The 72089-nt window shown below is 41.1% G+C and overlaps 3 protein-coding genes across 6 annotated transcripts; 2 read left to right on the forward strand and 1 right to left on the reverse strand.

Annotated features, from left to right (window-relative positions):
* The first annotated feature begins 1665 nt into the window (after positions 1–1665).
* Positions 1666–10479, forward strand: LOC108714943 (lymphatic vessel endothelial hyaluronic acid receptor 1-like). The gene is given in 6 exon segments (XM_041561006.1): positions 1666–1971; positions 3481–3652; positions 3971–4113; positions 5221–5565; positions 7538–7616; positions 8800–10479. Coding segments are annotated over 6 exon segments (1005 nt in total). The 5' UTR covers positions 1666–1886; the 3' UTR covers positions 8981–10479.
* Positions 10480–15759: 5280 nt separating this feature from the next.
* On the forward strand, positions 15760–29324 carry rnf141.S (ring finger protein 141 S homeolog). Of its 2 annotated transcripts, XM_018260309.2 has the most exons (6): positions 15760–15852; positions 18297–18497; positions 22861–22969; positions 24931–25130; positions 26742–26849; positions 28640–29323. In XM_018260309.2, the coding sequence occupies exons 2-6, from the start codon at positions 18355–18357 to the stop codon at positions 28794–28796; spliced, it is 717 nt and encodes a 238-aa protein (XP_018115798.1). In that variant the 5' UTR covers positions 15760–15852; positions 18297–18354; the 3' UTR covers positions 28797–29323. The 2 variants fall into 2 exon arrangements, with proteins under 2 accessions (XP_018115798.1, XP_018115799.1); XM_018260310.2 differs by lacking the exon at positions 15760–15852 and having other exon boundaries at positions 18381–18497; positions 22866–22969; positions 28640–29324.
* A 5598-nt stretch (positions 29325–34922) lies between these two features.
* On the reverse strand, positions 34923–51709 carry ampd3.S (adenosine monophosphate deaminase 3 S homeolog). Of its 3 annotated transcripts, none has more exons than XM_018260311.2 (16): positions 51517–51708; positions 49888–50031; positions 48488–48713; positions 46104–46317; positions 45292–45460; positions 44822–45041; positions 42700–42829; positions 42332–42526; positions 42111–42242; positions 40149–40312; positions 39039–39165; positions 38798–38961; positions 38401–38521; positions 38067–38240; positions 37060–37170; positions 34923–36357 (listed from the first exon to the last, which is right to left on the reverse strand). In XM_018260311.2, the coding sequence occupies exons 2-16, from the start codon at positions 49907–49909 to the stop codon at positions 36181–36183; spliced, it is 2346 nt and encodes a 781-aa protein (XP_018115800.1). In that variant the 5' UTR covers positions 49910–50031; positions 51517–51708; the 3' UTR covers positions 34923–36180. The 3 variants fall into 3 exon arrangements, with proteins under 3 accessions (XP_018115800.1, XP_041416941.1, XP_041416942.1); XM_041561007.1 differs by having other exon boundaries at positions 49888–50143; XM_041561008.1 differs by lacking the exon at positions 49888–50031 and having other exon boundaries at positions 51517–51709.
* Positions 51710–72089: the final 20380 nt, after the last annotated feature.

Raw genomic sequence — 72089 nt, forward strand, 5'->3', positions numbered from 1 at the left:
TTTTTTTTTAATTCAAGATTGTGGTTTTTAAAACCTGCCGAGATTTACAATTGTATATTTAGGTGCATTGTATCCTGTGTGACATATATAAAATATGTTTTACTGATACTGCTGATTTATTTAAAATCCATTCCTACTGGGAAGGTCTTTACTTAGCTATTTTTATGTCTTTTTTTACATTCTACTGGAACGTAGAGAGAAAAACTGGGAGTTTTAAAAATTATATTATCAATAATAATAGCGGCAGTATATTCTTGAGACAATGGTGTTAAAAGACTAATACTATACTACTCATCTTTTAAATAGTCAGTCATAGCCCAGTGGTGCCTGTACTTTTGTTCTTGAAAACAACATTTTGATATTCCATACAGTAATAAAACATTAGCTGTAAGACAATTAAACTACCACTGATCCACTGAAGGGTAACAAGTCTCTTTCTTGCTCATGATTAAGTGCCCGGGGGGGGGGGCATGAAATGCGTAGGGCCAATGGAGATATGTTTCCATTTTTAATGAATCTACAATAAATATTATATTTTTAACTTTAATTTTGGCGGCCCTTGTGGAATATCGATACCCCTCTTTTTGTATGCTGCTGGTTTATCTGCTCCCTAAGCTGAGAGACTGGGGCTGGTGCACCTGGACCACCTGTTCTACGTGGTGAGTGATCAACATATTTTGTGTCCTGTGCCTATCTTTCTTCAGTGGTTAAAAGTCAAGGGGGCAAATTCACTATGCGCCGAAGCGCCTAACGCTAGCGTCAATTCGCTAGCGTTGGTCATTTTCATTACTTCGCAAATTCACTAACGAACGCTGGCGTAAATTCGCTAGTGTTACTTCGCACCCTTACGCCTGGCGAATTTGCGCAACGGACGTAACTACGCAAATTCACTAACGCGCGCATTGTACTGAACGCTACCTTTTACGCTAGACTTCCTTCGCCACCTCAGACCAGGCGAAGCGCAATAGAATAGATAGGGATTGCTTCAAAAAAAGTTCAAATTTTTTCTAAGTCCCAAAAAACGCTGGCGTTTGTTCTATATTATGGGTGATAGGCTGAAAAAGATCGAAAAAATTTTTGGGGCTCCCCTCCTTCCCCCCTACATTTCCTAACTCATGGCAACTTAACTATACAGTGGGCACATGTGCAGGGCAAAAAAAAAAATGTATTTGATGTTTTGAAGGTTTCCCAGGCATTTGTAGTGATTGTACGTATTCCTCCATTGAAATTTGAATTTGGCGCCGTATGCAAATTAACCATCGCTAGCGTAACTTCGCTTCGCTTAGCGAATCAACGCTAGCGCAACTTCGCAGCCTTACGCTACCCCTGAGCGTAACTTCGGATTTTAGTGAATTTGCGGATCGCTGGCGAAACTACGCCTGGCGAAGTGCGGCGAAGTTACGCCTGGCGCAACTACGAATCTTAGTGAATTTGCCCCTATGTCTTTACCAATGACATCTAGTATCTCAGCTCTACCTGCCTACAACTATTGTTTTGTGGGGCCCTACTACGTGCAGAGGTCAGGGCAGTCATCCTATTTGAAATTCCTAAAGACCACTCTGACCCACCAATGAGGAAGGAAACAATCCAACCATGATCTGGTTGTGTATAAGTTCCAGAGCTACACAAGCCATTATCTTGTTTCCTAACTTGCTGCTGCCTGAATCTGCATGAGTAGCAATTTTCCAGTCAACCTTCCACCTTCTGAAGCAAAACCCATCGCACTTGTACGTCAGTGACTTCCACCCATTGTCCTTCCATCTACGGGACCAGAGAGAGGAACTTATTTGTGACTTGCCAAACCTTTCAGTTTCAGTTGCTTTCGGAGACACTGGAGGTGGCAGAGGTTCTAATTTTGTATCCAGAATTCTCAACTGAGCAGCAAAATGACTTCCATAACTGGATATACTATTGTGTTGCTATCAATTCTTCTGACACGTTTTGTGGTTCACTGTGTCATTCCTATTAAAGGTATTTCATTTAATTTTAATTAAAAGTATAGCCTACTTATTTAAAAGAAATTAAAACAATACATGTGACATTAATTTGGGGTCATTGGGGAAGAATTTAAAAATCTGCCAAAAAAAGAACACATTTTGTTTTGTCTTTCATTTTAAATAACATTTATTCATTAGAAAAAAACTTCAACTTGAAGTCAATATTTCAATCCATTTAGAAATTAGGGATTTAATATTAAAACATATGATGTTATTTAAGATATTTTATTTTTGAAATGGCAATTGAAAGATAATCTGATTTTAGTTAGAGGGAAGCCATACTTCTCTTACACCAATTAAAGTTTATAATACATCTCTATTGCCGAGAATTTTCTCTAGGTATTAGTAGAACTTTGCCAAGCTAGAGGTTAGTCTAGCTAGAAAATGCAAGGGCTATACAAGTTATTACATTTTTATCACTAAAATAGCTAACATGCAAATGATTAATTTCATAGGCTAAGAATTAGGTCTGAAATAATTGAAATTAGTTCATTATATAAGAACAAACCAGACCTATTAACTAGAAAATTAGATTTATATAGATTCTCTAAGTATTGGTAGGACTTAGCCAAATTTGCTTTAGGAATTTGTAAGAGGGACAAGTCTATATAGAAAATGCAAGGACTATACAAGTTATGACAATATGTTAACCACTACAATAACCAATATCGAAATGATTAATTTGATTGGCTAAGAATTAGGTCTGACATAGTTGAAACTGGTTTACATAAAAACTGGGCTTAACTATCCACCAACCAGACCTATTACAGTAGAACCCACATTTTATGTTTTTTAGGGGACCAGAAAAAAATGGTGTAAAATCCAAAAAAATGTAAAATCAGGTTAATGTATTATGCATAATATATAGGTGGGACCACAAAACTACAATGTAAAATGAGGGGAAACTTAAAATCAGGGGATGTAAAACTGAGGTTCCACTGTAACCAGCCTACAGGAAGGTCAGTTTGGCAGTAAACGTGGGTTTATGCAACCAAAACTTACGTCCAAGCCAGGAATTCAAGAAATAAGCACCTGCTTTGAGGCCACTGGGTGCAACACCCAAGGGGTTGGTGAGCAACAAGCCACTGGTTGGGGATCATTGATCTACAATATGTATGTGTAGTTAGGAATGGTACTCAACCATTTTTAAAATGTGGTATGAGCTATTAAAGTTAATCAGGAAATAGGTTTAACAAATAAATAAACTTTCTAAACCTAAGAAGCTGATTTTATAAATTAAGCACATTCTTTAAAATATACTCTGTAATTTTGCAGTGGAGTAATGAGCACTGGGTTTTGCCAAAGGGAAACAAAACCTTCACCCATGAATAGTGTTCTACGCAAAAATCGATTGATTAAACTGGAAATTATCCAATAAGAAACTAGATCTACATAGAAACCAGAATATGGGCTTTAGAGTGTAGAAACTATATTGAGTTTCAATTTTGTCACAAAATTTAAAGACTGTCTTTCTTTATTACAGACCTTGCACACTCACCGTGCCGATTTGCAGGAGTGCTTCTGGCCGAGTCTTCTGAACACAAGTATAAATTCAACTTCACCACAGCAGAAAGTGTGTGCCGTGTGCTGGGTTTACAGTTAGCTAGCAAGGACCAAGTTGAGAAAGCAAATAAATATGGGTTTGAAACATGCAGGTATGGTTTCAAGGCAATTACATTTACATATAAGTTTAAAATCAATGGAAATTTGTGTTTGTGCATTTGTGATGGAACCCTATGGTACAGTTAATAGGATTACTATTAAAATACTCTCTATATTATATTTCCTCTCAAACTTCATTGGACAGTGCAAGTGACTTTTCCAACAAGCACCTTTAGCCAGGGACATCGTGGTGTGATTGTTCTCTTGTACGGCAGCCCTTTTTGCTTTCTTGGATCGCTACAATGTATGTTAGCAGAAGAATTCTGTGAATCAGTAGAAACCTATTCCTAATATTTGTTTTCTCCCTGCAGCTTTGGATGGGTTTTAGAGCGAATTGTGGTTATTTCACGTATCCAGAGTAATGAGAAATGCGGGCAAAACAAAACAGGACTGGTACCATGGTCTATAGTAAACACTGACCAGAAATTTCATGCTTACTGCTTCAATGCATCTGGTATGTAAACACTGATACAGATTAAGTGAGCTTTAAGGCAGATGGCATTGATTATAGTTGCACCGGAGTGTTCCCAAGTGATCTCCAACTGATAGCACCAAAACCTGCCACATTCATAAAGCAGGACAGGACTATTGTTTACAAAGATAGCTAGAATCTCATCCATAAAGCAGAGCAAGACTGCTGCTTACATACAGTAGTCCAGGGCAGGACTTCTGCTTCCAATGGGGATCAGATAGGATCTGTGCAGCCACTGGGACAGAATGCTCTGTTATACAGATATCTAGAATCTCAGCTGCCATAAAGCAGGACAGGACTGGATTGCTGCTTCCAAAGGGAATCAGATAGGATCTGTGCAGACACTGGGACAGAATGCTCTGTTATACAGATAGCTAGAATCTCAGCTGCCATAAAGCAGGGCAGGACTGATGCTTCCAATAGGGATCAGATAGGATCTGTGCAGCCACTGGGACAGAATGCTCTGTTATACATATAGCTAGAATTTCAGTCAGGGCGGGACTGCTGCTAGCAATGGGGTTTGTAAATGAAGGAGTATCAACCTTTTTAGTCTAACGAAACAGTGAGTACATGATTCATAGCTTATGAACATAATAGAATTAGTTGTGTGATCAAACTGCTAAAGCAGAACAGGTTTTACTGCAGAGCAGGAAGGAAGAAGATTTCAGATAAAAATTTTATTATTATGGAGGGACTTTTGGCCACAGTTGGCAGCGCAAAGGAAACAGAGACAGCAGATAAATTGTGGCTGATAAATTGGTCTCTTGTGGAACAGAAAATGAGTCGCTCTTTGATGGAAAATATTAATGGGAAATATTTGAATTTCCAAAACACAAGTGCAGGTTCAGGCTCTAGAGCAACGCTGTTTCTAAACAGGGGATACAATTTAATTTCATAAAGACACATTTTCTTATTTAGTATAAATAAGAAAGGGAGTAGGGAGTATAAAAGGGAGTAGGGTACTGTTAGGCCCCTCAATAATTATAATCTAACACCACAGTAGAATAACTGTACTATACCCATGGTAATCATTACTGAAAATGCTGTCAAGAGTACCGATTTTTTTAAAATTCATTCTCTCTCTTTCAGATACCTGGAAGAATTCCTGCAAACCGGATCCACTAACGACTTTACTTCCTGATACATCCATGGCACCCTCTAGTACGGCTGAATCTGTGCAGTCCAGTGCTTATGATACAACCACTGAAACTATATCTGTACTGAATAAGATCATGTCGACTCATGGATACGTGAAAACAACCTTGTTTTTGCCACCATTCACTGCAACACAACTCACTGCAACACAACTCACTGCAACACAACTCACTGCAACACAACTCACTGCAACACAACTCACTGCCACATTTATAAATGATCTGTTGGAAAAGTCTACAAACAAAGCAGAGGCAGTCAATGCTAAATAGAGATTTGGAGGTAAAATAAATATATTTTAGATAATATATGATACATATTGTATATTATTTTATATATATATATATATATATATATATATATATATATATATATATATATATATATATATATATATATATACTGTATATTTACACTCAATGTGGTACTTATAGGCCATCCCTTACTCATATTTGTGCCCCCCAATACTTCAGTAGGACTCAGCTCAGCTGGTCCTTCTTGGTTACCATCAGTCCCGCAGTCCTGGATTGTGACTGAAATATCCTGACTTTCTCTTTGACCTCCTGAACTAAACATATACAAAGTTTCTAACTGAATTGGCTTTTGGCAGAGCGCCCAGAATACGTGGCAGGTGCATTTAGATACATTTGTAACAATTTACAGTTAGGTCCATAAATATTTGGACAGTGACAACTTTTTTCTAATTTTGGTTCTGTGCATTACCACAATGAATTTTAAATAAAACAAGAATCATTTCCATGGTGAAGAGAAACCCCTTCACAACAGCCAAACAAGTGAACAACACTCTCCAGGGGGTAGGCATATCGATATCCAAGACTACCATAAAGAGAAGACTGCATGAAAGTAAATACTGAGGGTGCACTGCAAAGTGCAAGCCACTCATAAGCATCAAGAATAGAAAGGCTAGATTGGACATTGCTAAAAAAAAAAAAAAACACATCTAAAAACCAAGCAAAGTTCTGGAAAAACATTCTTTGGACAGATGAATCCAAGATCAACCTCTACCAGAATGATGGCAAGAAAAAAGTATGGCAAAGGGGAACAGCTCATGATCCAAAGCATACCACATCATGTATAAAACATGGCGGAGGCAGTGTGATGGCTTGGGTGTGCATGGCTGCCAGTGGCACTGGGACACTAGTGTTTATCCATGATGTGACACTGGACAGAGGCAGCCAAATGAATTCTGAGCTGTTCAGAGACACTGTCTGCTCAAATCCAACTAAATACAGTCAAAATTATTGGAAGGCGTTTCATAATACAGATGGACAATGACCCAAAACATACAGTCAAAGCAACCCAGGAGTTTATTAAAGCAAAGAAGTGGAATATTCTTGAATGGCGAAGTCAGTCACCTTATCTGAACCCAATTGAGCTGCATTTCACTTGCTGAAGACTAAACTTCTGACAGAAAGGCCCACAAACAAACAGCAACTGAAAGCTGCTGCAGTAAAGGCCTGGCAGAGCATTAAAAAGGAAAAAACCCAGAATCTGGTGATGTCCATGAGTTCAAGACTTCAGGCTGTCATTGCCAGCAAAGAGTTTTCAACCAAGTATCAGAAATTAACATTTTATTTTCAGTTTTTTAATTAGTCAAATTACTTTTGAGCCCCTGAAATGAAGTGATTGTGTTGAAAAAAGACTTTAGTTCCTCACATTTTTATGCAATCTTTTTGTTAAACCCACTAAATTAAAGCTAAAAGTCTGCAGTTCAACTGCATCCGAGTTGTTTCATTTAAAATTCATTGTGATAATGTACAGAACCAAAATTAGAAAAAAGTTGTCTGTCCAAATATTTATGGACCTAACTGTAAGATAAGCAAAGAAACGATTGTGACAATTTAACATAAGCAGGTCTATTGAGGAAACTGTGACTTGCAGTTTAAAGGACAATTCACATTCATTAGCAAAAATGTAATAACACATAAAAACCACAAAAATGTGTTCAAACTTTCATAATCTGCCATAAAATGGGTGTGGTCAAATTTTTTTTCCGCTTTTGTCCTTATTTCTGTTCCCATAATGTTGGCTGTTCTGGGTTTCTGTCCTGAGCTGATTAGTACCATGCTCAGAATGTCAAGACCCAAATTTAAACCAGTTCCATGGAGGTGGGTCTATGTAACAAATGCTATTGTGAGTATATACTACAGGGATGTCCATCATACAGATCCATACAATGTACAATATGTTTCTGGCTGTGTAAAAATTGACATGCTATTCCCTTATCTTCTAGGTTTACCAGCGGCCCTACTAACACTGGTGCTAATATTTTTCATAGCATCTGTGGTGTTGGCAGTTTGCTACATCAAGCAGTGAGTATCGAGGCTAATTGGTTTATTTTCTCTTTGTCGGTCATTAGTAAACACTAATCTAAAGAATATAAATGCAAGTTATACACTAAATGACGTGCGTTGGGAGTTTCCTTAACTGAGAAGGATCTAGGGTTTTTTGTAGATAACAGGTTGTCTAATTCTAAGCAGTGTCATTCTTTGGCCACTAAAGAAAATAAAGTTCTGTCTTGCATAAAAATGGCATAAACTCAAGGTTTGAAAACATAATTTTGGCTCTCTATAGGTCATTGGTAAGGCCTTATCTGGAGTATGCAGTGCAGTTTTGGGCTCCAGACCTTAAGAGGGATATAAATGAGCTGGAGAGAGTGCAGAGACTAAATGTAACCAAACTGGTTAATGGGATGAAAGAGTTAAATTATGAGGATAGGCTGTCAAGGTTGGGGTTGCGGGGCGACATGATTACACTTTACAAGTACATTAGAGGACATTATAGACAAATGGCAGGGGACCCTTTTACCCATAAAGTGGATCACCGTACCAGAGGCCTCCCCTTCAGACTAGAAGAAAAGAACTTTCATTTGAAGCAACGTAGGTGGTTCTTCACATTGAGGACAGTGAGGTTGTGGAATGCACTGCTGGCGGATGATGTGATGGCTGATTCTGTTAATGACTTTAAGAATGGCTTGGATGATTTCTTGGACAGACATAATATCATAGGCTATTGTGAAACTAAATTCTATAGTTAGTATAGATATGTGTATATATAACTTATTTGAGGGAATGGAGGGATGTGTGTATGGATGCTGGTCTTCATTTGGTTGAACTAGATAAACTCGATTTAACAATGTAACTGAAAGCCGGGAAATATAAATCTTGAAACAAGTAACCACCAATCAGCTCTAGCTTTAGACCTGAGCAAATGTTGGCATTGTTATTACATGATTTTGTTCAATACTACAGGGTTGGTATTTGATATGATCCACCAGCATTACAAAGGCCCTTTCCTCTACCTTGTTCAGTTACTCTTTGAAAGTGATTCTGAATTTTGCCTCCAGTCAATACAGTTTTTTAAGGATCTCAGTAATAAAACCCAGCCCAATAAATGTTAAGTAAATGTTAAGTAGGGTTCGGTTTTAAAATAGTAAAAACTAACCAAAGTAACTGTGACCCTAAATAAAACAACAATTACTCTACCCTTCTCCAGGTACAAAGTGACAAAGTGGCTTTTCACAAAGAAGGAGGAAAGGGAATCTGTAGAAACCAAGGAGTTTAAAGAAAACACAAATACAGAGCAAGAAAGTACCAAGGAGGAAGGCAAAATGGCAAACAAAAAATCTGAAGTTCCGCAAGGTTGCACAGGGAATTCCATGGAGGCAGAAGTGTAGCGCCTTCCTCGGTCTGTTTATTATTGGACTAAGAGAAAGGGCAGCTCTGTGCAAGGATATGTAAGCATAATGGCTGGACTTGCTTTGCCTCTGCAACTTTGGGTTATGTGTCTGGGTTACAATTGTGACGTCAGAGTGTTTCGTAAAATTTGCCCATGGAAACCTTTGCAATTGTTGTCCACGATCCAGTGCAAAAATACCCCAAAATAAATGTTTTTTGCCCCAGACTTTTTAAAACAGTCTTTTCAGATTGGAAATTGCATGGGAATAGGAATTGGAACCATGTAGAATATACACTATATGGTCCAAAGTATCTGGATACCTTTGACATCCTCCGTCTGTCGAGTTCCAATACAAGCACAAGAACTATCAGTGGGGAGCGTGAGGTTTTTATGGGCGATCAGAGGCAAATATATTTTCATGTGCAATGCCAAGCATCAGCTGCAGTGGTGTAAAGAGCTCTGCTGTTGGGCTCTGGAGCAGCGAGAATGGATCCCTAGGACTGATAAATGGCATTTCATCTGGCAGATTGATGGAAAACACTACCTGCCGACATGCATAATGCCTCTTGGTGGAGGAGATACAATGGTCCAATTTCCATGGTTTGGGCTCTTGGTTCCAGTGAAACCTTAAGGCTAAAATTACATTCCTGACAATTCTATGCTTCCTACTTTGTGGAACAGATTGGGGAAGGCACTTTCCTGTATTAGCACAATAATGCCTCCATGCCAGGTTTGTACAGAATGGGATGCCAACATGGGAAGAACCTGACTGCACAGAGCCATCAACCCAACTGAACCCGTCAAATAAATTGGAACCCCAACTGTGAAACTGATCAACATCAGTGACCAACCTCCCTAATGCTCTTGCGGCTGAAGCAACTCCCAGCAACAATGTTCCAATATCTAGTGGGATCCTTCCCAGAAGTCTATTATGTAGAAGAACCTGACTGCACAGAGCCATGACCTTAACTCTACAGAACCCCTCTGGGATGAATTGGAACCCCGATTCCCAACATCAGTGCCCAACCTCACTTATGCTCTTGTGGCTGAATGGAAGCAATTTCCAGCAACAAATCACAGCAACAATGTTCCAACATCTATTGGGAACCTTCTCAGAAGAGCAGGGGCAGTTACAGCAGCAAAGGGCCAGGGAGGGACTTGGTTTGGAAATGACCCAGATACTTTTGGCCATATAGCGTATGAACCTAGGACATGAAAATAGTATATGTTGAACTGCAACAAGTGTCCCAGCCATGCATAAATATTAAAATAAGGAATTTCTTTTGGGTCTTAAACTGTAGAACATAAATGTTCTTTTGGAAAACTTATTCCTACAACATTAGCTTATCTCCTATTAGTCTGACTCAGAGGTTAGCACCACTTAGAGGCACAAGAAAAGCCCCCTGATGCAACCACATCCTGCAGTATTAGGCTGGAACTACATGATGTGCGTCCTTCCGATCCGACGCGATGAGAATAAGCGCAGGCGTCACTTTGGATGCGGCGAATCTAATTTAAGTAATACAAATGTTGCATCTACAAACTGATTGCATCTGAGATGACATAACTGTCGGATGCAAGCGTTGCATGTTGCGTCTGTAACCGACAGTCATTTGTTATGCAATCAGTTTGTAAATGCAACATTTGTATTATTTATATTAGATTCGGTGCATTCGACGTGATGCTTGCACTTCCTATCATCGCGTCGGAAGGATGTGCACCAAGTAGTGCCAGCCTTAATCGTTTAGTGATGAGTGACTACACTACTCAGTTGCTGCTGAACTACACATTCCATGGTTTAAGCCTCAGAATAGTTGAATGAAAAAGTGGAAAATGTAATTTAATCAGATGGATCCAAACGGAAGGTCACCCACTACCATTGGACCACGACTGCCAGTATGTCTGTGGCAATCAATACTATTTACAGGGCTGCATGTAATAACGCAAAACAGTGAACATTTACAAAAACAAAAAATGCACAATATTTATCAAAGCGAGATGTGTATGTAAAGGATCGAAATAATTATATTTTTGTCTCAATAATTCTGTTCTTTGCTCTGTTTTATTTATGCTACATTTTTATACTTCAAGGATATAGATATACACAATTTTAAAACAGGCTTCTCTTCTGTTTATTTTATCAAAAACAGCACAGGATGAGAATATAGGGGTATATTTATCAAAGAGTGAAGTTAATAGTGAAGTTCCTCCACTAGAGTGAAATTCCGCCACTCTCCATTGGGATTTTTATAGGCGTATTTATCAAAGGGTGAACTTTCACTTTCACCCATTGATAAATACGCCTTTCAAAATCCCATAGAAATGAATTGAGAGCTGCGGCATTTCACTCTAGTGGCGGAACTTCACTCTTTGATAAATTTACCCCATAGTGTATTCCTTGAGGAGGACTGTCCTTTCATATATTTGTATTTATACATATCCATAGTAGCTGCCATATTGTTTCATTTTGGATGATTAGCTATGCCGATGCACAGGTCTATAAGGGGGCTGGGCAGAGCAGGCTGACAGAGGCGGAAGTCGATCATAGTAAGTTTATGGGTGGGCAGAAAGAAAAGTTCAGCCTAATCCTCCCTGCGGGCAGCAAAGCTCATGCGGATGTTGCCCCGAACCAAACCCATCTGACCTGCAGCTACCATGGGTTTTGGGGCTACCTACAGATCAGTACTGCTCAGCCAGCTATACACCAGCTGAGTGGATAGAGATAGGCACACATTCCCCTACTTACACACACCTTTACATTTTTCTACAAAGCAACTTTTGTAAGAAATTTGTAGATATTTTGTTTTTAGAACCAAAGTTGTAAAAATATTGTGCAATTTTATCTTAACATGGAAAATTAAACGACACAACCTTGATTTTTTTTTAAAAACTTTATACTTTGCTTTTGTGCCTGTGTCATATGACTATTTTCCTCTCTTGTAAAAAACAGCAACCCAGGCTTGCTTGATGGTAGAGATTCTATCTACACACCAAGAGTTAGGAGCCCCTGTGCCACAAGACAAAGCAAGATCATTAAAGATGGCCATACATGGAAGATTAAAGCAGACAATATGGGCTGACCGATTCGGCAGCTTATCTGACCGTGTGGGGGCGTCCAACAGGTCTCTCCAATAGATATCTGGCCAAAAATCGGCCAGATAACGATCGGCAGGTTTGATTTTTCCTGAAATTGAGGATCTTTGATGCAGTCCTATGGTCCTTCGGCTCCCACATCCTTCTTATAATCCGATCCTTTGGCCCTAGGGCTTAACCTATTTCCCTGTCATTGGTGGGCATATGGGGGAAAAATCTGCTCGTTTTGCAACCTCGCCAAACAAGCAAATCTTATCGTGAATGGCCACCCTTACACTTGATTGATGCCTAGAGACCCATCATTCTAAATAAGATATAAGGCTAGTTTATAGAGGGACCCCCATCTATAAAAGTACTAACGCTGCAGCCAGTTAAAGAAAGAATTACTTAGGATGTAACTTTGCAAGACAGGCACTTTACTAATCACAGTTATAAAGATAAAACAAAGACATTACTGAATGTGCGGTGTCCCTTCTTGTGCCCCTCTCCTGTATTACCCACCAACTGGCACTAAACTTGGGAGTCTCTCTCTAAGACAGTCTGCAGTTAGATAGATCTCCTGTGAGGGAAACAGATGAATAGTATTGTTTATTTATGTGCCCACTATAATAATAATACTATAATAATTACTATAATAATTACTATATAATATTCTGCAGCACAGACACAAACAAAATAAATGCAACAAATATAAAACCAAAACATAAGGTAGAGCTCTTAAATTCCCACATTTTGCTGTTGGCATACTTGGAGGGGGTGCATAAAACAAGCCTTGGGGGTGAAGTCTGTTAAGTTTAGGATTTATGGAGTAATCTTTTTTTTGTCTATAGGGAGCAAGATCATATTTTGATATATTGTAACCTTCTTTAAGCAGGGCATAATAAAATTTTAGACTAGGCTTGAAGCCAAAAACATCTTGAGAACTTTACTTTGTCACAATGCATTTCCAATATTCTGTCTGTCTAAAAGGTCAGCTTTCCCTTTAAGCGTGGGTGCTAATAGACGGAGCAGAACTGAGTGGCACAGAAGGAACGGACCGGATGTTAATCTTGCTGGGTATGAGTGGGAACTCTCCCAATCTGTGCTTTTCCCAGCCGGGCGGCATATGTCTGTGTTATGTAATGCAGAACGGCTGGGAGTAAAAATAATGTTTCCTTCCCAGACGCACTGAGACTTTACAGTGGGGGCCTCTCCAGATGCCACCCCACCCTGGAAGCCAATTTCCACCATTTAAGATAATGCAGAATGTCTCCTAAAAATAACTTCTGAAAAAAACTTTAAAAAAGAAAAAAAAGCACCTTAACTGGGCACAGCAAACTGTCTATTTATATATACTGTACCTCTCCTGTGCATTTATCCCTGGTTAGCTGGAAATGGAACAGCAACTATATGAACCCTTAACACAATTCAGCAGGAGTCGGCTCTCCCCTAGCCAGAACTCCAGTTCCCACAGTGCCTTGCATGCCCTGTGATTAAAGGAACGGCAACACCAAAAAAAATGAAAGGGTTTATATGCAATTAAGCTCTGACAGCTGCAAAGTTTCATTTTCAGATGATGCAAGTTTATTAAGATTTGCTCAGATCTGAATATGCATATAAGATTTGGATTTAGTATTGGCATGAATCATTTTGTGGGGGATTCAATATTTAGCTAAATCCTAAAATTTGGTGACATGGCTTCTACATTGTATTAATGGTACATGTGGACGGGACCAGCAATGAAGAAAAAAGAAAAGGACAGGCCTTCTGTGACAATAAGCACTCCTAGCCCGTGTTCCCCTGTGGTGGATCTTTCATGTGTTCCACAGCAGGGAAAAGCAAGAAAAAATGCAGCCACTGCTGAACACAGGTGGAAAGAATCTTGATGCATGCTACTTGCCTGCACCTCAGTGAGTATAGAGTAATTGGAAATAATGCACTGCCTTTTTTCCTGTGTTCCACTGTCATGGAACGCAAGAAAGAAACACCAAAGGGGGGCGCTGGCTGGAACACCCATATGTAAAAGCCCATGTATTTACAAATAAGCACTGGAAATGTAACAGGAATTGTTACTGTGCTGACAACGTATTGGCCACAGTTAAACCAGTGCTGCCCACCTTGCCAGCTTCTGTCCAACACATGCAATGCAAAGAAAGCCAGGCTGATGGCACAGTATCCACAATCATGTCTGCATCCCACTGGGCCTGAAGTGGTACAACAGAAAAAGCAACATCAATGATGGAGACTAGAAAGGAAGGAAACAGGAAAGAGTTATACAGGCTGGTGTCGCCATATAAGTAGGAGGGGAGGTCTGGGTAGTAGTATGTATACACAGGCCCGGATTTGTGGGAAGGCCACCTAGGCCCGGGCCTAGGGTGGCAGGATTTTAGGGGGGCGGCATGCTGCCCAACCACACCCACATTGGTTCAAAAACACTGGGGATGCACAGGAGATACAATCTCCATGAAAATTTGCACGAATAAAGGGGAGGGGACAGGGGCGACAAATTGCAGTGGGCCTAGGGGCGTCCGCTATGTAAATCCGGCCCTGTGTATACATCTCATTTGAAAAACAACTACAGTAAGTGATAACAGGTGTCACTATTACATACACAGCCCTGAGAGTAACCCCAATTTTAAAGCATTACACTTTGCCTCACAATACACTCAATTACAATGCATTATCCAGCACTTACAGTGCCCCATTATAACCCTCACAGTGCCCCATTACTGTTCATTGCCGAGTCCTCACAGTTACCCACTATAACCCTCACAATGCCCCATTACTGTGTGTTACCCAGTCCTCACAGTGCCCCATTATAACACTCATAGTGCCCCATAACAGTGCATTGCCCAGTCCTCACAGTGCCCCATTATAACCCCTCACAGTGCCCCATTACTGTGTTTTACCCAGTCCTCACAGTGCCCCATTACTGTTCATTACCCAGTCCTCATAGTGCCCTATTACTGTTCATTACCTAGTCCTCACAGTGTCCCATTATAACACTCACAGTGCCCCATTACTTTGCATTACCCAGTCCTCAGTGCCCCACTATACGCCCTCACACACAAGCATACCTCCCAACTGTCCCTTTTTCGGAGGGACAGTCACTCTTTTGACAGCTCAACCCGCAGTCCCTCATTTGTACTGGAAAGTCCCTCTTTTCTCTGCACTGAACAGCCAGAAAAAGAAACAAAGTTTCTCACTTAATTGGCTTTTAGCAGAGAGCCCAGAACAGCTAACAGGTGCAAATAAGATACTTTGTAACAATTTTGAGAAACAAAAACACAGAAATATTTTCAAACTTTCATAAACTGCCAAATTTTGTAAAACAAACAATGTAATTAGGGGGTGTGGCCACAGAAAGGGGTGTGTTCAAAAAATTGCTGCGCTATGTGCGGAAATTTTTTTTTTTGTCCCTCTTTTTACTTCCAAAATGTTGGGAGGTATGACACAGTGCCCCATTATTGTGCACTACCCAGTCATCACAGTGCCCCATTAGCCATTACTCAGCATTACCCAGTCCTCCTCACAGTGCCCATTTATAACACCCATAATACCCCAAGTGCACAAACCAGCTCTCACAGTGCCCATTACAGGGCATTAACCAGCTCTCACAAGCCTGAGTACATTCCCAAAACAAACATGGCGGCTGCCTCTCACACACCTTCATTTTTTCCACACAACACAAAGCGAGTGACGTGTGGGGCGGCGCTTGGTGATGAAGCTCAGGTGACTGTGACGGGACTGGGTTTTGTGGCGCTGAGGGAAGTGACAGGATGATGGACACAACAGCCGGTGAGCACAGCAGCGCGTAATTACTCCCTCCTACTCTTCCATGCGTCCGCACTGCCGCTACTGCAATAAAACTCCCAGTGTCCCCTGACAAGCTCTGCATGTGGGGAGCTGTAGGTTGTCAACACTTTGGTGCCCCCTGCTCTTCAGGAACTGTTGTTGTGGCTGTAGATATCCAGTATATACACCTGTCTCTCCTTTTGTCATTTTGCTCAGGAGCAGTAACCCTTAGCAGCCAATAAGATGCTTTCTTCTAACTTGGTGCACTTTATATGCTGCTATAATTAGTTGCTATGGGTTACTGCTCCTGGGCAAACTTAGTGCCTTATATGAAATAACTTCCCTTGTTTGTAAAGCCTGATCTTCCTGTGGCCCATTTATACCACATTCCATGGGCTGTTGCTTCTAATGGGCTTCCATCACAGCAATGGAATAGCCCTCTAATATGTAGCCGCCGCTGCTGTAGTCAGGCTAGCACTGGTATTGGTACTAATGTTGTATATCAAACGTATACATAGCTCTCCTGAGCACTTTTGCTTTTGCAAAATAATATTGTTTAAAATGAATATTGTTATTGTCTAGATTTTCCAAGACCTTATCAGTTTTCACCCTGCCAGTATGGTGACTTTCAAACAACAGCGCCACCTGCTGTTCATTTAATTAAAGTCTGGCTCACTCCGTATTCTGAGCATCGTCGGAAGTGTAAAGGAGGCCATACACGCTTCATTAACGCTTTTTCCCACAACCATTGGTCTTACGAAAGATCTTTCGTCCACACTACTAACGGTAAAGGAGAATTCAACCGGTCCTGAAAAAAACCCGTAGACCCCCTCCCTCCTCCCCCCAGGCCAATTACCCCCCCCCAGTTCCACGTGTCCATCTTCTGCGTCCTCTGTAAGCTGACTGCGAGATCGGTATTTCTGTGCATGCGCAGCCAGAGCAGTTTGCCGGTTTGCGCAACTGCGCATGCGCGGAATTACTCGGAAATTGCTGATCTCACAGTCAGCTTACCGAGGACGCAGAAGATGGATGCGTGGAACTTTGCTGGAAGAATCTGTGGCGAGGGGTAAGTATGAAGTATGGGGCATCTCCCCAGGAGGGGGGGGGGTCTACCTGGGGTGGAGGGTTTGGGTTTTTTCAGGACAGGTTGATTTCTCCTTTAAGAGTTAAAGCGTCAGATATGCAGGTAAAAACACAAAGAATTCTTTAGCTCTATCTGATGATTCATCATCAACGCTATGATGTCCTTCAAAGGTGCCCAACCACCTGCCCGATCGACAAGACAACCAATATCCAAGGCTTTTTACCGGTATCGGTTGCCTTGTCTCCCACTACACACGCGCCAATTATCGAATGAAAGATCGTTCATGCAATAATATCAATTAGTCTATGGCCACCTTACGGCAACTTATTGGGGGAGGAAATGTTTGAAATACCACCAGGACTTAAAAACCACATTAAGAAAGCCGTTAATACACCAGTGGGGAACACAGATGTACAAAAGGATGTACACAACTTTCTTTTTCTCACTAACTCTAGTTTTCTACCAATGTGTCCCGCAGGCAAAATGAACAGTAGGTGGCACAGCCTCCATATTTAGAAATGAATGTTCTTATCTGAAAGTAGGGATGCACCGAATCCAGGATTCGGTTCAGGATTCTGCCTTTTTCAGCAGGATTCGGATTCGGCTGAATCCTTCTGCCCGGCCGAACCGAATCCGAACCCTAATTTACATATGCAAATTAGGGGTGTGGAGGGAAATCGCGTGACTTTTTGTCACAAAACATGGAAGCAAACGATTTTTCCCCTTCCCACCCCTAATTTACATATGCAAATTAGGGTTTGGGTTCGGTATTAGGGCGAAGCCTTCGCCAAGGATTCGGGGGTTTGGCCGAATCCAAAATACTGGATTTAGTGCGTCACTATCTGAAAGTTATTTCTACTTCTTCTGAAAGGGGTTATTCACCTTTAAATTAACTGTTAGTATGATGTAGAGAGGGATATTCTGAGACAATTTGCAATTTGTTTTTATTATTTGTGGTTTTGAGTTATTTAGCTTTTTATTCAGCAGCTCTCCAGTTTGCAATTTCTGGTTGCCAGGGTGAAAGTTACTTTAGCAACCATGCACTGAGTAAGAGACTGGAATATGAATTGGAGAGGCCTGAATAGAAAGATGTGTAATAACAATACATTTGTACCCTTAGAGAGCATTTGGTTTTAGTGGGGTCTGTGACCCCCATTTGAAAGCTGGAAAGAATCAGAAGAAGGAGGCAAATATGTCAAAAACTATTTAAAAAAAAAAAAAATCAACTGAAAAGATGCTTAGAATTAGCCACTCTATAACATACTAAAAGTTAACTTAAAGGTGAACTACCCCTTTAAGCTTGGGTTAAATTGCCAGGGCAAACACATACAGGCTAAAATATACCCAAGGGTTTTTTTAACAGGGGCTGTGAACCTCAATTAAACCTAATCTTCAGAGAGATATCTCCTCTGTTCGCAATCATGGGGCAGCAGATCTCCAGCCAGACACAGACGGTTATCAACAAGCTGCCCGAGAAACTGGTGAAGCACATGACTCTGGCCCGAGAGAGCGGAGTCCTGACGTACGAGGAGTTCCTGGGCAGGGTCGCTGAGCTTAATGATGTGTAAGAATCTTCCCTTTTTATTTGTTTCATTATTTTAATAAAAGTCTGTAGGTTAAAACAAGGCGACTAATATGTCTGTTCGATACTAAAGCCTAGTATAGAATATGTCTAGAAAATAAATTTATATGTGGAAATTAACTGTACCAGCCCAGAGGTTCAGCAACCCTTAACAGTAATGATTCAGGCCTTCCCAGTTGCCCCCAGCAGCTCCCCACCTTGGATCTTGTTTGGCGTCTTTTGTGTGTCAGTGGCACTGCACATCCTCAGTGGGCTGCTGTTGGAAAACTAAGCTTAGGGGTTGAGGAAATCATCAAACCATTTGCAGAAAGTAGGTCTGTTCTGTCATAGAAGATGATGCCACGGGGTATGAATCAGTTTTGATGCAGGCTGCACTAATTTCTCTGCTGCCGTGTAATGTGGCTCTGAATTATAAACTGTGAGTGTTATATTATTGAGCGTGTGTATATATATATATATATATATATATATATATATATATATATATATATATATATATATATACTACTGTGTAATTTGCTTTTAACTTACATTTTTAACTGTTTGTTAGTTACATAAGAAATTGATGAACTGTTTTTAATTTAATCCATTGGGTATATAAATCGGTATGGGATTTATGCAATATAGAGTAAATTATACTATAGTATGTTTAGTCGGCTACATATGATGACAGCCTTATGTCATCACTATTGCTGTTTTTTTCCTGCCAGATCTTGTATATATTGCATGTACAGTGTTAATTAGTTACTTTGAGAAAGGCCTTCGGTTAGCTGAAGCTGTAGCTTTGGACCTTAGAGTGCGGATCTCATTGGAATAGGAATGGATAGTTACGTTGGATACTGCACCCAGGCATATGAACCTTTTTTTTCGAGAGTGCTGGCATTACAGGGTATCAAAGAGTGCCGATACGGTGCCAATTCCCCTAAACAATGCGGAGAGACTGTGCAGCTTGGTATACAGGCGAAATTTGAGGAGCCATCTGCTGTGACACTTTACCATGTTGTACACATGTATAGACATGGGTCCCACTACGACATATGTCGTCCGAGTATAACTGGGTCGCCACCATTATATTGCTTATTAGTAATCTGTCCCAAGGCCATGAAGAGTGGGCAACGCTGGGTACTCCTGCTACCCGCAACCCGGAAATATCGGGGGACTTATATAGTAAAGGTTGAGCTCAGTAGAACAGAGTGTAGTGGAAAGATAGGCAGTAAGTATGAGCAGCTCTAGAGAAAGAAATAAAGTCACCAAAAAATGTGACCACGGGGGGCCACAGTGTCCAGTTTGTAAATCCATCTGGATTCCATCCGAAGTAGTGATTGGTCCCTATTCCCCCTCTCATCAGGGGAGGTTGGTGGTCAATTGCCATACATCTAAAAGTAGGCAGTGAATGTCCTTTCTGTAGAAAATGTTTCACCACTGGTTGAAGGGCTTTGCCTTCCTTGAGGTCTTTGCTAATAGCCGACCTGTGGTTGCCAATCCTTTCTTTTAGGGTGGTACTCGTTTTCCCTACATAATATAGACCACACGGGCAGGTAACAATATATACTACAAACGATGAGGTACAACTCAGTCTGTGCAAGATCTTGAATCTCTTCCCCGTGTGTGGATGAGGGAAGTCTGGGCCAGTCAATAGACATCTTCAGGTTACACAGTCCAGGCATTTGTAGCAGCCAAGTTTCCTGCTGTGTTAGCCAATTGGTGTCAGTTGATAAGGGTGTAAAGAAGTCCATCTGTACCAAGATATCTCTTAGGCTTCTATCTTTTTGTATCCAATCATAGGTTTGGGCATACGGTGTAGAGTCAATGATTCATCCATGGTCAACATCGGCCAATGTTTGTGGATGCTAGCAGATAGTTGTTGAGAAGCATTGGAATAAGTAGTGGTAAAGACCAATGAAGTGGTAGCAGTGGCCTTGGTTTGTTTCTGTGTGAGTAGCTGAGTTTGTGTATGTTCTAATGCTCTCTCCAGTTGCTTAATGAGCATATCATCTGAGTAACCCCTTTCAAGGAATCTATTAAACATCTCCTGTATTTTTGTCAAAAATAGCTATTGTTGCGGATAACTCTAAGAAACTGGAAAAATGGGATACCCCTTATTGTAGCTGGTGGATGGTTGCTGGACGCATGCAGGATGGAGTTGTGGTCTGTGGGCTTCCTGAAAAGTCTGGTGCCAATTTGTGATTCCTCCAGGAATATGATCAGATCTAAAAAGTCTATGTTATCAGTGTTGTAGCTCAATGTTAGTTTAATGGGGGAATCCAGGTCATTCAGATGATGGTGAAATGTAAGTAGGGACTCCTCAGTCTCTGTCCAGATAAAAAACAGGTCATCGATATATCTGAAATAGGTCAGTATAGATGTTCCTATCGGCGGGTTAATGTGTGTGAGTTCATAGTCCATCATGAAGAGATTGGCATACGAAGGTGCCAATGCACTTCCCATGGCCGTCCCAGACATTTGGAGATAGTAAGCATTTTAAAAATGAAAAAAAAATTCTAGTCAGGGTTAGTTCCAATAGCTGTAGTAAGAGTTCAATGGGTATTCCACGTGGGGGTGCAGTTAGTAGTGCCTTTCTACATGCCCATGCACCTTGTTCGTGTGGGATCACCGTATAGAGACTTTTAACGTCCATAGTTACCAAAATACAATTCTGGGGAATGTATGTCAAGTGTTTAAGTCTCCTAATTACATGGCTTGAGTCTTGTGTATAGGAGGGCATGTTTTTTTTTTTTTTTTTGTAAGGCTTTATTTTACTTTTCATGTTAACTTGGGGTACAGAAAAAGAAAAAGGAGGGGGGTCAGATCTGTACAGAAGTCATCAAAATTCCAACAATAATCTTCAACTGATTACAGTACATCACTGCTACTTTGCTAACTGGCAATGTTTATCCATTGAGTCATAAACACCTGACTTCTAGTTTTGCATATTGCCAGCCGTCTATCGTGTACTGGGTAAGGTAGTAAATGGGGAAGAAAAGAAAAGAAAGAGCAGGTCAGAGAGATAGAAGCGTGGTTGGGAAAGGGGAATGTAGGAAGAAAGGGTTGTGGAAGCAGGTCTAGAGTTAGTTTTAGTTGACTATCTCTCCCTCTGTAGTTTTGTATTTGTATCCGCACTCGTTATATCCGATCTACAATTTTGTTCCTGATTAGAATCTATATAATGGATCCACTCTGCCCAAGTATGCCTAAACGCTTGAGACGTTCCATGCTTGATTGCCAGTTAGGAGGGCATGTTTTTAACCAAAGGCTGTAGAAAGTGGTCAATATATGTTGAAACCGATTGGTAGAGGGATCCAATTGCTGAAATAATCTGTCTGCCAGGTGGACAAGAGAGAGACTTGTGGATACTCTGTCAACAGAAACTGAAGAGTGTTTTGGTCTAACCATCCAGCGTTGTTTGCTTGTATGAGGATAGTATCTAGTTCTTTTTTTAATTTGTCAGTGGGGTCCCCCGGGAGCAGTCTGTAGGTATGTGTGTCAGCTAGTTGGCCCAGCAACTCGTCTCTATAGTAAGAGTAGTCTAACAAAACTATGGCTCCCCATTTATCCGCTGAGCGTATGACCAGGTTCCTGTCATTTTTCAATGTTGAGTCAGATTGTTGTGGGCATGGGTTTTGTCTTTCATATTTTTCACATCTCTACTGAGTATGTTCCCAAATGTTCTAATGGATGCAGGGGTGTTGGGTGGTTCAAAATTGCTCTGGTTTTTGTATAGGGGTCTGGTCTGTTGGGTGACTGGTTGGGAAAACTGAAATTGACTATGGGCAAATATAACATTGACCTCACAAACTTCAAATAAAATAAATTAAAAAAGGTTTCTGACGATTACAAATCCAAAAGGGTATATGGCTGGCTACTGGGACTGAAATCCGACAACTATAGAGTACCCCCTTTAGGAGGAGACGGTTACCTAGATCTCTATAAAGTAGTCTGGTATGCTGTCCCCTTTAAACTTTCTTAGGTATCTGGTAACCCTGCTTCCATCCAAAGCCAAAATTCCAAATTCACAAAATATGGTTAAAGAATACCATTGGTCGCAATTCTGCTGCAAAAGGTGCCTTTATTCACCACCACACGACATGTTAAGAGCTTTAGCTCGAAACATGTCGTGTGGTGGTGAATAATAACATTTGGATCAACCATAATTTTTACCAGGCCAGTAAAATAGCGGCCAAGTGGCAACCCTAGTCCTGTACCACATATTGACTGCTAATGCTGCCTGGTGTGTGTAACTGGGGGGTTGTGCTGTAGGCCCTTACGTAAGTACTAGGGGAAGACAGGAAAGTGAGGTATCTGTTTCTACCAAAGGCAATTCCATTGTGTTTATATTCTGTTTCAGAACAGCTAAATTGGCTTCGGGACAGGAAAAACATCTCCTGTTTGAAGTGCAGCCAGGTTCTGATTCCTCTGCCCTGTGGAAAGTTGCTGTACGAGTTCTGTGTACCAAGGTAGGCTGCTCTAACCTGTGCATTAGCGATGGACCCGCGCCTATAAAAACATGCCTTCCTGGAACTTTAATTGGCAGATAAGCTGCGTGTTTCTATCTCGGAACAGCACATTGACACATTTGTTTTCACTTTCCCGGGAACGTATTGTGTAACTCGCTAAACTCCACCATAACATGCAATAATGCCATTATTTTCAGTAGAGATGGTGAGTACATAGGAGCAGTTGATTTAGCTCCATGTTATTTTAGTGTGGGAAGCAAGATTCAAATTGCATATGGTGTCTAGTTGTTATTAAAGGAAAACTATACCCCCAAAATGAATACTTAAGCAACAGATAGTTTATATCAAATTGAATGACATATTAAAGAATTTTACCAAACTGGAATATATATTTACATAAATATTGCCCTTTAACATCTCTTGCCATGAACCACCATTTCGTGACTCTATCTGTGCTGCCTCAGAGATCACCTGACCAGAAATACTACAACACTAACTGTAACAGGAAGAAGTGAGGAAGCAAAAGACATAACTCTGTCTGTTAATTGGCTCATGTGACCTTACATGTGGTTTGTATGTGTACACAGTGAATCTTACGATCTCAGGGGGCGGCCCTTATTTTTTAAAATGGCAATTTTCTATTTATGATTACCCAATGGCACATACTACTAAAAAAGTATATTATTATGATAATGGTTCTTTTACATGAAGCAGGGTTTTACACATGAGCTGTTTTACTCAGTATCTTTTAGCAGAGACCTTCATTGTTTGGGGGGTATAGTTTTCCTTTAACCAGCATTGCAAGGGCAGAACACAGTAGAAAGTAGCAACTTGTGACTCTCATCTCAGCTGTTTGGGGGAAACCATGGGGCTGACAGTTCCTGGAGTATAAGCACATTGATTTATAAGATGTATTCTTATAGTCAGTTGACTGATCCGCTTAAAGGAGAAATAACCACCCCAATAAGAAAAAACCTCTCTGCTCCCCCCCCGCATAGTTACCACTGAAATTGCCCCTAAGAGTTTGCTCACATATCGGTGCAAAGTAAGCGCAGCGGAGCTCAAGGCTGTCATCTTCCGGATCTCTAGTCTTCTTTGGGTCCTCTACCTTCCCTTCGGTTATTTCTGGCACCTTTGGTGCATGCGCAGTTGCCACGATTCAAAAGAGTTCTGCAACTGCGCATGTGCCGATATGGAGCTCACTTACAGAAGAAGACCGGAGATCCGGAAGGTGGCACCCATGAGCTCCCCTGCGCTTACTCTGCACCAATACGTGAGCAAACTCTTAGGGGCAATTTCAGGGGTAACAAACTATGTGGGGGCTACCTAGGGTAGTAGGTAGGGGGTTTTCTTATTGGGGGGTTTACTTCTCCTTTAAGCTCTACCCATTTTGTGCTCAGGTATTGGCCATCTTAACCCCCAGCAAATACACCTAAGGATATTAATGTTAGACAGAGCATTTCGGGGTATTGTGTTGCCGCAGATCAGGAGTCTGCAGCTGTGGTAGTCCTCTGACCTGCTAGTGCACTTGTGGATCAGGAGATTGTTGCTCAAAAATTTAAGTGACTGTCATCTGACCCATTAGTGCCACCGTGGGTCCAAGCCCAATTGGAGACAATTTCCAAGCTGATCAGTTGACAAAACACTCTGAATCTCCTGTCTGCTGTTAACACCCTAAGGGAGTAATGCAATAACAGGTGCACAGTTTGGTCAAGGGCTGCTAACCATAACAATCAGTGATGGCACTGCATTCACTTGTTTGATGTTCACCCCTTATGTCTCTGCTGTTAGATACCAAGCTCCATATACTATATCAGAGAATCCTTTGCTATAGTTGTTGGCCTTTGCCCCAGGGCTCTTCAGTCCCTTTCCGTTCTGTGTTTGATTCGTTTGTGAATTCTACATCACTCCAGGTCTGATTCTTAGCCCAAAAACCAGTGCTTTGCCTTTTATTTCCACAGATCAATAAGACGACTGGTATTGTGGAAGTCTCGCGGATCATGAACTTGTACCAGTTTATGCAGCTGTACAAAGACATCACCAGTCATGCCGCAGGAGTATTCACCCAAAGCAGCAGCTGTGACGGTGGCGGTGCAGCTGAGGAGAACATGGAGGGCTTTTCTTCTCTTTCCTCCTGCCAAGCAAGCTTTTTAATGGGAAAGTAAGTCATCTTATTGTGTAGCTTGCTTAATCGATAACTGATGGACGGCATGGCTGTAAAGTGCTGCCACTGTTCTTGTTCTCCTCTGTTTTTACCACTTTTAAAGGAGAAGGAAAGGCTAAAATTAAAGTGATACTCACACTAAAAAACTACTTTTAAAATACGAATGTACATTAAAAGTTACCTATAGCCCATGTTGATTGTTTTTTGCTGAGAGGTTTGTTTTTGCAAGTAATTGTTAGTTGAGGTTCCTAAACCTGACTGTTTTGCCAACCTGACTGTCCCATCTCAGCCTGTTCTAATGCTAACGGACTCCTGCTGCACAAATATGGCAGCCCCCTCACAGGGAGTCAGATAAGTAATGTAAAAGTATTGGCCAAATACTTTATGGCAAAATTATAAGAAGCATGCAAAGTCAATTTTATGGTAGATGTAAAAAAAGGCTCAATTTCTGGTGTCAGTATCTCTTTAAGTAAACTTTATCAGAAAGGTCTATATAAATACACCAGTAAACCCTCACAGTAATGTTACTCTTAGTCCTCTGTCAAAAAAAACACAGCATTTCTTTCCTTCTATTGTGTACACATGAGCTTCTGTATCAGACTTCCTGTTTTCAGCTTAAACCTCCAGGGCTTGGGCTTGAACATGCTCAGTTTGCTCCTCTCCCCCTCCCTCCTCCCCTCCCTGGTGTAATCTGAGCCCAGAGCTATGAGTGAGCAGAGAAAGACTCAGGCAGGAAATGATATCACAGCAAGCTAATATAGCAGCTGCTATCCCAAACAAACAGAGACAGTGTCTAGAGCTGTTTACTCGGGTATGGTAAAACATATTGCAGAATAGATATAGTGTTATAGCTTGCACTATTGTGTCTAATTTATTGGCAATAAAATACTTTGGTAGCTTTTTGTCTCCAATAACAACTGCTCTGTGGGGTCTGGAAAATGGAATCCTATTATGAACTGCAATGGAGACTGTTATCAAGTGAAAGGGAGGCTCATATGATAGCTGAGTAAAATATGATTTCTCCATGATGGGAAGCAAAAAACTAGTGGAAATATTTCTGTTCTTTCCTGAGTACAGAGAACGTTCTGCTCAGTGGCTGTTTGCGTTGGGCCTGAGATAAGGTGGATAACAAAAGGTTGTATGTGGGTCAGAGCAGTATGCAATATAATAGCTTGCCAACAACTTGTGTCTGGCACAATTACACCTTTAGGGACGACTCACCAACAGGGAAATGAAATCAGCTACTCTGATGGATGTACACAGAGCACCTGGCCATTGGTCCTGTTTTGACTGCCTTTTCCCTTTTATAACACTGGGCTGTATTTGTGTGCACCTGCAATTACTGGAAGCAAGCCCAGCACCACCTTGTGTCTGTCACACAGCAGCACAAATAATATTAATTTAGGGAAACAACGGTACCCATTGTGTTTATTACTGGAATACCTATTGACGTGGTGCCTGAAACCAGAAAGCATATTTAGGGGGGGGTTGACACTCCAGATGTTATTAGGGTACCTGAGGCAGCTTAGCTGTAATATGTTACTGTGCGTCAATTGTGTCCCGTATATCTCAGCATTCATTTCTCGATTACATTTTCCATTGTTTCAGGGTTAAGCAGCTGACAGACGAGGAAGAGTGCTGCATCTGCATGGACGGACGGGCCGACCAGATCCTGCCTTGTGCTCATAGCTTCTGTCAGAAGTGCATTGACAAATGGTGAGTGGTTTGAGTGATTGCGGCCTGTTTAGGTTATTGCAGTTTTCACTTACACTGTGCTGACGTGGGCACATCAAGAAAAATTGTATATATACAGTATGTATACAACTACACTACACATACATGTCTGCCTGTGCAACTTCTCGTTGCCAAAATAAGGGGGTTTATATGAAGTTGCCCCTCCTTTTGCTTCTATAACTGCCCCAGTGCTTCTGGGAAGGGTCCCACTAGATGTTGGAACATTGTTGCTGGGAGTTGGTGCTGGAAGTTGCTTCCATTCAGTCACAAGAGCATTAGTGAGGTGGGGATCAGGCTCACAATCTGGGTTCCAATTTATCCCACAGGGGTTCAGTTGGGTTGTGGGTTCTGTGCAGTCTGGTTCTCCCTATTTCAGCAAACCCATTCTGTATGGACCTGGCTCTGGGCATGGGACATTATTGTGCTGGAACGGAAAAGTCATTATGTCCAGTACTTAACGGGATAGCTCACCTTTATGTTAACTTTTAGTATGTTACAAAATTGCCATTTTTAAGTAACTTTTCAATTGGTAGTCATTATTTATTTTTTAAAGTTTTTTAATTATTTGCCATTTTCTTCCGATTCTTTACAGCTTTCCAATGGGGTTCACTGACCCCATCTTAAAACAAATGCTCTGTAAGGCTACACTTTTATTGTTGTTGCTACTTTTTCTTTCTCTTCAGGCCTGTCCTATTTATATTCCAGTCCCTTATTCATATCAATGCATGGATTGCTAGGGTAATTTGAGCCCTAGGAACCAGATTGAGGAAGTTGCAAACTGGAGAACTGCTGAATAAAAAGCTAAATAACTCAAAAACCACAAATGATAAAAAATTAAAACCAATTGCAAATTTTCTCAGAGTATAACTCTCTACATCATACTAAAAGTTAACTCAAAGGTGAACAACCCCTTTAAGGTTTGCTTTCTATAGGTCCAGAGGCCCAAACCATGGAAAACAGCCCCAGACTGTTGCCATTGAGAGATCTGTGCTCAGATAATATTAATAGAGAGTAGCAACCTTATTTGTACACGATTACACTCACCATATAAAGGTGTTTTGCTATCTGTGATCCTGCCAGGTCCCATTATGTGTATATGCTATACTAGTTCCTCTGCCTCTCTGTCCTAATGTTTAAACAGAACCTCTGTGTTTGTTGTTGTGACGTCCCCTTAGAAAAGATTGGCGGGTGGGGGGCAAGACTGACGTGGCCGCAGGCAAGGAAACTGCTTGTTGAACTATAATGCCAATGAGGCCGTTTAAAACATATTCTGCCCAGAGCGTTTCCTTTCACTTTTTGACTCAAGATTATCTCTATGTTCCCCACTGCAGGTTTGTTTGGATAAATGCTGCAAATTGCTCTGTGAACATATAAACATTCCTTTTGTATACGGGTGCAGATGGTAAAATCTGTATATATGCAACCTCTGTGTTAAGGTGGACTGTGCAGCTAGGATATACAGGCTTGTCCTCTGTATCCTCTTCTTGCCTTGTGCGGAGAAACTCCCTAAAATGCCTTGGTGCCCAAAAATGCACCCCAAGAATCTAATCAATGATTTTGTATACATTGTTCCACATCGTGTAACCCAATCACAAGCTAGCATTCACTAGCTTGCTGTTTGCTCCTGGTCTGTAATAGCAGCCAATCAGCAAGTACCACGGCCTGGCATATTTAGTGTAACCCATAATGGGAAGGATTAATGCGCAATCCAGTTGCTGTTGCTATCCCCTCTCCTGTATTGTATTTGTATTTTGTTTTGTTTTTTTGTACAGGAGCGATCGAAACCGCAACTGTCCTATTTGCCGCCTCCAGGTAACAGGGGCAAATGACTCATGGGTAGTGTCAGATGCCCCCACAGATGAAGACGTGGCCAGCTACATTCTCAACCTGGCTGACGAGGTGGGGCAGCCCCATGACACTTTCTTGTAATCCCTGCAAATCCTACAGCGGAGTGACATCATCTGCGCTCTCCTAAATGTAACATTTAATTCCCAAACTCTCCACTTACTGACGTTAGTATAATCATGATAGAAGAAGAAGTGTTTTGGCGGGTGATGGGGTTCACTGAAAATTGGCATAGTGTCTCCATGTGTGTTGGAGGAAGAAGCCATTTTCATTCCCAGTCTTGTTGTGAATATACCTTTATCCTTAATGTAAATGTGAAGGTTAGACTGACATATACAGTATCTCTTGTAGCTAAGGGGTTTATGATGTTCGCTGCGGGCGTGGCTAACTAAAACCCTTCCGAACACAAAGCTGTAGTTTTATTCTGTAGGGTTGTGAAGAGTCCCCTCGACTGGCTATATGGCACTTATAGGACCATGTTGTGGGTATCCGCTGAATGCCACTTACACTGTCACCCGCTTGCATGCAAACAGCACCCAACATGGCATGCATAAAGACTGACTCCCTGACTTGCATTTATTTGCATTAAAGAGAAGTTGTTTCTAATATATATATATATATATGTATATATATATGTATATATATACATATATATATAAAAATATATCGATTGTATCTACATATATATATATATATATATATATATATATATATATATATATATATATAAATAATACACAAAAGCCATGAATATCTTGTAAATTATATCCTTATAAATGGCGGGTTCTGATGTCATCAGTTATAAACGGTGAGTTCTGATGTCATTCCTGTCACATGATGTACTGAAACTTGTGTATTATAATAAATAAAGTACCCCCAGTTGCAAAATATGAGGATATTAGAAGTCACCTTGGTCATGAAACTCCTCAGAACTTATAATATCCTTATATTTTACAAGAGGGGGCACTTTATTCACTATATATATATCACTATATATATATATATATATATATATATATATATATATATATATATATATATATATATATATACTGTGTATATATATATATATATATACATATATATATATATATATATATATATATATATATATATATATATATATGTATATATCAGATGCTATTTTGTTGGAGTCCACGGAACAGGTGGAGCAATAGCAATAGAAAGGTTGCTCAGTCTATTTGGCCAATGTATCTCTGCCTTTATTCATAACACTGTCAATAATCCGCCCGTTGGGCAGCAATCATCCATTATGCACTAAAGCTATTAACATGTATTGTCTACTGATCGGAGAAAGGGAAAGAATGTTATGGGCTTCTGTTGCCTATTGAAATACTGTCATAGCTGTGAAAGAAGCATGTGAAGGAGCATGCAGGGCATTGTGGGAATTTGAGTCCTGGCTGGAGGAGAGCTAACGTCTGCTACATTGTTCTAAGAGTCAGAACCAGCATTGCAGAAATTGACATTTACTATACCATGTCTGAAAGATTCTGCATTCAAATGGTTATTCCATTTCAAACATTCATTGTTTAGCCTGGAACCAAGATCCTAGCTGGCGGCGCTGTTCTGTTGCAGCCCTGTGGAAACAGCTTTCCATCCAAAGTGGTGAAACGTGGTATTGCAAGTGACTATAGTGCAACTGCCGTAACTTAGTCCAGGACATTGCACCCATGTAAAGTGCCCTCTGCAATGAAGCTTTCTGGTAACATAAGCGAGAGACAAGTGAATCATAGGTGTCCGACTCTGACGCGGAATCTCATCAGGCTAATCCTTATGTGTGTTGTGAGCGTGTAATCTGTCAATGCCTCACCCTCTGTTCTTTTATCTTCTGAAATGGACTTGTATTCATAGCCAAAATTCTGGCACAGTAGCAGTTTGTTATTATATATGTAATATTTCTATGAGCAGGTTTTGTGTGTTAAAGGAGAACTAAACCATATAGAAATGCTGTATTTTATATACTGTACTTACTGTACCAGCACAGAAGTTTAGCAGCCCTATAACAGTAATGATCCAGGCCTAGATGTTGCCCTCAGCAGCTCCCCATCTTGGATCTTGTTAGGCATCTTTTGTGTGTCAGTGGCACTGCACATGCTCAGTGTGATCTGGGTTGTTGGCTGTTAGGAAGCTAAGCTTAGGGAACATGAGGAATCACCTGCACATTAGCATAACGTAAGGTCACATCTGTCATAATGAATATGAATCAATTCTGATGCAGAATGCACTGGTTTCTATGCTGCCATGTAATGTGAATCTATATTAATTAATTAATTATCAGCCTTGTGTTGTCACTGTTATATTGTAAATATATTCTGTATATTGTGAGTGGGTCCCTAAGCTCAGATAAGTGACAGCAGCCCAGAATATGAGCTGGAAATCAGCAGAAAATGTGATGGGGAGCTACTGGGGTGTCACTTCTATCCTGCTAAAGCTCTGTTGGGGCCTTGTTCTAGTATGGAACCTTAGAACATAATGGTATATCACTTCTAGCCTATCCTTTGTTGAGTTTTAGTTCTCCTTTAAATTTAGGATTTGACTTCTATTTATGATGATTGGAGGGAAATAATGAAGATGATGATGGTCTTGTATTGATAATAATGTTGTATGAGGTTTAATCCTACAGATTATTGAAGTGAGGAGGAAAACCCTTCATGTATTTTGAACTGACTGGCAATAAATAAAATATTTTGAAACACAAGTCCAGTTTCCTCCTTATGATGAGAGATGGGGGACAAAGGAAAAGTTGAAACATGTAGGAAAAGGGGCAGCTTCCAGGGCCACCATCAGAAACCCATTTCTGTCTTGGGGCAGAAAATTTATCCCACTGGTGTTGTTAATACCCCCTGCTCTATGGCTGGGCTAGAGCAAGGATTGGCACCAATGTTAATGTTATTGAACTGTAACTCTTCACATTTTAGATCAACCACATCCAGTTGTCCGTGGCTGAACTAGGATCTTATAATACCCTCTAAGTAGGGATGGGCAAATCTTTTCGCCTCGTTTCGCCGAAAAAATGACCCCCATAGACTTGTATGGAGACGTGCGTCAAAAAAAAAAGACGCGCAACAAAATAATTTCGCCGCACGTCAAATTTTTTTTGACGCCCATAGACTTTAATGGGCGTCTGCGACATTTCGCCGCCGGCAAATTTTTGGCGAAACAAAACGGGTCAAATTCGTCCATCCCTGAAGGCAATGAGTGATCCCCAACCAGTAGCTTGTGAGCAACATGTTGCTCTCCAACCCCTTGGATGTTGCATTCTGTGTCCTCAAAGCAGGTGCTTATTTTTGAATTCCAGGCTTGGAAGCAGATTTTATTTGCATAAAACTAAGTATAGTGTCAAGCAGAGTCTCCTGTAGGCTGCCAGTTCACATAGAGGCTACCAAATAGCCAATCACAGCCCTTATTTAGCACCCAAAGGGACTTTTTCATGCTTGTGTTGCTCCCAAACTCTTTTTTTTACATTTGAATGTGGCTCACGGATAAAAAAAACGTTGGGGACACCTGCTCTAAGGGTACTGAAGGAACTGAAAGCAAGTCAACTTTGAGATTGGGGCAAAAAAAATTTATTTAAATAACTGAAAAGAGGGTAAAAAGGGTGATAAGAAGTATTTACTACAGGTCATCATTGCCCAACGCTATTGCAATTCCTTTTGGAACAGTACATAAGATTCAAGACCAATATAAGTAGAAACCTAGTGGGCTTGAGTCCAAAATAATAGAAAAAGACAAACATTAGAACCATGACTTAATTAGAAGGCCAAAATTAGAAGGAACTTACTTAGGCTTGAGTCAGTCCTGAGCAATAGACAGGCAAGTAAAGTTTGCGCAATACATAAGACTAACATTAAGAAGAGCTTATTTTGGCACAGGTTCAGAACAATACAAATAAAGTCTAGTTTGGAAACATGCCTGGAATTATGCAACAATGCACAAAGTTAAATTGAGTCAAGACTGAGATTAAGAGGAGTTTAGTTGGCCTTGAGTCTGTAACAATAGAAAGGTGAATCAAGTTCAAGACTATGACTAAAATTGTTCAACAATGCACAATGCTGACTTGAGGCCAAACTTGTGATCCGATCCCAAAATGATCTGGAATCAAGACCAGAACAATAGAAAGGTGAGTCAAGTTTGGGACATGAATAGAATAATGGCAAAGGCAAGAGAAGGATGTAATATGTATAATATCGAATGGGTATTATGTGCTCTTGGAAATAAGACATATTGAATCCATATTGTCGAAGGCTGATAGAAGATGTAGTGCACATATACAAGGCTAACTCAAGGCCAAAACAATAAGAAGTTGAGTCAAGTTCTGGACCATGATTAGAATAATGGCAGAGATGGGAGGACAACAACAACTTTTTATAATATTGAATAGGTCTTACCTGCTTTTGGAAGCATGACCCACTGAATCCATATTTTCCAAGACTGGTACAAGACAGTAGTGAAACATTATACAAGGCTGAGTCAAGAAGAAGATTAAGAGGAAATTCTATTAGGCTTGAGTCCAAAGCAATAAAAAGGTGATTCAACCTTTGGACGATGACTAGAATTCTCTTACATAATGGTGGTGATAAGAGGAGGATAGCAACATTTTATAATAATAATAAATTGATTGTCTGCTCTCTCAAGCCATAAACTCGATCTGTATTGTCCAAGACTGATACAAGATCTCGTGCACAAGACCAAGGCTGGGAGGAGCTGAATGGACCTAAAGGGATTCTGTAATGATTTTTATAGTGTCATTTTTATTCTTAAATTACACTGTTTACACGGTAAATAATTCACTCTACAATATAAAATTGAATTCCTAACCCAAGTGTATTTTGTTTTAGTTGTAACATTGGTGTGTAGGCGCCATCTCAGGTCATTTTTCCTGGTCATGTGGTTTCAAGAGCCAGTGCTGCACTATGGAACTGCTTTCTGGCAGGCTGTTATTTCTCCTACTCAATATAACCGAAGGAGTCGCAGCAGGACTTTTTACGATTAAGTGCTGTTCTTATATCTACCAGGGAGCTGTTATCTGGTTACCGTCCCAGCTGAAGTTTATCAGAGCACAAGTTACATGACTGGAGGCACCTGGGAAACTGACAATATGTCTAGCCCCATGTCCGATTTCAAAATGAAATTTAGAAAATCAGTTTGCTCTTTTGAAAAATGGATTTCAGTGCAGAAGTCTGCTGGAGCAGCACTATTAACGGATGCATTTTGAGAAAAACCATGACAGTATCCCTTTAAGACCAAGTAAGATGAATGGCTTTAAAGACAGAAGCAGGTGGTGATTTAGTCTAAGTGAAAAAAAAAAATGCAGGTGGGGGAGGTTAGTAGGCTTGTGATTAGGGATGTCCAACCTCCAATGATGTTGCTTCCAGGGAGTAATATTGGGTTGAGGAATAAGCAAATTATTGAAAAATATATTAATATCATAAAAGCATGGTTCTGAAACTGCTTTTTTTTAAAGAGATACTAACACCAGAAATTAAACTCTTTTACATCTATCATAATATTGCCTTTGAAAGCAACTTATACCTTTGCCATAAAGTATTTGCATAATGCTTTTACATTAACTGATGCCCCATGTTCCTGTATGAGGAGGCTGCCATATTTGTGCAGCAGGAGTACTTTAGCATTAGAAACTTTAACTAACAGGCTGAGATGCGACAGTCAGGTTGTCAAAACAGTCAGGTTTAGAAACTTCAACTAACAATAACTTAGATAAACAAACCTCTCAGCAAAAAAATGATCAACACGACCTATATGTAACTTTTAATGTATATTCATATTTTAAAAAGTAGTTTTTTAGGGTCAGTATCACTTTAATACGTGTGTGGGGGGCATTTAGTCACATGACTCATATTCATCAGGCTCAAGTTTCCTAGAATCCCATTCCCCTAACCAGGGCCGTTCCTGCCATAAGGCAAGATGAGAAGTTTGCCTCAGGCGGCAGCGAGAGGGCAGTTACAAGGGGCTGCAAAAAGCCACCTCTTGTAACTTTAAGAGCTGAATTTCTGGGTTTTAACTCAGAAATTCGGCTCCGCTTGTGCAGAGAGCGCTATTGTGCTCAATGCACTAGCGATGCTGCCCCCCTTTGACCCGCTCCAAACCCGCTGAATTTTAAGCGCGGAGTGGGAGAGGGGCGGCATCTGCCCCTAATGTTCATAGAACTTCCCATGAAAAGATTGGATAGAAGATGTGGCACCAGCTTTATTAAATGTGTTTCAAACATATCCTTTACAAAACAAAAATATATCATATAGACTTACAGTATAGTACAACTGTAAACATAATGCAACACAAAAAAAAAAAAAACAGCCCGTTCCTGCTTGAACCCACTCCGAAAGGAACATAGAACGTTCATGGGTAACACTGGCGGTGTCAGAATATATTTGAGTACGTTGAAATCAGCATGGGATTGGCAGGAATAGCATGTGGGGTTAAGGTAGACTCTAAATAGCTACAGGGGTTACAAGCACTTCCACCCCACAGCTTGGGAATAGCTAGAGTCCCAGGGGGAATGTCTGTAAATACATCAAGCACCTGATGCTAAAGACCCTGGGAAACTTCTCCTTCCTGATTGTGCACTCACTGTACATAGAATTTACAAGGCAGGATACAATGTCCCAGCTGTGCAGGCTATGGGGGCATATGCGCTAACTGCTGTGTGGGCTTTTTGATTCAGAGACAATATATCCATGTGATTGGTCCCAGATCTTCTCTGTACATATGGGTAGGAGCTGCCATATTGCTGTACAGTATGAGGGTTTAGCTGTGCCTCTAGTAATGCACTCTCAGAATTTTAGAGGTAAAGATATATTAAATTCCAACAATACAATGCCATCTTGAAAACACAAAAGCATTTTTTTAAAATACGCGTGTATTAACTCAATATTGTGGTACATGTGACTGAACTTAATATCTTAACAGTTCTCAGTGCCTATATAAAAATTTCAAAACCCTGTGGCATGTTATTTAAGCTTGTAATCGATCTCCTTACAGTTTACTGTCCTCCATTTTATGCTCTTTTGAATGGCAGAAAGTGGGAGTTACAAAATGGCTGCGCCCATGATCAAAGCCTTCGCACAGTTATCTTTAGTTCTGATGAGCTCCTGATATGGTTAGTTCGATAACTATGAATGTTACTAGGGACTCTCTCATATACAGCATTGTGTCTTGAGATTGGCTTTCCCGTTAAGTGTTGCAGAACTACAGCTTGCAAAGTGGTGCTGGGAGCTGTAGTTCTTCAACAGATGGTGGTGCCTTTCTGTGGGTTATATCAGTGTGCTGCACATGATGTGGATAATAAAATCTAAAATGAGTCTTGTCAGGCAGCATTGTTACAAGAACATTCAGATAAGTACATGGATTGACCCACAATGGAGATTTGCGAGGCACTGGAGTTCAGGGAGGCTGAGGATTTTTCCTCTCATTTGTGGCTTCAAATCCATTATGGTTTAGCACCAGTGAGATGTGGTGAATTCATAGCATCCGCCAAGAAGCTCAGCTCGTTACATAGAGTCTCATATCTGTAGGCCATACGGATCTGTGCCACGTTGGTTCTGCTGATATCGTTCCCCTCTGGGCCTTCTTTCAAGTAACCGACCCCCAAGAAATGTTTCTTTTCCTGTGAGTAAAGTAAAAAAAAAAAAAAAAATCAGAATTAGTTATTAATGTCTGTTACCCATAGCTGATGATTATGAGCTATAGAAGCATTACAAGTAATACGATCTGTTATATGGAATGTTTGGGGACTGGGTTTTCAGATTGAAATCTGTGATGGGTCCAGCTAATCCCCGTATATTAACCCATGGTCCATGCTATGTTGTGAGGGATGCTGGGAGTTCTATGTAATTACTTTGGAGGTCTGCAGATGGAATATTGGGGGGTGCTAGACACATATTAGGAATTGTGAAAAGGAATTGCTTCCCAGTGGCAGTGATTTGCAGTCCCTTCTAGCTGGTGATTGTGCTGAACATTCTATGAAGGCCTGACGGACAGAGGCGCCACCTCGTGGTCTCACAACAGAATACATTTGGTGGGTCAGGAAGAAAGTCTCCAGCAGCTTCTTTCTCTGGACAAAACAATGAAATAGCAAGACCGGGATTGTCCGAGAGGGGGACATTTGGCCAAGGGACAGATGCAAATGAGTTACCTGCCAATCATGAGTGTGTAGTAGATTAATAGTGCCTCTAGTGGCAGCACAACCGAACTGCAACATAGGCAGCATAGGCTCAGTGATTGTGCGATTATAGAGATAATCACTATTTTACTATTCCTATGGCAATGAGAACCAGTTTTGCAATTGTTTGTGTCAGGGGTATCTTACCTTGTCGGAGAGGCCACTCTGCAGCACGCTGTTCCTTGCGATCTCACACAGGTCGCATGTACTGAGCTTCCATACTTGGGCTGCTATGGCATATTCTTCCATTAGTGCCTCCTACATAACATTACATATAATACATTAGATACCTATGGACAGTACCTTTTAGACAGTACAGTATAAGGGTATAGCTTATTGTGTGCCCAGAACATTCCTTCCTTGTATATTTGTATTTATACAAATGGGTAGGAGGAGGCATATTGTTTCCCTTAGACCAGGGATCCCCAACCTTTACAACCCGTGAGCAACATTCAGAAGTAAAAGGAGTTGGGGAGCAACACTAGCATGAAAAATGTTCCTGGAGTACCAAATAAGGGCTGTGATTGGCCATTTAGTAGCTCCTATGTGGATTGTCAACCTACATTGAGACTCTGTTTGGCAGTGCACCTGGTTTTAATGCAATAAAACTCACCTCCAAGCCTGGAATTCAAAAATAAGCACCTGCTTTGAGGCCCCTGGGAGCAACATCCAAGGGGTTGGAGAGCAACATGTTGCTCGCGAGCTACTGGTTGGGGATCACTGCCTTAGACAGTAAAGTATGAGGGTATAGCTTATTGTGTGCCCAGAACATTCCTTCTCTGTATATTTGTATTTATACATATGGGAGGAGGGAGGTGCCATATTGGTTCCCTTAGACAGTACAGTATGAGGGTATAGCTTATTGTGTGCCCAGAACATTCCTTCTCTGAATATTTGTATTTATACATATGGGTAGGAAGTGCCATATTGATTCCCTTAGACAGTACAGTATGAGGGTATAGCTTATTGTGTGCCCAGAGCATTCCTTCTCTGTATATTTGTATTTATACATATGGGAGGAGCCATATTGATTCCCTTAGACAGTACAGTATGAGGGTATAGCTTATTGTGTGCCCAGAACATTCCTTCTCTGTATATTTGTATTTATGGATGTGGGTTTTGTCAGTTCTGTACAGAGTGGGGAGCCCACATACCTTGGTGTAGTGGAACTGCATTGGATCATCAGTGGACAGAGAGACCACAAGTCCTTTATGTAGAAATTCCCTCAGTGGATTCTTGGAATATTCCAGGAAGAGGCTGTTGTTGCTAAGTGGGGACATGGCGATGGGAATTTGGGCCAGATAATACAGGTACTGCAGAACTGGACTCTGGAACACATAAATTGCACAAGAAACTTTTAGACATTGTCTCAACCTGACACCTAGTGGCTGCCACGTGCTACTGTCAATATAGAGGATACGTTGATTATCATTTAAACAAGTCATGGTTTTCAATGTCATGTGGCTAAAAGTTTTTCCCAATTGTTACCTTTTTAAGGTTGAGTCCATGAGAGATGTTGTCGGCTGTTATGAACGCTGAGACGAGGTGAGTGATGGAACCAGCCTCCCCACAGTGGGGTCTGAACAGGAATGTACTCATCCCTCTCTCCCTGAAGGACATAGGCAAATCTTTAGAGAGGGGTGAACAAGTTGGTTGTGGAGTTTTTTATGGTACCCTCTCAGGGTACTGCTTGTGGACTGAACCCCACCCACACAGTATATTCCCCCTAAACTGTGTTAGAAATCAATCTGTTTAATACAAGGGGGTTTCTATTGTCTTATGTATGAATAAAAATATACAGAGAAAGAATTTTCTTTTTAAATTAAAGGCTAAGTAAATGGACGAGGCTTTTAACTGTTGTGTGGTTAGACCCAGAAGCACTTACTTGCGCAGGTTGTTGAGCAGCATGATGTTGGCGTACATGAAGTACAAATAGTAACTATACGGGGGGTTCTGCTCCTGGCACCATTCATCCGGGTTGGGACTCTTGTACGTGAACATGTGATCGTTGTGTTTGGATTCGTCATCGACGCTGTCGAAACCCGTCACCTGAAACAATGACCCAGGGCATTAATGTCTCCGGTACTGCCCCCTCGGGGTGAGTCACTTAAGGGCGGATGACTTACATAGTTCAGGAAGAGGTAGAGCTCCTTGTGATCTGTGGGGTTAATTGTAGCCTCAAATAGAGGCAAGAAGATATTCTCCAGCATTTTGCCAAAATCCGGAAGGATTTTCTTCGATTTAAAAATGTCGCTGAAATGATAGGAAAATAATAGGAACTGATACATTTTGGTAACAATGGGCAGATATTATCCAATTGGGGAGACACCCAAATAATTGTGCCCTTATTGCCTTTCCCATTGCATAATTGTATCCTTAGACTCTACTACTTGTGCCCTCCCCCCTCAATTCCATTTGTATTTTATATCCCAGAACATCAGGGTCCCAGCCAAGAGATCTAGCAAACTGCTGAATGTTGGTGCTCACAGGGTTAATGATCAGTTCCCCCCCCCCCTCTCTGCTTTAACTTACATTGCCCCATCGTTAGTTCCTGTGCAATTAGTGCCTCATTTCCACAGAAATGCAAAAGCTTCAGGGGAAACAAAACTTCCTCTTTTACATTATCATGACACTTAGTATCGCATGAAACATTTGCCCCGGGGGCTCATACGGTTTCTCCCTGGTCCTTAACACGAGTCAGCTGGGTTTTCACATCACTCTCAGGGATAGTCGACATGAGCCATTTGATTTTTGCCAAGGAAAACATCAGAGGAATACAATAGAACAGCCTTGAGCTGTGGCTGGGACAATTTAGTACAACGATAGCCGGAGGGTGATGATTGGACTCCCCTGCCAAAAGCACCAGCCAATTGTTTGCCTTTATGGTCATTGAGAGGGATTATGAGACATAAGGCTGCACAGATATTATATAATTACACTTTCCGACTCTGCACCCCTCCCCCCCCACGCAGAACAATAGGAACAACTAAACACTCAGTATAATTTTATATTGTTTCCTCTGAGATTACTTATCCTTGAATACTGTTTAATATCCTCTTCTCTGTCTCCTCCTGCTTCAGATATTACCCAGGTAAATAGTCACAGGGATATTGCGCAAAACTCCAAACCCAGGTTACAGATGCCCTGGCTATTCCCCTGTAAGCTGCCATCAGAGTATTCCAGTCCCACCCACTGCTTGAGTCTGCAAACTTTAGCTCACATCATCTGGCACTTACTATATTCGGGGCACTTGGATGATCCAGCGCATGTTGGGTGAATACAGTTTGTGTTTGATGAACCATTTTGCTAAACTGTCCCATTCTTCAGGCGCTCGACCATATATAGAAAAGCGCGGCTCTGTGTACTGGTACTTACTCTCTTCCAGCTCTTGAGCGACCTCCTGTATAGATCACAGAGGGGAAAAGGGTTACTGGTGCTGGGAATAGATAAATGGATAGCTAGAATCTCAGCCATAAAGCATGGCAGGACTGCTGCTTCCAATGGGGATCAGATAGGAATATTTTTATTAATAATAAAATCAATAACAAGTAAGAACATACAATCAATAAACAACAAACAAAAGACAATTACATTTGCTTATTATACAAATTCAGATATTAAATTGATGATACGGCATTGGACCATTACTCAGAAGCTCGGTGACTGCACCCTGGGGATTTAGGCTGTTTCCCCAACACTTCCTCCCACTCCTCTTATACTGAAACTTCCCAAACCTGATGAACAGCCTTCATCCATTTAATATGAAATCTCGTCACCAAAGTGCTCCCACTCCTCCTAATCCTCTATCCTTCCCTTCCTTTTTCTTTCCCTTTTCCTCTGTTATTCCTTCTAATGCAGCCTCTGAATTACCCTGTGTAGATTGGTCCTGCATTTTCTCCTCCCTTTTCTCTTCTGGGGATGAAACTGCAGAGGGAACCTTTTTTGCCTTACTTTTCTTCTTTCTTTTTAACTTCACAACGTCCCTTCTTCCTTCTCCATTCTTTTCAGTTCCTCCTCATCAGTCAAATCCTCCCAACTATTTCCCTCCGGGAGAACAAAACTATTAGAGATTTCTAGGTCTGGCCTCAATACCATCCTCTCCTTCTTACTCTTCTTTGATTTTGAGCCAACTGTCTTCCAGCCACCACCCTCTGTATCCCCAGTCTGTGGCTAAACCTGATGCCTAACAAGGTTCTCTTCAGGTTTTTCCTTTAAAGGCAGAACTCCACTTTCCCTTTCTCCATCACCCTGTCTCTCCTCCTGACCATCAGACTGAGAAAATTCACTTTCCACATTGGGGCAGTTCTTTACAATATTGTGCCAAGCCTCTGGGCATTGTCAATCTGTGTGACCAAGTTGCATGCACAGATTACACCTGACCATGTCGCACTCCTTACTGACAGGGCCCTTGGCCCCACACATGACACACACCTTTAGGGAGAAGGCCCCTGCCAGATGCCGCCTGGAGCCACATTTAAAACAGAATTAGGCAAATGGTCTGTAACGTTATTATGGACATTCAGCCGGACCTGAACCTTCCAACCCACCACCCAGAAACCTTCCTCGTTGTACAAGCGAGTGAAAGGGGACAGGACCGTGCATTGCCTCTTAAGTCACACCATGACATCCTCAGGTGGGACAGACTTATTCTTAAAGGTGATTGTCACATTCTTAACCCCAGGCTTAGAGACTGGGAAAGCCTTAAAGCCGTTCCACTCAGGGGAGGCCTTTTTCCCCTCATAGAGGCTCCAGAATTTATCCAGACCTTGAGACAATTTAAAGCTAACCTCATATTCCACATCAGAAATGGTGACAAAGGCAAATATATCATCCACAGTAAAACCCATTGATTCTTTAATTAGTAATCTCATCCATAAAGCAGGGCAGGACTGCTGCTTCCAATGGGGATCAGATAGGATCTGTGCAGCTGCTGGGACAGAATGCTCTGTTATACAGATAGCAAGAAACTCAGCCATAAAGCAGGGCAGGACTGCTGCTTCCAATGAGGATCAGATATGATCTGTACAGCTGCTGGGACAGAATGCTCTGCTATACAGATAGCTAGAATCTCAGCTGCCATAAAGCAGGGCAAAACTGCTGCTTTCAATGGGGATCAGATAGGATCTTTGCAGCCACTGGAACAGAATGCTCTGTTATACAGATAGCTAGAATCTCAGCCATAAAGCAGGGCAATTTACCTTGATAATACGAGCAAAATATTCTCCTCCGATGTAATTCTCAGTCTTTATGTAGAGGTCTCGGAGCTCGCTGGCACCGACTGGATTGTATTTGGCATTGAATTTGTCAAAGCGATGAAACGTTTGTCTCCCCTGTAACAGAGTCAGAGCGTTAGGATCACTGGACATATAGTAACAGCTTTGCCTTTCCTCTGCTCCATATGCAGCACAGATAGACTCACAGCATGAACATCCAAAGAGTCGACAGTCAGATCGTAGGGGTCCATGTGGAGACCCTCAAACAGCTCTTTCAGGGTGATCTTCTGCCCATTTCTCTCTGCCACCACCCTGTCGGGCTCGGTGCGGTAGGTGTGCTTGATAAATCTCAGTAGGTGCTTCTGGTTCATGCAGGCGGCTGCATGGATGTGAGTGTCCACCTAACACACCAATGACATTAAGTCTCATTATGCTTTGCTGACGTTGTGACCATCACTACATGACACTATTTGCTGGGGGATATCAGTAGTAAATAGATCCCCCAACAACCAATCAAATGGCAGTAACTTTGCCCAAGAGCAGTGACCCGTACACCCAAACATTGCGGCCGTACCTTCCTGACGTTATAGAAGTCGCGATGCGGCACGCTCTTCAGCTCCTTCAGTTCCGCCATCTCATTCAACATCTCATGGAGATTAAACTTGGAGCCCAGGAAATTCAGTCTTCGGTGACAGTAGGTTTTCCTGAGGAGGAGATGAATCTTTAAAGGACCAGTAACAGCAATTTTTTTTAAAAAAAAAAATTGTTCTTTTTAACAGGGCGACGATCCATCGTCTTTTCTCCTCCATGGCTATCTCCTATAGAAGGCAGGGAGGAGAAATCGAGCACCACACGATTAGGGTTGCCACCTGGCCAGTATTTTAAAAATGATGGTTGATCCCAATATTATTAATAGGGAAAAAAGATAAATATATAGGAAGGCCCGTATTTTTTTCCAGAAAAGTTGGCAACCCTAAGCACAATGGATCGCCCTGTCACAGTTTCAGAAGAGGAGCGCATGTAGGGAAACGGTAAGCAATTTCTTAATAAAAGCTTTGTGAATTAAAAGTTTAAACAGTGTTGGTGTTTTTTTTTTTTAAAAAGAAAAGAAATACTGTTACTGGTCCTTTAAGCAATGCCTTGCTCTCATGCGAGTCCCTGAGCTTTAAAGAGGTTGTTCACCTTTAAGTTCACTAGGGGTGCACCGAATCCACTATTTTGGATTTGGCCAAACCCCAGAATCCTGTGCGAAAGATTCTGCCGAATACTGAATCCAAATCCTAATTTGCATATGCAAATTAGGGGTGCGGAGGGGAAAACATTTTTTATTTCCTTGTTTTGTGACAAAAAGTAACGCAATTTGCCTTCCTGTCCCTAATTTGCATGCAAATTAGGATTTGGATTTGGGCTGGGCAGAAGGATTTGGCCGAATCCTGCTAAAAAAGGCAGAATCCTGGCCGAATCCCAAACCGAATCCTGGATTCGGTGCATCCCTAAAGTTAACTCTTAGTAGGTAAACATGGATATTCTGAGATAATTTGCAGTTGGTTTTCATTTTTCTATTATATGTGGTTTTTGAGTTATTTAGCTTTTTATTCAGCAGCTCTCCAGTTTGCAATTTTAGCCATCTGGTTGCTAGGGTCCACATTCCCCTAGCAACCATGCACTGATTTGAATAAGAGACTGGAATATGAATAAGAGAGGCAAATTTGTAGCTTAAAGAGCATTTGTTTTCTAAAGCTGGAAAGAGTCAGAAGAAGAAGACAGATCATTAAAAAAATGTAAAAAAGAAATAATGAAGACTAACTGAAAAGTTGTTTAGAATTGGCCATACTAAACTAACTTAACTCTTTCAGGTATGAACAAGTACAAAGTCATGACACAAAAAAAAGCCCACCCATGTGCCTGTAAGCTGCTCCCTTTCTGGGTCTATGATTTAGGACTGCACAGATAGCGACTGGGTTAGGTAAGGGCAGTAATGGCAGCACAGGGGTTAGGAGTATCATTATAGGGGGGATGTCTGTGTTTGTGGCCCTGTTGTGACCCAGAGTCAGACGGAAAGCTGCCAAACATTGCGTTGCTTCCAAATGACCAGAGAAACTGCACATGCCTTTCCTCTTTTAACTAACTTAATTTTCTGCTGACTGAGGTCTGCTTGGCTTAAATAAACAGCAGGTCGTTTCCTAAAAAAAATCAGTAAATACTGTATGCGATTAAATAAGAGTGACAGATTCAGCCTTGCATAACCAGCTACTGAACCCATCGCCGCCCACACGTGTACATCGAGGCATGACTGTGCATAAAATGTAGCAACATATGATAAAAGGGGAAACTATGTGATGACAGTTGCCCTTTATAATAACGAGTTGCTAACGACTGATGGAGACACACCCAGGCGTTAATGTGTCACATGATCCCTCACTCCTAAAGCATGCGGCAAATGTGCCAGTCAATGTGATGTGTTTTTGTTCCTGGTATCTCATTAGTTGCATTTACATACAGTATATAAATAATATTTTATAGGAACTTACTGTTCCACCTGTACAGTTTGTAGCCTGGGTAATGCTTGTTATGCCCTGACATGGGGTACAGTAGCAGCTCAGTGGGTCTGTAGCTGTTGGGGTTCAGGGGTGTTGCCCAGCACATATACTGACAATGGAGAAAGGGGGTTCATTACATAATGCAGAGACACTTACGTGGGGCCATCGGCTATAAGTGCGAGTATGTGGCTCAGGTCCAGCGTGTACGTCTCCAGGTCCGGGTAAGGCAAACTGCGCGGCTCGTTGGCCTCCATCTTGGCTTTGTTGTCGTAAACATAAGGGATTCCGCCTTTCATGCTCACCACATAGTGAAGATTCTGGGGAACGTTCTCAAGATTATAGGGGTCCTCTTTGTCGCCAGGAGGAGGGTTAAACTCTGTTGAAGGAAAATCACAGTTATATTGTAATGTGTTCATTAAAGGTTCCTTAGACTGCAATTGAAAGCAGCGTATGTTATAGCTTCTGCACTGCTGGTTCTGATTTTGGAAACAATGTAGCAGAAGCCAGATAATGGACAGACTTGGAGGAATTCTTCTGCTTTCTTCTACGCTCTTCTGCTACATTGTTTCAAGAGTCAGAACCAGAGAAGTGAAAGGGACAGTCAGATACACAGGTGAGACTGTTACCTGGATAGACTTCATCTTCAATTTTCCAGCTTTCTTTGCCATTCATGGTGCACAGGTACTGGGATGTGGTGCGGGGGTAGCGATGGTATGCCAGCCGAGAATATTTCTCCCGGATGATCAGGGCTTTTGCAAGGCTGGTGGCTGCCTGCTCATAGTCATCTACAGTCACCTGTCATCCAATGCCACCGAAACCAATTAGTAGGCATCACTGCCTAGGCATTCCCTTATACTAATGACAGTTCAGCAGGAACATCCCCCCTAAGTTTGCTCATAGCCTGTACAGAGAGATCCCATTAAACTATGGTAGCATAGGTATTCCAATATACTAATGACAGTTCAGCAAGAACAGCCCCCCTGAGTTTGCTCATAGTCTGTACAGAGAGATCATAGGTATTCCCCTGTACTAAGCACAATTAAGCAGGAACAGCCCCTAAGTTTGCTCATAGCCTGTACAGAGAGATCCCATAAAACTATGGTAGCATAGGTATTCCAATATACTAATGACAGTTCAGCAGGAACAGCCCCCCTGAGTTTGCTCATAGTCTGTACAGAGAGATCATAGGTATTCCCCTGTACTAAGCACAATTCAGCAGGAACATCCCCTAAATTTGCTCATAACCTGTACAGAGAGATCACATACAACTATGGCAGCATAGGTATTCCCATGTACTAATCACAATTCAGCAGAAACAGCCCCTAAATTTGGTCATAGCCTGTACAGAGAGATCCCATAAATATGTATTCCCCTGTACTAAGCACAATTCATCACGAAAATATAAATACAGTATATCATTAAATATAAAATTCCTTACCCCAGCACAGTAATCTCCACTTATTGTGACTCTCTGAAATTCCAGCCCATCAAATGGCAGTGGGGCAGTCGGTGCTGGTCCCCTAAAGACTGATGCGTCTGGTTCCACTGGGGAAACTGGAGATGCGATGGGAGAGACTGTGGGGATCTTCCAGTCGTGGGTCGGGATTTGCAAGGACATCGACTGGGATCGGATCATCTTAAAGCTTTTCTTCCTGTGAAATCCCACAATAAAAAGAAATATTAATGGTGGAGAACATAGTTTCGAGGAAAAGTGTGTTTGTTTTGTGCAAAGGTGCAGGAGTGGGGTGGTTATTTAGGGGTGCAATAGGAAAGTGCATTTGGCACAGTCAGCTCCAATTCACCCAACTGTGCTGTGCTTTGCCCATTGCCTCTGCTTCTGAGCTCCGATAGCAGGGAATAATAGTTCAGTTCTTTAGAGGATCAGGGTTTAGTAAAAGGATTTTTTGAAATGGTCCGCCTAATGCTCAAAAAGATACTGGGGGTGCCATCATATTAGGGACCCTCCAGTGGCCAAAGTTTCTCATCTTTTAGCCTGGGCTGTTGCAGTACCACCTTGTGGCACAGGAAAGATGACACTACAGCTTCTGCATTGCTGACCTGCATACATACACACTTACAGCAAGGATTAACAGGCTACTTCTGCTATGAATAAAAAACACAGTGCAGTACCTCAGCTATTCCCGCTCTTCTCTCATGATGGATAAAGGATAGATCGTATAAAGGCCTAACATAACCGGCATGAGAGCGACATATAGATTGCCACCGGCTGCAACGTAGTGACAATGTAATAAACACAAGAGAGAGGCATGGAAACCCTTTGGAATACTCTTATTAAATCAGATTAAGGTCCCTATGTTTATCCCTGCCTGTGACTCTGCAACATTGTATCATTGCTCAGGGTTACAAGTTGTGCTAGGATGCAGTAATGCAAGAGCAATGTGCTCAGGTATTGAAAGTGTTAAACCTCCTGTAAGGTGTGTAAACAGCATTAGTCACGTGATGTCAATCTCATTATAGGAATGTTTATTCACTAAGGAAGTTACAGGGCACATTTGCATCAGGACAGTAACCCCATGTAACCCATCAGCAATTAAATGCTAGGGCAGGAAACTCTGATTGGACTGTGCAGCTTCTCATTTGCTCATTTGTTAATCAGTAATCCTAAAGAAGCGATATAGGGAAACTACAGCAATAAATCGCACAGAACCAGTGTAAACAGGCAAAGTAGGGGTCACTACCAACAGCACCTACATGACTATGAAGATTTTCATTCATCCAGGTCATGGTATATCTAGTATAGGTCAATCTAAAAACAACTGGACTTGCTGAGTAATCAATGAAGATGTTTCACTACTCATCCGAGCAGCTTCTTCAGTTCAACTGACTGGTGTGGGAAGTTTTCGGCATATAAACTCTTCCACTAATCCATTTACAATGGCACATTGTAACTCTTCAAAGAGGTGACATCTGAAGAAAATTCACAGAGGTGTAGATTCTGTGTAGCTGTGATAGGATTATCCAATGTGTCATGCAACTCCTAGATACAGGTGTTACTTGTGAGAGTTGCATGAATGGATGTGTGAAGTGTTCTGAATCCGCCAGGTTACAGTTGTTGGAACATCATTGTATGTAGCAGACAGGTGGTGTCGAAGGCCCCCGCCTCTGTTCAGGGATGGTCTCTCCACCTTGACATGAATCGCCTCTTTCACGCCTCGTTCAAACCATCCATTCATGCAACTCTCACAAGTAACGCCTGTATTTAGGAGTTGCATGACACATTGGATAATCCTATCACAACTACACAGAATCAACACCTCTGTGGATTTCTTCAGATGTCACCTCTTTGAAGAGTTACAATGTGCCTGAGAACAGGCTGGCGGAGTGAGCTTCAATCTTTGACAAAATACTCTACTTCCCATTTGATGTAGGGCATTATTTCCATGCAACAATATATTTGCATGTCACTGTTTATCCAAAACATTTCCTGTGATGTCACAATTGAGACCCGTTTGTAGGCCTAAATGTCACTTGCCTTAATGCTTTGAAATCTGTTGTGTTAGTGGTTATAGAGACACACATGCTATTCTATGAGCCTGTTCCCTCTCTTGCTACTGGGCCTTGACAGGTATGATAAGAAACAGGGCAGTGCACACACAAAAAAATGTTATTTTAAACATAACACAAACAGGACTTCTGGTGAGAAATGCAGCAAATAATTTTATGGTCCAGTGGCGCTAACAGGAGGATTAATTGTATAAGTCTTAGCATGACGGGGCACATCTTGGAATGCAGTTGGATAAACCTTATGCAATGGTCCATTCATGTGGAAGCAGTCTCACACCTACACACACTCACACACACCTTTTAACAGTCTCCGCCGACTTCTGCTCTGCGAGATCCTTCTCCAACTCCCTTTCCTTGGCTTCCTTCTGCCCAATTGGACAGTCCTCGGGAACGGTGAACAAGGAGAAGGCATCTTTGCTGTCCTCTTCCCGGAGAACTTTCGCAAATACTTTCTCGGCCAAAAGCCGCACTTGTTCGTCCACCTCATTGATGTTCAGTCGTGGGAAGTGGCGAGGCATCTCGGCTGCGGGACAGAAAGGATTTGACAAACAATATCAATATATGTGTGAGATACAGAACATTATTCCCAAAGTTTAGGGGTGCAGGGGTATAGAGGGGCCAATTCCAATTGAAAACGCTGGTTGTAAGGGGTCATTGACCCCTGGCAACCAAATAAAAACATCTATGAGGCTTCCGTTTCATGAATATTTGTATTTATAATTACTTATCTTTTCCTCAGGCCCTCTCCCATTAATCTTTAATACTAACTTCCAAACTGATGCTTGGTTGCTAGGGTAGCCAGAAAGTTTCTGAAGAGAAAAATGAAAATATTTAGTTCCCTTTGGATGGTAATAAAATTACTGATGTCTACATCATACTAAAAGTTAATTTACTACCCTTTTTAGAATAAGGGCACACAATAAGCTATACCCTCCCTTCTCCCATATGTATGAATACAAATATACAGAGAAGGAATGTTCTGGGCGCACAATAAGCTATACACTCATACTGTACTGTCTAAGAGAATCAATATGGCACCTCCTACCTATATGTATAAATACAAATATACAGAGAAGGAATGTTCTGGACACACAATAAGCTATACCCTCATACTGTACTGTCTAAGGGAATCAATATGGCACCTCCCTCCTCCCATATGTATAAATACAAATATACAGAGAAGGAATGTTCTGGGCATACAATAAGCTATACCCTCATAGTGTACTGTTTAAATGTCAAGTTTCAAAGATACTTAAGATAAAAGTGAATTAACACTAATTACCCCAAATTTCAGAGGGCAGAAATCTCAATAAAATATTTAAAAACTATATATATATATAACACTTACTGTTATTACGAGGAAATACATAATTAGATATAATCTGAGAGGGAGCACAACAGTTAACATACCACTTCCTCTTTTTTCAGTTAACCCACTAGTTGCCAGTAGAAGTGCATTCTGTCCGCACAATATACTTCTAGATACTTTTGTATAATAATGAGTTTAAAAGCAGCGGTTTGCCCTGTGTGATAATCATATTGAATCTGTTGCCCCGTGGGGGTATTTTTTCGCCAAGACAGATCCGGTTACAGCCGAATACAGGAATTCACAGTCGTCCCACAGGTATCTTTTGTGCTTTGGAAATATTTTCTGCCCACAAACAATTCTTATTTTCCCCTGTGAGTAGTGCCCTTACCTAGAGCTGCTGGCAGTCCCATGCCTTCTGCTTGCTGGGGCACTGGGCACAGGTAGAATTCAGTGGGGATCCAGTCCTGGAAACGTCTCTGTACTTCTGTCTCACCTTCCCAAGTTCTGCTCTGTCACTGAGCTGAGTGCACACCTTATAAGGGACAAGTCTTGCAATCTAAATGGCAGCACCACAACCCAGAGAGAGAGAGAGAGAGAGAGAGAGGGCGGCTGCTGCTGCTGTGGCTGATTCACAACTTGTGCATCTCAGAAAGGGAAGTATTTATAGAGCAGATCAGTGCCTGGCTCTCTCGCCTGCGCTGGCTATTGTGCTACAGGCAGTTGCCTGCTCGCTGTCACCTGTAGGGTCACATGGCCAAACTGGCAGTTGTATTGTAAAGAGAATGGGGGTGGGGTACATGTGCAGATGCAGGTAAGAACATTATACTTATATCTGGTATGTGAATCAGCCAGCTCTATATAATTAACCCCTGCTGTGTTCCCTTAGCCGGTATAGCTAAGCAGAAAGGGACTACAATTCCCAGCATGCAATGGGTATTGAAGGTAACTAGGATATATAAGTCTCTGTCCACCCAGAGTGTTTGTTACTGGACCCGTCCATTTGGCCAAGGCCGACTGTAGTACATGAGCATGGGTAACCCTGGCCTTGAACTGCAACTGCCAGCAACAGCATTAAAGTGATACTGACACCAAAAAATGTATTTTGAAAATATTAATCTACATTAAAAGTTACCTATAGGACGTTTTTCACTGATAGTTCTGCTTTTGTAAGTAATTTTTATTTAAAGTTCCTAAACCTGACTGTTTTGCAAACCTGACTGTCCCTTCTTAACCTGTCAGTTAGAGTTTCTAATGGTAACAGACTACTGCTGCACAAATATGGCAGCCCCCTCATCGAGGAACAGGGTAGTAAGAAAGGTAATGTAAATGCATCAGGCAAATACGTTTATGGGAAAATTATTAATAGCAATCAAATACAATGTTATGATAGATAATATAAAAATTGTATTTTCTGATGTCAGTATTTCTTTAAGGGTGGTGTCAGTTGCAGTTCAACAATATACCTAGAGACTTGGATGGCTATCTCTACTGTAAGCAACATTCTGAATTGCCGCTGTGCACTCTGGGGAGATAGGGTGCCCTTCAAGTTCCTTAAAGCGACACAACTCATAAACTGCACTGATCGGATGCATGTTAACCTTTTAATGGCTGCTGCTATAGGAGGCTAGGGGTTCAGCGCAAGCCGAGCCCGGAGAACTTGTGCAGATCTGGGGGAGATCATTAGAATTCAGCATCGTTCCTGCGATCAGGAAAAGTATAGAGCACCCAGTGTGTGTCTGAACGAAGCGATGCAAAAATATGATGGAATTGATGATTTTTTTTTAGTCAGATTTCCCTCGATTGGTTTATTCTTGTTCTTATTAAAGTTTTAATGACTCCATTCACTGAGTCTGACCTTGATAGGGACATAGGGGGTAGAGGCTTTGCTCTTGCTGCATAACTCTGGGTGCTGTGCTGCTTGGGCACCTCGGCCAATGCCCAATACAAGGCAAGACCCCGAGCAACCACCCTCCGTAAACACCAAGTGCTGGCACATTTATAGAATCCAGGGAGTTACCTTGAAGCTGGAACTGGATGGTGCTGAGATTATTGTCGGGTCAAGCACAGAAGATTCTGCAGTAAATCTGTGTCCCCTGGTGAGATCTCAGTTACCTGCGGCAGCCCCGACCCCCAGGTCTGATCAGTACAGGAAATTTCTCTCAGTCTCAGGTTTCAGCTTGAACAACTTCACATTCAATGCACCTTGCCAGCCCTAGCCCGCAATAACACAGCCCCTTGGCACCCTGTCAAACATCAGCCAAATAGGGCCGGCAGGTTCCGACTCATGAGCACAGAACAATAAAGTTCAGCTTCCGCAGTGGGAGAAGCAAGAATACAGAACAGCACAGGGATTCAAAGTCTCACACATAGAGCAACAACACTGACCCAATGTTTTATTCAAATCAGGGATTCTTCCCTATAGAGGGTCCAATGAAAAGTCAGAGGAAACTGGACTACTATACTGTATATACAATGGAAAGCCTTCAATTGTTAGCCCCCCAAATTCCCATGGGGGAGAGGGTCCAACCTGTGATCCCTGATGGCTTCCCTGTATGATGTCATTCCAATACATATGTGACACACATTGTGTTTGTTACTTGTGCTACTGAACTACATTTCCCAGCAGCCCCTGAAAGACAGAGACAGACCAAACTCAAACAATTATTTTATTTACATTTCTCCTTTCTTTGAAACTAAATATAGTCCCCCAGTACATAGTAGCACAGGCTGAAATAAGACTCACGCTTGTTGAGTTAAGCTGCTGTTTAACTATGTACTGCTGGACTATATTTAGCATCCAAGGGCAAATAACCAATTATTGATTTAGAAAACAAAAGAAGTTGTGCAAGGGTAAGTTAAATATAGACCTCTGTGTAAGGGATACTGGAAACCCAAGCCTTTTCCAAAAGTTTTGCTGCTGTGTTGTGGCAGTAAAATCTTTATAGAAGAGTGTGCAATGTGGCAGCTCCCACTGACTCACTCAGCTTTATGAATTCTTACCATGATAATAATAGTGCATAATACACTAAATATATTTGGTAATTGTTATTAATATTGCATAGTGAGACACTAACCACAAGGTTGCATAATCATAAGCAGAGAGAGATATTAAAGGGAAACTTAACCCTATTTGTTAGCACTATATAGATCATTCTGCAAATTGACTTTTGCAAGGAGCCCCCCCCCCCCGGAAATGTGGTTAATTCTCCATAGGAACCAAGTGCTGCTGGGGGTTTCATTAGAGCAGGGTTTTATAGCCGGAAGCCGCCAGCACTTAAGTGTCAGATACTGAGAGCTGCTGCTTGTTCATATTCAGTGTATCGATCCCAGTGTTTGGCATTTGCACAATGGACTAATGGATGGGGATGAGCTCAAGCTTCTAAATTATGGATCATCATCATACGGCTGAGATACTTACAGACAGTGGCGTAAATAGATATTACTGGGCCCCACAGCAAATTATTTATCAGGCCCCCAAAATGTCTAGAAGTTGACTTATTTTACCAATATGTATTGCAATTGTATATGAATTAGGGCCTCATGGGGCCCCTATACATCCTAGGCCCCCCTTCAGCCTCAGGGTCTGCTTCTATAGTTACGCCTCTGCTTACAGAGACCCCAGGCTCCTGGCACTTCTCTCACCAAAACCCACTTGTGCTCCTTACTGCAGTTGAACGTTCTACATTTACGCTTCCATTTTTGTGGGTCTGTTCAGCAAGTAAAATTAAAGGGGAACTCCACCCCAAAACAGCTTTGTTTTCTTTCTTTCTCAATAACATACATCATTTGGTCTTAAAGTTGTTCTCCTTTAAATTAACTGTAAATTAAATGCCATAGAGGGGGATATTCTGCAATTATGATATTCAATTTGCAATTGGTTTTCATTTTTTATTATTTGTGGATTTTGAGTTATTTCGCTTCTTATTCAGCAGCTCTGCAGTTTGTCATTTCAGACATCTGGTTGCTAGGGTCCAAATTCCCCTACCAACCACACACTGATTAAAATAAGAGTCTGGGATATGAAAAGGAGAGGCCTGAATAGGAAGATCAGTAATACACAGTAGCAATAACAATACATTTGTTTCTTAGATGGGGTCAGTGACCCCTATTTCATAAACTGGAAAGAGTCAGAAGGGAAATATTTAAATAAACTATAAAAAATACCAATGGGAAAAGTTGTTTAGAATTGACCATTCTATAACATACTAAAAGTTAACTTAAAGGTGAACCACCCCTTTAAATTTTCTATTGGGTTGCTGGGAACACTACACCTAGCAACCAGACAATTGTTTATTGGATAGACTGGAAGATGACAAGGAAAGTAATTAAAGGAAAACTATACCCCCAAAATGAATACTTAAGCAACAGATAGTTTATATAAAATTGAATGACATATTAAAGAATCTTACCAAACTGGAATATATATTTACATAAATATTGCCCTTTTACATCTCTTGCCTTGAACCACCATTTCGTGACTCTATCTGTGCTGCCTCAGAGATCACCTGACCAGAAATACTACAACACTAACTGTAACAGGAAGAAGTGAGGAAGCAAAAGTTAGAACTCGGTCTGTTAATTGGCTCATGTGACCTTACATGTGGTTTGTATGTGTGCACAGTGAATCTTACGATCTCAGGGGGCGGCCCTTATTTTTAAAAATGGCAATTTTCTATTTATGATTACCCAATGGCACATACTACTAAAAAAGTATATTATTATGATAATGGTTCATTTACATGAAGCAGGGTTTTACACATGAGCTGTTTTACTCAGTATCTTTTAATAGAGACCTACATTGTTTGGGGGGTATAGTTTTCCTTTAAGCAAATGGTTACGTTAATTTCCTAATCCATCAGGACCTCGTGTCCTGCCCAGGGAACTGGAACTGTGAGTTCAGAACCAACTGCTCCTGGTGCTCCTGTTGAACACCTACCTATTTTATTCATTATTCAAACCTCCATTTACACTAATGTTCATGTAAGAGTGGATTATAGGTGTGGGGCATGGTTCATCAACAGATGAGCAATTCCAAGCAGACAATGATATCAGACTATTTTATACTTACTGTACCAGCCCAGAGCTTCAGCAGTTCTATAACAGTAATGATCTAGTTGATCATTGGCCTGTATCATATATACAGTATATTGTGAGTGGCCCCTGGGCTCAGGTAAATGACAGAAGCCCAGAGCATGTGCAGTAAATCAGCTGAAAAGAAGATGGGGAGCTATTGGGGCATCATCGAGGGCACAGAGCTTCCCTGCTAAAGGGAATGTAGTGCCCTTGGGCTGATACAGAAAGTCTGAAACATATGGTGCAGCATTTCTAGTTTCTATTTCTGTGTTGAGGTTTAGTTCCCCATTAAGCCTGAGCCAGTCATGTTATCACTCCCCCGGCCGTAATGTTCTCCCCCATATCACTGAATTAGGGTGCAGGATATTAAGCTGATCAGACACGGGGCACGTGGGCGCAGATCCTGCCATGATAAAGTCTACTTAGTCAGGACACTGGTGGCTGGAGAATTAATATATAACACAGTGTTTTTATGTTTCATACAAAATATTCAATCTTGACCTTTCCAGTATGGCTGCCACAGAACAAGATGGCTACCTACCACTCACCCCATGTTGGCAGTGAAGGCCCCTGCATTAAACTGCACAGTCCCAACCCAAATTCCAACTATGCACCAGACTTGCTATTATATAATACCCCAGAACACACACACACAGCAGGATAAATACAGTGCCAATTTTATGTATACTATTCCAGAACACACAGAGAGAAAAATACAGGGCCAATGCCATGTATAATACACCAGAACACATAGCAGAAAAAATATAGTGGCAATTCCATGTATAATACCCATGAACACACAGATGCATAAATACAGGGCCAATACCACATATAATACCCCAGAACACACAGCAGGATAAATACAGTGCCAATTCCATGTATAATACCCCAGAACACACAGCAGGATAAATACAGGGCAGGGCCAGAACTAGGGGTAGGTAGAGTAGGCGCCCGCCTAGGGCGCAGTCATAGGGGGGCGCACTTTTAAAGGAAACACATTTTTTTTTTCGTTTTTTTATTTGTTTAAGTTTGCAGGTTCGCTTTCCAATGCCCCAGCAGAGATCCGCTCTGCTTCCCACCTCCTTCTTACTTGCCCTGGATCTGATTGCGCCTCAGCCTGCCCTCTCTTCCTCCTGCTCCAGTTCGTAAAGAAGAGACAGTGAGTTCTTCTCTAAGCAGAAGTGGTCCGGATGCGCATCCATGCGCTGTAGTAAGCGGTACGCCGCGTGATGACTTCACGCTACACAGGGAGGTGTGCTGGTCTGGCCTGGCGCATTGGACAGAGCCCTCAGCCAGGCAGTGGTCGGTCGGTGGTGCCACAGACTTGGGGGGAAATGCATTGGTGGCACAGACTTGGAGGGGCAATGCATTGGTGTCACAACAGGTATAGATTTGGGGGCAATATTTTGGGTGCTGCTGGCTGGCACAGCTACAGATTGGGGGTGATATTGGGTGCTGCTGGCTTATTAAAAAAAACTGTAAGTGATTAGGTCGGAAATGGTCCTACAGAAGGGGGGGCGATGATTGAATTCCTTGCCTAGGGTGCCAAACTACCTTGGCCCGGCTCTGATACAGGGCCAATTCCATGTATAATACCCCAGAACACACAGCAGGATAAATACAGGGCTATTTGCATTCTGTATATAATATTCCAGAACACATGACATTGTAAAGAGTCTATTGCCCCACTGGTCAACTTTTCCCAAGTTTTCCTTTACCCCTGCCCTACATAAATAACAGGCCAATTCCATGTATAGTACCCCAGAATATACTGTATGGCAGGATAAATACAGGGCCAATGCCATGTATAATACCCAAGAACACACAGAAGGATAAATACAGGGCCAATGCCACGTATAATAGCCCAGAACACACAGCATGATAAATACAGGACCAATTCCATGTAGAATACCCCAGAACACACAGCAGGATAAATACAGTGCCAATTCCATGTATAATACCTAAGAACACACAGAAGGATAAATACAGGGCCAATGCCATGTATAATAGCCCAGAACACACAGCAGTATAAAAATAGTGGCAATTCCATGTTTAATACCCCAGAACACACAGCAGGATAAATACAGTGCCAATTCCATGTATAATACCCCAGAACACACAGCAGGATAAATACAGTGCCAATTCCATGTATAATACCCCAGAACACACAGCAGGATAAATACAGTGCCAATTCCATGTATAATACCCAAGAACACACAGGAGGATAAATACAAGGCCAATGTATAATTGCCCAGAACACACAGCAGTATAAATACAGGGCCAATTCCATGTATAATACCCAAGAACACACAGCAGGATAAATACAGTGTCAATAACATGTATAATACCCAAGAATACACAGCAGGATAAATACAGTACCAATTTCATGTATAATACCCCAGAACACACAGCAGGATAAATACAGTACCAATTCCATGTATAATATCCCAGAACACATAGCAGGATTAATACAAGGCCAATGCCATGTATAATACCCCAGAACACACAGAAGGATAAATACAGGGCTATTTGCATACTGTATATAATACCCCAGAACACATGACATTGTAGAGAGCATATTGCCCCATTGGTCAACTTTTCCCAAGTTTTCCTTTACCCCTGCCCTACATCCCCTATCCCACCCCTCCAGATTTCCCATCAACAGGCTAGAAATCAGTGCATAAAATTAGATTCAGCAAAAGCCTTATTAGATTTGCATGAAATTCACATTCTGTTATTTCGATATGATCAAAACAGCAGTAATGCAATTTGCCGCTTGCTACATTACCAAGAGGAAAACAAGTGGGCGTCACATTTACAGGGAGACAAAATACCAGTTTTCTCCTTCTTCCATATTAAACATCAACAGAGACTGGGAAAAAGGTTTCACAGAACCCTTAGAACGCTCCAAAATGTCAAGTCTTGCATAATCATGAAAAAATGCTCAAAAATGTATTTGACTTGTTATAAATGGGAAAAAAAATCAAACTGTGGGAAAATGGGATTTAGATTGGAAATATTAAAATATATTTGGGTCAGAGACATGAGGAGCCTTAATTCCCTGTCCACTACAAGGCAAAGATGGAATTATTTAGGAATCTCCTCCACTTGGGAGCCTAGGAGCGTAGATGACCCAGACTGTGTCATTTCAGTATATGTGGATGATATAATTTATCTTTTCTGGGGTCTTTAAAATCTCTCTGGTGTTCAGTAATTTTCACTTCCCCTCAATTTCTTGATTTACGTACAGGTGTTGTGTGGATTTAAGGAATTCCCTCCAAACAGGATGGAGGTATTATATGGAATTGGCCCTGGATTTCTATGAACAGAGTGGGGGGCCCGGGGCCCCCTGCACCCCCCTCCGGCACACCTGCTCCTATCTTCTTCTTCTAGTGGTCGTGCAGGGGGACCAGGGAGAAGGGCCTAAAGCCACAGTATACAGGAACACAGAGATCAGGGCTGTGCCGCCAGAGCCCACCGGGTTTTTTCCCGGTGTCACAGCCCAGTCCAACCTTGTTTATGAAGGTATCTAAGTATAAAATACATAGCACCCCCCCCCCCCAAACACACAAATCGCCCTATGCCTACATAGATCCATATGCTCCTAGGATTGTCACCTTGCTGGTATTTTACAGGCCTGGCTGGTAAAAACGATGCTTGATGCCAATGTTATTAATAGGAAAAAGACAAGAATATAGCAAGGCTGATATTTTTTTCCAGATAGGGTGGCAACCCTATATGCTTCCCATCCATACTGTTGTGCCCATGGTCTGCACAGCAATGTGTCTCGGTGCTGAAAGTTGCATTCAACTTTAATAATGGTGACGCAATCTCCAGAGCCTTGAACTGAGAGGGACCCGATTACTTTGCATGATGTATTCTTGTTGTTATTGACATTGGATATAGTTGGGTCAGTGCCACCAGCGAGCAGATGGGGGGGGGAATGAGGTTCAGGAGGGATTCATTACAAGTGGCCAAGTCTTCTCCTAACACTAAACATGAGACTTGGCACTTCATTACATTTCAGAGCTGGCATTTTCTTTTCAGAACTGGAGCCCAGTTAGGGACACTGCCAGCTTGTGTTGGCCTGGGTGCAAGTTCAAGGGCCCTTGAGTGATGAGTGTGTGTGTGGCAATAACTTTTTCATAGTTAGAGACTGCAACATCCAGGGTAAGTTCAAGTGGGTATTTGCCTGGGTTTTATTCATAGCAGGGTTTCTACAAAACAAGGCCCATTCAGTTTACACTGCAAATGCAGTGGCGTAACTAGATATTACTGGGCCCCACAGCAATTTATTTTTCAGGCCCCAAAATTTTTAGCAGTTGACTTGTTTTACCAATATTTATTGAAACTGTATACGAATTAGGGCCTCGTGGGGCCCCTATACCTCCTGGCCCCCCTGCAGGCGCAGGGTCTGCTTCCTCTATAGTTATGCCCCTGTGCAAATGCATTAACAAATTCATGTTTAAAATTCATTCTTCTGATTAATCTACCGGTACCCTTCATTTATATGGCGAGTGCTGCTATTGGGACAAATTAATCCAACATAAATCCACATATTTAACACATTAATTTAGCTTAATTTCTCAGCTCTCTCAACTGGCCTCACAGTCCCTCCCCTGTTCTGCCGCTGATCATTCATTAATCCCAACAACTCTACTGGCTTTTTCCAGCCTCAGTTAACACAGCCCCTGTTAATTTCCATTGTGGCTCTCTTTCTCTCTCTGGGAAAAATATATTTTCCCTTTGCAAAAGGAACCTGTTTGGAGGGGTATGGATGGGTTGTGCATGCTTTGGCAGTATCTGGGGATATTCAGGGTGGATCAGGGGTGTAGTCAATGAGCATCTTTGGGGACCCATTATGCTTAGGCAGTAAGGCTGAACTACCTTCCAGGGGCCTACTGAGGGAGGGCCTATATAAAATATACAACATGTACACCTATCAATTTTAAATACATAACCATAAATAAACTAAAACTCCACATTTATACAATCCATCAATGAATTTCCAAAAGTTTAAAAACAAGACACAAAATAGCATTTTTATCAGTATTGTAACACCTCACATAAACTATAAAAACATTATTGCTAATGTGTCAGTCTCTGAGTAGGTGATTTATAGTTTAACACTATAGTTCAAAGCTACTAGTCATGAAGTAGGCTTCTCCCCATGTTACTACAGATCCAGCACAGATGATCCCATTCAGCCTCTTTAGTTTAATCCTTTATGAATAGGTTAATGTTACGTAGTATCTTCATGCTATAGCCCTTATTTTAATTTAATTTAATTTAACTCCCACCTACCTCGCATACTATCACTCAGTATTATTATTTTGGGTGCCAAGTTCTAACACCATAACTAAAAATTCTGCCTTACTTCTTGTTGCACATTGGGAACATGGTTATGCACTGTTAAAATAAATGAATCCATAAGGTTTGACACATACCACCTATAATCACTGCATTGTGTTGATTACTTAATGTGGCAATTCATCAATATATGCAAAAAATGTGATAATCTATACTAACACTTTTAACCCCAAAAACATGCATATGTAATTACAATTCCCATTCTCTATCCTAGTGAAATGGGGCCCCAAGTTAATACAATCTCCATAGTATAGGAGGTAACACCCATTGTGCACAAACACAATTTAATCTAATAATGAGTGTATGTGGTTTATACCACTCATTCATTTTGATCAAAATTATACAAGAATAAGAAATAAAAAAATAAAACATATTGGTAAAAAGTATAATCACACACCCCTGTTGCTTAACAAAACATCCCTTTGTGTCATTATTATACCTCCTGTCAATACCACATTTTTCAGTCCAAAGGCCATCAATGTGACACTGACAGGTATACAGTATATATATATATATATATATATATATATATATATATATATATATATATATATATATATATATATATATATATATATATATATATACACTTAAACCATCTCTGATGTCATCTTTGTGTGATTTCATAGTGCCATAACCCAGATGCCTCCCTCACTGACTTATTGCTTGTTGGCTAAACAGCTCCGTCAGCCGTCTCACTCAAAGAGACAAGATATTAAATCATAGCATTCAGGGTCCCGGCAGGTCAATAAATAAAACCTGTGTGAGCCTGGGCAAGGATTCCCTGCACCCTCCGGCAATACGGCATATACTTGTTGTACACACACCCCCTGCACAAACACGCCAGCAGTGTAAAGAAAGGCGCGGCCATGTTTGTACAATACTCTCTTGTTCCAAATGAACTGCCCCAGTCCCAAAATAACATTTCCAGTTTGCATGTAAATAACAGAATAAAGGAGACAATTAATGACGGTCAGTGCAACCGCTAGTGGAGTAACTACATATTACTGGGCCCCATAGCAAATTATTTTTCATGCCCCCAAAATGTTTAGCAATTGACTTGTTTTACCAATATTTATCTGAACTGTATATGAATTAGGGCTTTGTGGGGCCCCTATACCTCCTGCCCCCGGCACCCGCAGGGTCTGCTTCCTCTATAGTTATGTCCCTGGCAACCACTGTACTTCATGTTACTGCTTGCTCCCTGCATGTGGCACCAATACACTTATACAAGGGCAAACACTTGCCCCTAGTTGGTGATGCCTCAAGCTTCCACCTCCTTTAGCCACTGTTAGTTCAAAAAGCAAGAACGCACGACATAGAACTTGGGCCAACTGGGTAGGGTACTGGTTTTTCATTGGCTGGCAGCAGTTGTGAGGGTGCTCAAGAGTTAGAAGGCTATGGGTGTTTTTTGGGGGTTCTTTTGGTTTAGTCTTCCCTTTAAAACAGAGAAATATATCATTTAATAGTAACAGGATACAATGTATCTAATATGAGACTCCTGCAATAGCAAACTCTGCTCTAAGTGCTGACCTAGGGACCTGGGTGCTGATTTGGGCAGCCTGGGTGGGGGGGAGCTGCATAGAGGTGTGATCCAAATCTCTTTGTCCCCCTATAACTGGCCCCTCTGTCCCTCTGCTCTAATGAACTGGTTGGGGAGATATAAATCAAAGACAGAAGAGGAAAAGCATTAATCACAAAAACTGTGCCTGTCGCTTTAACCGCGCCACAAATGGGTGGATCACTGGAACCAGTTCAACCTTACTAATGAAGAAAAACCTAGTAACCCTTCATGTGCCGCTCATTTCTCACAAGGCTTTCCCAGAATTTTCTAGTGAATCTGAACTCATAGATGGTAAGCTGTCTGAGACAGGGGCTAATGTGCAGCCCAATAAAAGGCTGTTTATAGAAGAGGGAAAAGCTGCTGCGTGTGTAAAGCATATTTGTGATGCAGTGGGAGCTGCCATATTTCTTGCCTTATGTGGGACTGCTCTCGAGAATGGACTTCTGCAGAACCAACAGTGCAGAAAGGGACAGACAAATTACATTTTGTTTCATTATACAATATACGTCAGGTTTACTTTCCCTTTTAAAATTGATTTAGCTTTTTTACATCCTGACTAAAAGGAAAATTTTTCTTGGGGGGTGTACTTCCCCTTTAATCTCTTGTTCTTCATTCAGACGCAGTGAAAAACATCATGAAAACTTCAGACAAAATTGCTGTCCATAGAATAAGCTCTGGTTCTGTAGTGCCCCCTGTGTGAAGATAGAGGAGCAAAGGAACTTGGAATTGTCTGAACACAAACATGTTTCTTCTGCTTTAATGAACATCTCTTACTGGTCTCACAGGTCAGACTGGGTTGGTTACAGCACCGAGCACATGACTGTGTATTACCGGTCTGTATCACATGCATGTATAAACATGCTAATATGGATGAAGTAATTCCTTAGAAAGAGCCAAAATCCTGAAAAAAAAGGTGTGGCAGTTAATTCCAGTTTCATATGAAACTCAATCCCAGTGGCTGCACACAGTGCACAGATCCTATCTGTGTAGCAGTCCTGCCCTGCTTTATGGCTGACATTCTAGCTAGCTATATAACAGAGCATTCTGTCCCAGTGGCTGCACAGATCTGATCCACATTGGAAGCAGCAGTCCTGTCCTGCTTTATGGCAGCTGAGATTCTAGCTATCTGTATAACACAGCATTCTACCCCAGTCATTGCACAGATCCTATCTGATCCCCATTGTAAGCAGCAGTCTTGCCCTGCTTTATGGTTGAGATTCTAGCTATCTGTATAACAGCATTCTGTCCTACTGGCTGCACAGATCCTATCTGATCCCCATTGGGAGCAGCAGTCCTACCCTGCTTATGGCAGCTGAGATTCTAGCTATCTGTATAACAGAGCATTCTGTCCCAATGGCTGCCAAGATCCTATCTGATCCCCGGTTTAAGCAGCAGTCCTGCCCTGCTTTATGGCTGAGATTCTAGCTATCTGTATAACAGAGCATTCTGTCCCAGTGGCTGCACAGATCCTATCTGATCCCCATTTTAAGCAGCAGTCTTGCCCTGCTTTATGGCAGCTGAGATTCTTGCTATCTGTGTACCAGAGCATTCTGTCAGTGGCTGCACAGATCCAATCTGGCATCAGACCGGGTGCTATATAACAAAATTATTCAGGAGTTAATATAACTGGAGTTACAGACTGGAGAGGCCTCAGAATACAATAGTAATGTCTCTGTGCTAATTTCTTCCATCACCATCTAGTGGCTAAAGAGGGAAGAGCTGCTGTAAGAGACTTTATAGTCAGTGCCAACCTGTTGATGCAGATTAACTTTCCATTACCTATTACTCAATCTTATCCTCCACTATTAATATCCAACCCTCTTGATCACAGCACAGTCCCCAGCCCTGGATAAACTCCCAGACACAATCCCTTCTTGCTCATGATCTCCATTTTTGTACAAAAGCCAACTTCCTCCATGATATTTTTTAATGTCATGTCTCAGCTCCTCCCTCTCCCAGGCTAACAAATATTAGGACCTCCATAGAGAACCAATTCTAGGGTCTGGATGAGAGGACATGCATGCTTTGATGTGGACTGCATCGAATTTATTTGTTTCTAAGAAATATTAGGTTGTGATTGGTTTTATTGTGGGGAGGGTCTATGAGAGCTAGTAAAAGGAACTTAAGAACATAGGAACTGCCTATGACTAAGTGCTAGGTATGCATGAAACGCGTTAGGCGCTATAGGGGATTATTTGATTTTTTTTTAAAGATGTAATAAACTCAATTTTTTACTAACAAGCATGCTTTGAAAAATGACTTAAGTTTATATGGCTATACCTCTGTTTGGTCTCTAGAGGACTCCAGCATGCTATCTTAATGTTTACTAGACTCTATTTCCAAGCTTATCATAATAGTTAAGAATAAATCCAGCAAAAACTGAAGCTTTATGATTAGCACAAATACATAAAAAAATAATACAACTCAATTTTGGCCTACAGTGGAATGAAAAGTATTTACACTATCTAGGGGTAAATAGAACGCCTACGTTAGAAGGGCTATATCAAGTAAATTATCCCCAGCTTTAGAAAGAAATGAATGAAACACTTACAAAATGGTCCAAATTGCAAATATCATGGTTTGGTAGAATAAATGCGGTAAAAATGGGCCTTCTTCCCAAAATGTTATATTATTTCCGAGTGTTACCAGTCGAGATCCCAATGCAGCATTTAAGCATGATGCAAAGGAAACTCCTTAAATTTATATGGGGTAATAAAAAGGCTCGGCTAGCACATAAGACACTTTCTAATGTGAAGGGTAAAGGAGGCTTAAACGCTCCCAATATAATATACTATTACCAAGCAGCTCAGATTATGCCTATAATCCATTTTTACCACCCAATGTCTCCATTGTGGGTACAGATTGAAGCAGAACGTATTAAACTGTGAACTACTGTTGTAGTACCATGGCTCCCAAAGCAAGAACGGCCTATATCTATATATATATATTATGGACAGCACCATTCACAGGAAAGTTTTCTTTAAAACGCCTTTATTTAGACATGGGCACCTACCCAGAAAAAAACAACGTTTCAGACCGACATTGGTCTTTTATCAAACCACTTAAAGGAAAACTATACCCCCCAAACAATGTAGGTCTCTATAAAAAGATATTGCATAAAACAGCTCATATGTAAACCCCTGTTTCATGTAAATAAACCATTTTCATAATAATATACTTTTCTAGTAGTATGTGCCATTGGGTAATCATAAATAGAAAATTGCCATTTTAAAAAATAAGGGCCGCCCCCTGGGATCATATGATTCACTGTGCACACAAACATACCAACAAACCATACTTGTTACATGAGCCAATTAACAGACAGAGTTCTGTCTTTTGCTTCCAAACTTCTTCATGTTGAGCTGTAGTATTTCTGGTCAGCTGATCTCTGAGGCAGCACAAAGATCATCACAAAATGGTGGCTCAAGGCAAGAGATGTAAAAGGGCAAGATTTACTTAAATATATAGACCAGTTTGGTAAGATTCTTTACTTGGCCACTTAATCTGATGTAAACTATCTGTTTCTTAAGTGTTCATTTGGGGGTATAGTTTTCCTTTAAGCAGAACCTATGCACAATTATTTATACATTGTAGCATAGTGACCCCTACTGGTGTCTTTTCTCATTTATAACACATAATGTATCACATTTGTAATCCACCACAATTGTTTCCAATCAAGTCCACAAAAGGATATTCTATAGTTTTAAAAAAAACTTTCCTGTGAATGGTGCTGTCCATGACGAAAAGTAAAGAAGGTGTAAACTGTGCTTCAGATTGAAATGATTTGGAAGGTATGAGTGCTGACTAAACTCTTGCTGAACTATATCCAATACCCCTATGGCAATAATGGCATTAGCTGTTAGGAACCAAGTTGGGAAGAAAACAGCTTTAAACTCCCCTCATTGCCCATTTGCAGCAATCCTAATTTCCCCCCAGGATTGCAAAGGTGTGACTTTAAATGGTGGCAAGATCCAAATATGAGATTTGTGAGTCAATTTATAGGACCTCAAGGTATTAAAACGTAGGACTCATTTAGGAAGTGACATAAAAATAATATAGAAAAATTAACCACTTGGGAACATTTATGATTCAATGTATTTTTATTGCAGCAAAACAAACCATAGCTTCCTCTTGGAAAAAGCGTTCACTCCCATTAACTATGTTCCGTACTATAATGAACTGGATAATGGTAAATGAAAGACTATTAAGTATTATTTCAGATAAATACCGTACTTATACAAAAAATCTGAACCCCCTGGATTAGGTATACAAGGCAGTAATAGGTTTGTCTGGCAGATATGGAGAAAGGGAGCCCTTAGTTAAAATAATAATGGACCCCGGACAAAATAAATAAACATATTTGGAGACACGAAATAATAAAAGATAAAATAAAAATTGGAGACGGATACAAAGGAATAATTGACAAAGGAATAAATCTGTCTATTTTTGTGAAAATAATATATTGTATATTTAAATGAAAATGTGACAATATAACTTTATACAGTAAATTTACATACACTATAAGAATTCTCCTCTGCGAAGGAGAGCAGTTGAATGTTGTAAGGAATAATCAAAATAACATGTCAATACTGTATGGATAAGGAAAATAAAAAATGTTTTCGAAAGAAAAAGAAAAAGCCAATTTACACATGAGCCCATATTGGGGAGCATTGCTGTGCCACTGGGACAAGGGCAGAGAGTCTCAGCATTAAATGTAACTGTTTCCAATGAATTAAAAGCATCAGGTGATGTTTATTATGAATTGTGTGTCATTTCATAACAAAAAGAAAGTTACTGGGCTACATATTTTCCTAAATCTGTCAGTCAGGACCCCCATATTGAATTACAATTGTTTGTTCCTTCCTTAAAGTAAATTGCCTTTATCAATAGTAGGGCAATTGCCCCCAAGCTGATCACTTACCTTCCTCTGAATCAGCCCTGAATTCATATATGTGGGTACATTGGAATAGTATGAGGGGAACCCCAATAGCTGTACAACCCCCCATTATACCCCCTTGTGGATCAATCCCTAGTGCAAACAAGAGAGGAGATAGAGAGCAACCCTACCCCTCTCTCTTAATAGGAAATAGCCTGACCTGTTCAGCCTGATATTAATAAAATGATTTGCCACATAAATTAGGTCTGAATTTCCTTATTGGACATTAAAGCAATTTACATATCAGATGATTATGAACTTGTCTCCATGAAACCTTTTATTGCCCATATAATAAACCCCCTCCCATCGATATCTGCCCTATTGCGAAGCCATATATACACTTTCCCATTTTTAATACTGACTGCATTTGAAAGCTGGAAAGAGTCCAGAAGAAGACGGCAAATAATTAAAATAATAACTCCATGGCTAAATAGTAGCACATTTATGTAACATAAACCTGGACAAATAAATGCGGGGGGAAGGGACACTTTATTTTATTTTTTGATTATTTTTAATTGATAGCAAAAGAGCTGCTTATCAGCTGGGTCCTGTCTTTGTTATATGATTTTTCTCCACTAGGTGGCACCAAATTCAGCTTAATTCTGCATCCACTGGTTACACTTGGGCACTAATTTACTCTGTGTTTTTCATGGCAGTCCAGGGCCATATGTACCCAGGAATCCTGATGCCTTCCATTAACTGCTGGTTTGTGACTGGCCCTGAGCAGCCGGGGGCCCCAGCTCACCTTCAAAAACTTCATATTACTGCATGGTTGTCACTTAGTATTTTAAAGTGATGGATTCATCTTTAAAGGGCACGTAAAGCCTACATTTTCCAACCATATATATACGTTGGGCATATCTTCCCCACCCAAGTCACATCATTTGTACTGCATATAGCCCCTCCATTTGCCAGCGCCATCACATTTTCCTAAAACAAATAGCAGCTTTCATCCATCGGCCATTTTCCCTCTGACACATCATCAGCAATATTGAGACATGTGTGCTGTAAAGTTTATGCAATGTAGAATGCAGGGTTACACAGGCACAACATACTTTAATAAAAGTTCTGCTTAGGTTGAGCACTTTAATAGTTAAACTGAGCTCAGGAGAGGTGGTTAGGAGAATAAAATAGGATCAGACAGCTAGAGCAGAGTTTCTATGGGAGCCAGCAATGCTATCTCTTCATTGGCTGTTAGACTGGAGGATGTGTTTAGTAATCTGAGCTGAGAAGAACTGAGCATGCTCATAAACCAACAGACAAAGCAAATTCCTGAGCTGAGGGGTTATAGGAGGAGAAGGATTTCTAAGTGATTAAAGGGATGCTGCAGCCTTACTATTAACCTTTTAACAACTGCAGTGGCAGTTATCTAAAGATTTCAAAGAAACTGTGCACTGATTACATTTTTTGTGGAGGGGGTTTACATGTCCTTTAAGTTAACTTTAAAAATTTTAAAAGTTAAAGGAAGTACAGAAAATAAAGGGGATGGGTGGGGGGTATGCAGCACCAAATATAGAATACAGACAATTTTCCTCACTATTAATTTAGCAATCAATATTGACAAATCATAACACATAAAATGAATAATAAAATCCAAATAATGTGACAAATTAGTTATACATATACCATAAATATGTCAGTTCTCAAAATGAATTACTGGTTTACTTTTTACCCATAAAGTTTATAAACTCTAGCCGAGGGGACTAGATTTCCCAATATCTATCGCTATTGTTGTGTATGAAATAGGTTAACTCTTCTAGATTTCAAATTTCCTCAACTTTATTAATCCATCCCAAAAGGGATGGAGCTAAGGTGGATTTCCATTTCAAAGGGATCAATGCATTAGCAGATTGGAGGAGATGAAGCGTTAGTGGATCCGTTAATACTTTACTTAAACTGGATCGAATATTCAACAGAATTAGTGCAGGGTTATCAGAGTGAATATCATTTTTAGTTACTTTATTAATTACTTTTACCACTTCATTCCAGTACGAAATAATACCTGGACAAGAAAGCCAAATATGACAGTGTGTTCCCTTGTGGGCATTACATCTGCAACATACATTTGATGTATTGGGGAAGATTCTATTCAATTTAACATGGGTATAATGCCATCTAGTTTGATAGGAATTTCTTCCAGTTTGTCTCTGGTCTGTTTCAGTTTAAGTATTTACTGGTTTGAATGTGCTCATGTAATTGGTTATAACTCCAGTTATCCCTGGGTTGACATCCCCATCATTTTTGTATATCTGGTAAACATTTTGTTATTCTAAAAGGAGATGTATAGGATAAATGAAAAAAAAAAAAATAATTTTGTAGACAATTATAAGTATTATATGGTGTTGCTTTTACATGGTGCTAAAAAATATTATTTTTAAAAATAGCCCCTTTATTGGAGCTCCCTATAGATGTTCTCTGGTCCCTGTCTGTGTTTCAATTGAGGGGTGGGCATGCCCTAATGGTCCCTGCCAGAAGCTCAGTAGGAGGGGGACAGCCAATCACAGCCCTGCAGTCACACAAGCAAAGACAGGCTTCAGTTCCCTATCAGGTCCTGCTAGCTGCTGATTGGTTCCTGCCCTACAGTGCAGTGAGCTGAGAGCTGCCGGCTCCCCTGCACAGCCTGGGAATTCAGGGAGCAGGAAGTGGATGAGAAGGAAGGGATTATTAGGGTTTCAGAAATTGAGATTATCTACGAGGGGCATTCGTTTATATGAAGAGTGTGTAAGTTTATAATTTTCTTTGTTTTTATTCCAAACCATCAAGGAAGCCCCAGTAAGAGGATGACCATGTGCCTGTTTAAGATAAAGTTGATTCTCTAACCACAATAAGTTTTCAATGGGATAAGGTGTCCGAGATTGTTCAATTATGCTCCGGTCTTTTTTATTGCTTTTGTCTTAACCCAACCATAAATACGAACTAAGTTTGCAGCGATAAAATACAGGTAGATATCTGGTAAACCTAGCCCCCCCTTTTTTCGGGAAGAATAAGCAAATTATGTCTTAACCTAAAGTTTTTACCTGCCGACATAGCCGGAACTAGTTGTAGGCAGAAGAGTAGTGATGGGCGAATCTGTCGCGTTTCGCTTCGCCGAATAATTCGCGAATTTCCAGCGAAATTCGCGAAACGGCGAAAAATTCGCGAAACGAGTCGCGCGGCCCGATTTTGTCGCGCGTCAAAATATTTTGTCGCGGACGCAAGTATGTGTTTTAACGCGCGACGTTATTTTTGACGCGCAGTGCAATTTGATGAAGCCCATCTTCTATGGGTGTTTTGTTTGTATAACCTTTTTTCATCTTTGGGCCTACAAATAAAAATTTTCCCCTTAGTTTCAAGCTTTGTAGTCTGTGATGATAAATGAACATGGTATCTTTTGCTTTGTGTCTGAATGTGCTGAATTGGATTGGACTCCATGGGAAGACCAATACACATGCGTGTTTCACTTAGTATACTGCTACACACATGCCCTGCATTGTTAGAGGACTCCTATCTTGAAAAAATGGCTCCCATTTTGCAAGTTTCTTAAACTTTTAACGTTTGTGGATTTTTTCACATTACCTCTGGTCAACTGGTAATGGTATCTACTACTACTCTATATCTCTGTTTAACCAAAAAGTACCATCTGTACTTCATATATCTAATAGTAGATTACTAACACAAGTACAACTAATAAATCTGAACAGATAGTATCTGGATGCTTTGTATCTCAGATAAAAATGAATAAACCATATGTTTATGTGAATGAACCTTATATTTACATCATGTAATTGTAATGATTCTGAAATACTATGTAATGTAATTTTAATGACTCCGATTAAGAATAGTCATCGTTGTGTTATTAGAATCCAAACAATTCCAAGTACCATGTGAGTATTAGTTTAGTCAAATGAAAAATGAACTCAAAATATAGAGATATAAAAAATTTTTTTAATTTACAACATATAGCACAACGGTGCTGTAACAAACAATAAATAAATTAAAGTGGAGGAGGAGGAGGAGCAACTACCCTCTGCAGGTTGTCTACAATGTCCCTAACCTCTCCCAGCTCCTGCCGCATGGCATTAACTTGGTGGACTAGGGTGACCAGGAGCTCAGTCTGGTTGTAGTAGGGCATGCTCTGTCTGAGTGCCTACACTGAGCCCCTGGTCGTCCACTGGTCGTGCCGCCTGGTGAGGTGGTGGTGCCGCCTGGTGAGGTGGTGGTGCCGCCTGGTGAGGTGGTGGTGCCGCCTGGTGAGGTGGTGGTGCCGCCTGGACAGGTGGTGGAGGCGGTGCTGCCTCATCAGGTGGAGGCGGTGCTGCCTCATCAGGTGGAGGCGGTGCTGCCTGGTCAGGTGGTGGTGGTGGTGGTGGTACTTCCCCATCATCAGGATCATCTTGGATCCATTCAGCTGGCAATGAATAAATTTCAGTTTGAGTAACACAGCAATTGCATTTGTATAGTATAAATTATACAGGATAAGGTGTCATGTTGTAACTACAGGAAAATTAACTTTATTGTAGTTAAGAAGGGAAACCTATTTTTTCCGTTTAAATAAATCTACCTTTATGTGAAGTAAAATTCTTATTAGCCTTGTCACAGGCCTAAACAAATACACATTTGCTCCAAAATACCAAAATAAATAGGAATCAAGTGCAGGGCAAGATTTACATAGTAGGCACCCCTAGGCCCACTGCCATTCGTCGCCCCTGTCCCCTCCCCTTTATTCGGGCAAATTTTTATCATCTGGACAGGAGCAATGGGGATTGCTGCATGGGAAACTATTGTATCTCCTGTGCATCCCCAGTTTTTCTGAACCAATATGGGTGTGGTTGGGCAGCATGCCGCCACCCTAAAATCTTCCAGCCCTAGGCCCGGGCCTTGGTGACTTTTCCACAGATCCGAGCCTGATCAAGTGGCTTTATTGTAGTTAAGAAGGGAAACCTATTTATTACGTTTAAATAAATCTACCTTTAAGTGAAGTAAAATTCTTATTAGCCTTGTCACAGGCCTAAACAAATACACATTTGCTCCAAAATACCAAAATAAATGGGAATCAAGTGGCTTTATTGTAGTTAAGAAGGGAAACTCATGTATTGCATTTAAATAAATCTATTATAATCTGTTTAAATAATCTCCATTTGACAGCTCATTTACTTGTTATTTAACTTGTCTGCAATTATGTCAGTCAGTCAAAGTCAACTGTTCCAATCCTAATTACAGTATTCACTTAAATACATTTTTGCTGTAAAATAGCAAATCATTATAAGATGTTTTCTTTTTAAATAACTCTACCTTCCACCTCCACGCGCAGCTCATCAACAAACGCGCTGTGGCGTCTTTTGAGATCGCTCCAGATCCTCTGGAGCTCCCGCAAACTTAAGCGCAGGCGGTACTCCCTCCGCAGCCTGCGCCTCAATCTCTCCATTATGCTCCTCCGGAGCGCCTGGATTCCTCTCACTCCAGGAGGGATATTGTCGTATCCCTCCTGGTGCAGGTACCTGACAAAGTACCTTAGCTGGTCCCTGTTCATCATGCCAGGTCCTGCCATTTTCAAACTGCACTCCTAAAAATGTAAGCACGGGCGGGGCTATTTATAGTGGCGACGCCCATTTTTGACGCGCGCATGACGCGCGTCACATGACGCGTGCGCGCACACGACGCGCGTCAC

Source organism: Xenopus laevis, chromosome 4S (assembly GCF_017654675.1).
Source record: "Xenopus laevis strain J_2021 chromosome 4S, Xenopus_laevis_v10.1, whole genome shotgun sequence".
In the NCBI taxonomy this organism is placed as follows: Eukaryota; Metazoa; Chordata; class Amphibia; order Anura; family Pipidae; genus Xenopus; species Xenopus laevis.

Excerpts from the sequence above, each read along its gene's own strand:
- ampd3.S (XM_018260311.2), bottom strand. The coding sequence starts at position 49,909 with ATGGGACTGCCAGCAGCTCTAG. Across the intron at positions 45,042-45,291 it reads TGAAGATGAAGTCTATCCAG|AGTTTAACCCTCCTCCTGGC; the intron begins GTAACAGTCTCA and ends TTCCTTCAACAG. Across the intron at positions 38,241-38,400 it reads ATGGACTCAACCTTAAAAAG|AGTCCAGTTCTGCAGTACCT; the intron begins GTAACAATTGGG and ends TATGTGTTCCAG.
- rnf141.S (XM_018260309.2), top strand. The coding sequence starts at position 18,355 with ATGGGGCAGCAGATCTCCAGCCAGACACAGACGGTTATCAACAAGCTG. Across the intron at positions 18,498-22,860 it reads GTCGCTGAGCTTAATGATGT|AACAGCTAAATTGGCTTCGG; the intron begins GTAAGAATCTTC and ends ATTCTGTTTCAG. Across the intron at positions 25,131-26,741 it reads GCAAGCTTTTTAATGGGAAA|GGTTAAGCAGCTGACAGACG; the intron begins GTAAGTCATCTT and ends CCATTGTTTCAG.